The sequence below is a fragment of the Mytilus trossulus genome, chromosome 2 (assembly GCF_036588685.1).
Source record: "Mytilus trossulus isolate FHL-02 chromosome 2, PNRI_Mtr1.1.1.hap1, whole genome shotgun sequence".
In the NCBI taxonomy this organism is placed as follows: Eukaryota; Metazoa; Mollusca; class Bivalvia; order Mytilida; family Mytilidae; genus Mytilus; species Mytilus trossulus.
In genome coordinates this window covers 70,527,579-70,599,667 of record NC_086374.1, presented here as the reverse complement: position 1 = coordinate 70,599,667, position 72,089 = coordinate 70,527,579, and the positions used below count along the sequence as shown (strand labels likewise).

At 31.8% G+C, this 72,089-nt stretch overlaps 1 protein-coding gene across 1 annotated transcript; it reads right to left on the bottom strand.

Annotated features, from left to right (window-relative positions):
* Positions 1-17,495: 17,495 nt before the first annotated feature.
* On the bottom strand, positions 17,496-36,027 carry LOC134705969 (endoprotease bli-4-like). Its single transcript, XM_063564682.1, has 13 exons — positions 36,018-36,027; positions 35,412-35,584; positions 35,053-35,182; positions 34,346-34,449; positions 33,829-33,929; positions 32,742-32,854; positions 31,704-31,821; positions 30,188-30,468; positions 27,558-27,641; positions 22,505-22,678; positions 21,889-22,029; positions 19,596-19,751; positions 17,496-17,611 (listed from the first exon to the last, which is right to left on the bottom strand). The coding sequence occupies exons 1-13, from the start codon at positions 36,025-36,027 to the stop codon at positions 17,496-17,498; spliced, it is 1,701 nt and encodes a 566-aa protein (XP_063420752.1).
* Positions 36,028-72,089: the final 36,062 nt, after the last annotated feature.

The window sequence follows — 72,089 nt, the reverse complement described above, 5'->3', positions numbered from 1 at the left end:
GCAATAGTTCATTTTCGAATTTGTGATATACCAGGGTACCCCCCTTATCCTTTTCTGACTAACTCGTACGGGTCTAGGGCATAAGTGCTATGGGCCATTTTAGAGGCAATTAAATGGACTGCTAATGTTGAGATTAAAGACTCTTTTTGATCTCCGTAATTTTGAAGAACTATGTCATTGAAATAGTAATTGACAGTTTTTATTTTTCTGTTTATTATATTCCTTCAATAAACTATGTTTCTTGTTTTTCTGATCTTTTTAATTGTGTGATACTATCGTATGTATTGTATATTTTAGTTTTAAAATTGGACTATATTTGTAGACAACGAACAGATTATGGAATGTCCATATGACAATTTATTCCATTTAATAACCCTATATTTAATCATCTTGTTTACTATAGTTTACATTGATTCAATAATAACAACATTTTAATGTTCATAATTGTTTTGTGTTGTGTGAGGCAATGCAATTAAACTTTTCATTTACTTTCATTTTAAATGACGCGGACCTTGCAGAAGACACCTATTGGCTTACTATTTCCTAATTACTTTATATTGCTATAAATAGCATAACCATAATGGATATTAACAGCAAAAGTTATTTTGTTGTCACAATCTAATAACTACCCAAAACATTTCATCGAACGCGGTTTTGATCTGATGAATATTATTGACGGCTAGCCTCATGAATATTAACGCCGGCTAGATCCACACTAGTGAAATTTAGTTATGTTTTTATGTATATTTAGCTGTTTTTCCACAATGCAGTATAGTATCCCTTAACAATCAGACCACAGTGTAGTTTAAATGTTGAATATTTTCAGAAATATGCATTTCTATGCCTGACATGTTTTCCCTTAAAATATTAATGATCCATACCAAAAGGGTTTTTTTTATTTTTCAATTGATGGCTTTGTTCTTATATACGGAGAAAGACTAAAAACTAACGTAATATCCAGGATTGTATACTGAATCCATGCATCTAAGATGCATGCTTTTTGTATTAGTTATTATTAGCTTTCAACTTATTGTCAGTAACTGCGAGTAGTCTAAGATCTGCACTTAAAGTATTTTGGTTGTTCAGATGTATAAGTACCCTTCCATGTCAACTCTGTTTTTGTTAGATGTAGTCTATTTGTATCCATCTAATGAGTTAAGCCTTTTTTAACTGATTTCTTGTGTATTCTTGTGTTGTAAAATTACACCACTGTCCCATGTTAAATTGGTCCGCCATTCCATCTTAAGCTTCGCAGCGTTAGTTAAGCGATAAGTGATCCAGTATATGCCCCAGGTTAGGGGAGGATTCAATTTGCCTCCTTTAATCGTTTTTAACCTGACACATTCTGTTTGTTCCTGTCCCGAGTCAAGTGGCCTGTAATTCAGTTTGTTGTTATGTAACATATTTGTTTTTCGTTCATTATTTTTGACATAAATTAGTTCGTAAGTTTTCTCGTTTGAATTGTTTTACATACATTTTATGTCATTTCGGGACCTTTTTATAGCTGACTTTATGCGATATGGTCTTCCCTCATTGATGAAGGCAGTTCATTGACCTATTGATGTAAAGGAGTAGGACTAGTAAGACCCTTTTTTGGCCCCAAAATATTACAGTTTTACAAAATTGTTAAAATGTAAACTTTTAGTTATTTATTGGTCAGTGAAATGCTTCTGCTACATAAATATGGGCTGTTTTTGACAATATAATGCACAAATATCGGGTAAATATACATTGCTTCAAAGTTGACCGATACGCTTAGAATTTGGCAGAAAACGTGTGACGTTACGGAATAATGTAATTTGATAAACATTGAAATTGAGGTATAATTTGAATTGATTGATAGATGGTTCCCCTAAGTCCGATGGCAAATGTTTCATGCATTTACAGGACGATACAGTGCAATTTGAATTGTTGTGTCTGACAAACATATTTTGTGCGGCAGTCAAGAAAGGTTAAACACTCTGTTAGTTGTGAAAATTCAAAAGAAAATCAACATCCTGATACAATACACAATACAGGATACTTTGTATGATGTAAACGTGTGGGTTGTGTGCGTAGTTAGTCGGACAAACCTTGCAAACTGTATGCAAAATTTTACTCAAATACACCAAGTTCAACATTGTGTCGTCTGTGAAAAGTCATTAAAGAAAAAATATCCTGAGAATATACATATCATATGTATGTGCAACCTCAATATAGGTTAAAAAATAAACCGGCGCAATATATTTTAAAAGGCCAAATTTAGCAATCTGTCGAAAAGAGAAAAAAAATTACAAGATGCGAATCTTTAGTGTATGTACTCGCACCAGGTACATTGTTTAAAAGTTAAAGCTTAAAAACTGTACATAATCCTACGAAATCATCCGTATAAACCTATACTAGTATACCAAGTGCGGGACGAACTGTCGAAAGGACACTGGTAAAACAATATGATCCCAGTATTTAGCCAAGGGAACACAATTTATTTAACATATATAATGATGTTCTATTTTATAAATTATAATAAATCATTTGGTGACAAAATATCTTTTTGTATAAGCAGTTCATAGTATTAGTGGTATGTTAATTGGGAGATCTTAGATATATATGTACGTCATTTAGTCTTTGATGGGAAGTTGTGTAATTAGCAATCATATCACATCTCCCTATGTCATAATGGTTTGATTTTAACAAACAAATACGTTCTAGAAGATAGAACTTTGTTGCTGTTATAGCTTAAATTTGACTATTGTTGTGAACATGTGCTTTTATAATTTGATAGATTTCATACTTGCAATACTGAATATACTTAATATTATATCTTTCATATTCAAGAGACCAACGAATCTTTACTAAAACTATACTGTCACAGTAACAGATTAGCTGTAAAATATACTTCCATTCTCTATGTTGTTGTCCATCCTGCATTAGTCACGTGTTATCTATATGTCTTTGGTTTTGATTGTCATTAATTTGTCAGTTGGTGTGCATATTCCACATTTCTATTTATGTAAATAAAGCAATAGCAACCCTTTTGATTTACATCACTTGTATACTTGTCAGAAAACTCCTTATAAGAGATTGTGAATACTCTCGGGCTTTTTCTGACGCCTATGTGACCAAGATGCCCCCTACAAAAAGGCTACTTTGCTAATCGTTTATGGGTCGTTTTGTCTCCCCACTTTGTGAAAAGGTGCGTTTTTGAATAGCTGTTCCAGGCCTGTTCATCATGTCTAACTCAAAACACCAAAAACACACACATCCCCGAAGACCAAAGTGCAAATTAATATGAATCTAAATTGAAAATGATTTTAAGATGTCGTTGGATTTTTGTCTCCCACGCGTCGATGGGAACATAGAAATACAGGGTGTCTGTCTTTCCGTCCGGTCTTTTTATATCACTGCAGACACACTTCTGATAACATTGAGTAAAAACAAAAAGAGACTCAAAGACAAACACCAGTTTTAAAACAAGTATACGACATAAATATTAGGATGACAGTAAACCGGGTGTATTTTTACATTTATTTATGACTTGCTATTTTTTTTACCGGATTTCCAGTCCCGTTATTGATTTATTGTTGTACTGCGGACGAGCGGGCGGGCTGTTCCAATCGTTTCCGTTCGATAATCAACGAATCTTTCAACCAAAGTTTTTCAAATTTTAATATGTTGTTACTTATGACAAAATGGAGGTAGATTTCCATATCGGCGATTAACATTTACATCATTCAGCAACAACATTATATAATTTTTTTTTTAAATTGGAGCCTTCGATTGGAACAAATACATGTACTGCATGGGAATATTTCTTGAGATCATTATATCTTTAAATAGGATAAAGTCAAGATAAGTGAAGTGAAGTTTTTCGTTCATTTTTTTTTACATAAATAAGGCCGTTAGTTTTCTCCTTGAATTGTTTAACATTGTCTTATCGGGGCCTTTTATAGCTGACTATGCGGTATGGGCTTTGCTCATTGTTGACGGCCGTACGGTGACCTATAGTTGTTAATGTTTGTGTCATTTTGGTCTTTTGTGGATAGTTGGCTCATTGGCAATCATACCACATCTTTTTTTTTAATTTTTAAATTGAGGTTAAACCTTCATAGGTATTACACCATCGTTAACGGAGAAGTTGTATGTAAAAAGAAAAGAGGTTATATGATAGCCAATGGGACGAATACTTTTTATCCGTCAGGTACCAAAGCGTGATGCGAGTTAAAGATTGTAAAATCAGAAATGTGCCTTGATATATTCATAGACACAGAGGCTTGTCACTTTTTTATTTTATCTTTTTATTGGAAAATATTCTTTAATTATATTTCAACTTATTTCGAGTTTTAAACATTTATCAATGCGATTTGAATATAACGATAGTTCATGTATTTTGCCCTTTTCTCCTTTTTTCCCGCCTGTACAATGATACATGTTTCCGACTCGACTATTAAAGTACAAATGATACATGTAATTATATTAAGACTTTGCGTAAAATATTTCTAAGAAAGAAGTGCAAGAAATTCCATTGTTCAAACACGAATCATATTTATACATTTCCGCTAAAACTATAAGTCTAGACTTCGTCTGGTTGTACAGGGTACAATTGCCTTTTATCTTTTAAAGATATGTTTTCCATGGTTTTTGTAAAAGATAGGTTTTTGTACCTTCTGTTTGAGTAGGTTAATTGTACTTCTATTGTGACTGTCATTTGTTTTTTGTGTTGTGTGTATAGTTTATGTTGTGTAGACCCAAGCCTAAAAAATGTTTTTATATACTTTTCTTTTGTTTCATTTGCTTATAAATTAGAGTAATTATCAAACAAAATGAATAGAAGTCTCCTATAAGCAAATTATTTGAACAAGCTTTTAGATCAAAACATTGGATGTGTATACTTCATAAAGTAAGTAAGTAAGTAAGTGAATAGTTTATTAAAGTGTCACAGGACATATGTAAATTAAAAAAATAATAACAGTTGTATAATTACACATAATTTAAATATATTTGAAAGTAAATTAACATTAACCTTTTAGTGGCAAATACTTCAATATATTCTATCAACATAAAAACTTGTATATATAATCGATGAAAATTGCAAACATAAGCTATAAAGATTCAGTTTAACTCAACTAAAACTGAAAAAACACTGAATGTATCAAAGAGACAACAACCCGTTCAATAGCAGTAAAGAACACAAACGGTGAACGGAATGAACGTTCCAATGAACGGAACAGGGATGGGGACAAAAATGGCACCTTTACGCCAATATTTTCATGGGCAAATTAGAAAAAAAACAAATTATTGCAGCATTTTTATTCAAACCTCTGTCTCGGTTCCGTTTCATTGATGATGTTGACATGAAATGGATTGAATCCCAAAAAAACTGGATGATTTCATCAGACATGCAAACAACGCCCACCATTCAATTAAATTTACGTATGAAATTTCCGACTCTAACATATCCTTCTTAGACACTAATACATCTATAAAGGACGGTATCATATCAACATACCTCTATTGTAAACCCACTAATAAACATCAGTACCTTTCACCTCAAAGCTATCACCCCAAACACTGTACAAAAAGTATCCCGCACATTCAAGCTCTCAGAGTAAAGCGGATTTGCTTCTCTGAGGAGGCTGTTACGAAACGGTTACAGGAACTTCGTGGATTTTTGACAAAACAAGGTTAAAAGAAATTGGACATAGATAAGGGATTTGCGCGCGCTAACAATACCAACCGCAATGACCTCTTACAGTTCAAACGGAAGAGGCGCAGCAAAACAGTCCCGTTTGTTCTAACATACAATCGAGGCTTTACTAACCTTTCACGTTTGATCCGTGCCAATTGGCAAACTATTGCCAAACACCCTAAACTATCCAAGATCTTTCCCAATCCTCTTGTCTTAGCTTTTCGGAGTCCAGAAAAAGACTTATTTGTTACAGCTGACATCTCCTCAAATGAAAGCTGTTCACTTTCAGGATGGTGCAAGTCATGTGGTAACAGACGCTGTCGGACTTGTCAACAAATACTAAATACTCAAACATTTACTTGCCACTCGACTGGGTCTGTGTACACTATATTTTGCGATGTAACTTGCAAAACCCAGAATGTTGTATACATGTACATCCTACAGTGTTGATGTGGCATGCATTATGTTGGCGAGACAGAGATTCAACAAACGCATGAATGGTCATCAAAGTGACTACACTTGAATGCCCGACCTACCCGTAAGTCGTCATTTGAGATCACCTGGGCACACACCAGCTGATCTCAAAAACCTTACCATCACAATCATAGACCACGACGAGGGTTGGTCGAAGGTCGACAGAGTCGCTCGGGAAAGATTTTGGATAAGAAAGATACGGACAGTTTCCCCAGAGGGCATAAAGGACAAACATAAAATGAGTCACTCATTTTCCTGTTATCACTTGTTTCCAGTAATTCCGGCTTCAATACTGGCTTTACAGTTCGATTTTTTTTAAATACCAGTTTAACTCCAGGGCTTCATTCATTCGGGATAGATGTATAAGTACGTAACAACGTTCAATAGTTTCACCTCATCAGATAAAACTTATTTTTCTAATCATTATTAAACTGCTATTCGTTTGGGAGGCTTAAATATGTAGTTTCTATTTCTACTGTTCTAACGTTGTCAAATTTGAAACATTATACCAACTTGGATCGGTATGGACATTTTTGATTTTTGTATTTGAGGACTGCCCTCCATGCAGTTATAACATCTAAACTGTCACAACCTTTGGACATTTATAGTTGTACCAGTTCACATCGCAAATAACTATTTTCATTTGGCATATATTTGCGCCGTGTTTAGAAATTTTTAAATTGTACCAGCGTCTGTAAATTGTATAAATTTCAAGATTTGGAAAACGTTTCTCAGTTTGAATATACTGACGTGATTCATTTGACATCGTGCTATTATTGAAGAAGGATATCTGTTATCCGAAATATCTAACACTTGTTCATTTAATAGTTATTTTATGGTGATGTTGTACCCTTTTTGACTTGTTATACATTATATTTTGTAGTGTAATATCAGATTATTACATGGCATTTTTCATATCGCATGTATTATCAGCCCTAGGTTCAATATCAGCCCAAGAGCCGCATGGCTCGAGGGCAGATATTGACCGAGGGCTGATAATACATGCGATATTAAAAATGACATGTTATGATCTTTTTATCATATGCTTCAACAGAAGAGAAAAATAAAATTCATATATTGATCCCTTTACGTGGTTCCCGAAAAGAAGTTGAAAGAGTAAAAAGTTCACGGACGTCGAACTCAAAATTTGATACATTCAATATGAAATCTTTCTATCATATGCCTCAACAAAGAAAAAAAAACCACATTTTATATGGACGAATTGACAAAAAAATAATTCAACAACATACATAACAAACTTTGTTTGGAAAAGTCAACTTTTTTAAAGTAACTTTCTAAATTATGTTTCAGAAAAACTTAAAAAATGCATTTATTTTTTTTAATTTAATCTAATTATTTTACACAACTATACTTTCCAGTATTGAAATAATTGTGTTGTACACTACTTTGTATTGTTTTTCACTGAAAACGTAGCATTGAGGTGTATTTTCCGGAATATGCCGAGTATCACCGGAATGCCATGTGATAACATTACGGAAAGGCATGTGATAACAATCGAAGCATGTGATAAACTTTTCATATCAGCCCGCTAAGCACCAATTTGAAAAATATGGAAAATGTTTTAATATAATGCTATTATCATACGGTAAAAATCATATGTTATTTAGTCTAAGTATATGATAAAGAATCATATCACATGATGCATCGCCCTGTAAGAGTAATCGTTGACTATTTTTTCAGTAATTTTATATAGAGAGAGAAATTGCATAATAATGTAATTTTAAAACACAATTTAAAATGTGATTACTTGAATGTTTAATACATTTACAAAATGAAGAAAAAAAATAAACGTAATATTTCGCTATACAAACTAGCTTTATCAAGCGCGTATCTATCCAGGTAAAATCAGATGTAGATGATAAGAAACTTGTGCATCTCAATTTATTGTTCTATCATTTAGCTGCCTTTTAAATTATACATAATTTGGATGAAATTCAAGATTATTTACAAAATTGGTGGTTGAAGTTTACAACGTTCGTTGGCCAATATTACAGGATAAAAAGGACGATGTACTTTTCCGGTATATTGTCTCGCCTTTTTCGGTAAGACCATCAGGTTCTAAAGTGTGGAGCTGGTGGAACCAAAAAAAAACTCTTTTCCGTCTTTTCGCGGTAACGGGTGTCCCACTCGGTGTTGACTTCTATAATTTGGAAAGTAACATTATTAAAAGCGAAGATGTCTTGTAAGTGGACAGTTTTTGTTGGTTTTGTACCATGAACGATGGTTATTGAGCCTAATATTGAATATATCCATTGTTTCTCCCACATACAAAATGCAACAAGTGTCGCATGTTAATATATAAATTGAATTCTCTCTTTTACAGTTGGTATCATTTTGTTTAGAACAGAGGCTGTTTTCACAAATTCGAACTGTAAAATCGAAAACTCAATTTATATATTAAAAAATCATTTTTATGAATATCGATTTTAAATTTACTGTTTGCAATAGCATTAATTGTTCTAAATAATAAGGATGTTCTTTATCCCAAGCATAAAAACATAGCCGTATTTGACACAACCTTTTTCAACTAGTGATTTTCAGTGCTGTACAACTTTGTACTTTTTTATACTTTCGATCTTTTATACCTGGGCGTCACTGGTGAGTCTTGTGTGAACGAGGCGCGTTTTCTGGCGTATTGAATTTTAAAGCTGATGCTTTTTGTTATCTATTAATCATGTGTTTCTTTGTCTAATACGTTTTTCAATTTATTTGTATTGTAGTCCTGTAATATTATGTTGCCATTTCAATGTTATATTTAACATTGCCATGAAAGTGCGAGGTTTAACATGCCACAAAACCCGGTTAAACCCACAATTTTTCCTTTACAAATGTCCTGTACCAAGTCAGGAATATGGCAATTGTTATATTGTTGTTCGTTTCTGTGTGTGTTACATTTTAACGTTGTGTCGGTTGTTTTCTCTTATTTTTGAGTGTTAATTCACATTGCGATAAGACGTGTCACGGTGCTTGTCTATCCGAAATTCATGTATTTGGTTTTGATATTATATTTGTTATTCTCGTGGGATTTGTCTGATGCTTGGTCCGTTTCTGTGCGTGTTACATTTCAGTGTTGTGTCGTTGTTCTCCTCTTATATTTAATGCGTTCCCCTCAGTTTAATAGATATAGGAAGATGTGGTGTGAGTGCCAATGGGACAACTCTCCATCCAAATAACAATTTAAAAATTAAACCATTATAGGTTAAAGTACGGCCTTCAACACGGAGCCTTGGCTCACACCGAACAACAAGCTATAAAGGGCCCCAAAATTACTAGTGTAAAACCATTCAAACGGGAAAACCAACGGTCTAATCTATATAAACAAAACGAGAAACGAGAAACACGTATATATTACATAAACAAACGACAACTACTGTACATCAGATTCCTGACTTAGGACAGGTGCAAACATTTGCAGCGGGATTAAACGTTTAAATGGGCCCAAACCTTCTCCCTTTTTCTGAAACAATAGCATAACATCACAACATATAAAAACATACGATAAAATATCAATTAGCAGACTTAACTCAATCAAAAAACGTATGATTACACAAAGAACGAATAAATTTGATCTGCGATATCTGAATTTTGTTTAATAATAAGTTTAATAATAAGTTTAAGTATAAGTTTGTTACTCCGGTTTTTTTTCCATGGATGCATGAGTTTACTACTGTTGCCTTTATTAAATTTTCCAATTGTCAATTTCCCCATGTCTCAATAGTACTATATCCTCTGCGCAATCGTTTAAATAAACCAATCAAAGATACCAGGATTGCAATTATATAATGCGCACACATCTCAATTGATAACTTTCGCTCGTGCATGTTGAGTCAGTACAGACTTCATGGACACAGACTGGAGTTGTCAAAGAGCTATTCAAACTTGTGTGGTGTCAACATATTCAAAACATCATTGTAAAAGTCGAAGGAAGATGTAATGAAAAAATTCTACAAAACACTACATAGAAAACTAAAGATCAACACGAACCTTACTGAAACCAAGGGGATTTCTCGTGTGCCCCCGGCAGGTTAACCAGATTCTGTTCCAGTTGTGACACATGAATGTGGAATGTGGAAATTTATATTAGGTTGTACAGAATATTATGAGGAAGAGGTGGCAAATAAAATAGACCAAAATTAAGTTTTTAATCCACCATATTTCGAATTCTGTTACCTTTAAGCCCTGTCGTCAACATCTTTTCGCAGTTTAAAATCTTTAAATACTTACATGCAGTATCTGATCAGATCTGAAATATGCCATTAATTTGTGTCCCATTCCTTTTTGTAATATATTGATAATTTTGTATGGCATTGCACATGTTACACGAAATTGACACAACCGAACTGAACTCTTTTTGATTTTTGTGGAATTCCCCCAGTTTTTGTTAAAACAAAATTTAAACCATGTACATAGGTAAACTACTGTTGCCTCTAATGTTTCGTAGGGACAAACAGAAATACAGCAACCGGCTTAGTTCAAGAAATCGAAGTCACGGGTATCAAAGGTTGTGTTTTGTGTACTTAAGTCAGGAATCTGATGTACAGTAGTTGTCGCTTGTTTATGTAATATATACGTGTTTCTCGTTTCTCGTTTTGTTTATATAGATTAGACCGTTGGTTTTTCCGTTTGAATGGTTTTACACTAGTAATTTTGGGGCCCTTTATAGCTTGTTGTTCGGTGTGAGCCAAGGCTCCGTGTTGAAGGCCGTACTTTAACCTGTAATGGTTTAATTTTTAAATTGTTATTTGGATGGAGAGTTGTCTCATTGGCACTCACACCACATCTTCCTATATCTATTTTGATTGTCTTTGGGTATTTTTCTTCTTTTTTTCATGGCGTTGTCAGTTTATATTCGACTACTGAGCATGTATGTCTATCTGATACAGTTTGTCTCTCTTTCATATGCTCTCCTTAAATTGTAGTAAAAAAACACAACCAAAACCAAGAAATACACTCTCTAAAACAGTATGTTCCGTTTATCAAACAATTTGGACTAAGGTTTAGCAAAACTTGAATGTCAATATTGGTCCAAATTGTTTGATAAACGGAACATACTGTTTTAGAGAGTGTATTTCTTGGTTTTGGTTGTGTTTTTTTACTACAATTAAAGGAGAGCATACGAAAGAGAGACAAACTGTATCAGAGAGACACGAACATATGTATTCCAGCAAGGGGTCAGAATATCGCAATAACGTGCCTACATTACAAAGTCATTTGAGGTATGAATTACTAAACAAAGCTACGTATATTTAGTGATAATTATGTAAACTATCTTGCAAAAATAAAACCATATTAGCTTGCGTCATTCACTTTTGAATTGATTAACCGAAACTTTCTATATTTGTAAACGAATTAAAGGTGGTTATATCATAAAACATGTATTTTTAAAGTTGGTAGTCTATATGCAATGACCTATATTTCTATTAATGCATAGTATTTCCTAGAAATCGTCATAACATTGTCAAACTCAATTATAAGTCTGTTTTGAAATAATTTTTGTTGCCAGTTTTGCATGAACCGATATCAACGTATATGCCCTAAACTTTAGTTTCGACTTTCATTGCGGTATACTAGATGGTTATATTAACAAATACATATTTGTTCATAATTGTCTTTATCTTTTGTAAGGTTTTGACAGCCATTGTTCTTATTAAATGAAGAAAAAAAAAATATTTTCAACTGAAAACTACCCCTCCCCCTTTTTTAAAGTATCATAAATCTTTCAATGATGGGTTTTCCCAATTATTCGGATTCAAACTTGAATAAGGAAGAACAAATATTCAAGTTTTCAAATATTATATTGTGAAAAGTGTACTGTAATAAGAATTAGATATTCAATTTGACTTTTCGGGGAAAACGACGTATGACCTTTGATCTGGAGTTCTGAAAAACTGCGCCATATTCTCTTTTGACGAACAGAAATAATCTCAAAGTACACATATTTTCAAAACGAATAACATATGATAGAGTCGTTTACTATTTCTAACGTTTAAAATTTCATAATTCTTACTTTGTTCAGCGGCCTAAAAACCCTTACCGCATTACAAACTACAAACGGCTGCAACATGACAAAATATAAAACAAAAATGACAGGGGAACTCATTAAATGTTTATATTACGTTATATCAAAATTGAAATAGGAAATGGGGAATGTGTCAAAGAGACAATAACCCGACCAAAAAGCAAAAAAACAAAACCAGCCGAAGGTCACCAATGAATCTTTTATACAGCGAGAAAATCCCGCACTAGGGGGCGTGCTTCAAGAAACTGATCCGTATCATGCTAACACTCAGTTTTAGAATATATGTGTTTATTTCCGATGCAAAAACCCTATTAGTGAATCAATAATAATGCTAAATAAATTCCATCTTTACTTGCCTATGCTGGTAGACTATTAGTCCACGAGGGTATCAGTAGCCAGAACTTCGGTACTGGCATGCAAATACGGATTGTTTGTGTTATTGAAATTTGCTGTTACAAAATGTTAGAAATTATTATAAATTAAGGAATGTATCTCTCTCATGCAAAGCTCTGATTCCTTTCACAGATTTGGCTCTTCTTCTTGGACCTTTGCGATAATAGCTCATCACCTTTTATATAAGCTTTGGATTTCAAATATTTTGGCTACGAGCATCAATGAAAAGACATGGATTGTCGAAATGCGCATCTGATGCAGGACAATTGGTTCGTGAATGATATTGCTACCACTGGGTCGATGCCTCTGCTGGTGGACTATTAGTCCCCGAGGGTATCAACAGCCCCGTAGCCAGTACTTCGGTACCGGCATGAAAATACGGATTGTTTGTGTTATTGAAATTTGCTGTTACAAAAGGTTAGAAATTATTTTAAATTAAGGAATGTATCTCCCTCATGCAAAGCTCTGATTCCTTTCACAGATTTGGCTATTCTTCTTGGACCTTTGCGATAATAGCTCATCACCTTTTATATGAGCTTTTGATTTCAAATAGTTTGGCTACGAGCATCGCTGAAGAAACATATATTGTCGAAATGCGCGTCTGGTGCAGGAAAATTGGTTCGTTAATGATATTACTGACCTGATAATAGTACCATTTTTTATTTTTAAGTCTGTTTAAAAGTTTTGTAAGCTTTTGAGGTTAATACCGACATTTTTGTGCTTTGAAGATGATGACTACTATAAAAATTTGATGTGTAATACCTGAACGTTTTATATGTCTGCAAGTTGATTATATTTACGAATGGTGTGCTTGTGCCGATGATAAAGTTTAGTTAATGTTTTGACAAGTATGTATTACCGTCGAGAGATTTCAACGATTTTCAAATAAATGTCCTGAAGGGTTCCTCCTTGATTTAGACGAACAACACTACGGATACTTTAAAATTGACTTTTCTATCAATTGTTCTTAAAATCCGTTTCATATGAAACACATAGTTCAAACATATTAAGACTATTCTACAATTTTAGGAAAGACGAGGAAAAGCCAATGAGAGCAGCACATTGGTTACACATGTCTTGTTAAGTTTTTTGTGTGTTATATACATCGGTTTCACCACTAGCTATATATAGCCTTCTCTTTAATGTAGTTTAAAATGGGAATCATAAATATAAGAAACAATGCTCTATATGCAAAAGTATATACAATCTTTTCATAAAAGTGTGGACGGGATCATTTCTTTGCGCGCTCAAGTTATCGATTGACTGGGAAAGATTAGGTGAACATTCGTTTGTAACGCCCACTTTTCACATCGTCCTTGGTATAGACATTCAATTTGTTGGGTCGCCAACGGTTCTCAACGACTAAATCAAATAATACGAATAACCAGGAGAGGACAACAACTTGTGTGCTGATTTTAATGGTGAATACTTAAACTTTCTTTTTAAAGTCTCATTCACATGCATGCACTTTACTCTTTTAATATATTGAAAGCACTACAGGAAGGCTACTCTTTTAATATATTGAAAGCACTACAGGAAGGCCTCTGACAAACTGGATGAGTGTAAAATCATAATCATCGACCAATGACAAACAATTTAAAGGTAAATGATTCAGTATTTTTACCAACAGAAGTGTTGCAATTGTCCGCACTGTAACGGGAATACATTGGTCAATTTGAGAAATTGAAAAAGTACGAATCCAATCCAAAAAATAAATATCATAGACATTTCAAAAAGTTGTACTGTTTGATCAAATTAGGTGTTAACTATCGAATGGTGTGCATGTTTCAAAATGAAAGGAATAGTAAGCACTTGGCATACATTTGGTGGTTCTCACCAGGCACTCTGGCCTCTTAAACCAAAAACAATATTGCAGCCGAAAATCGTTAAAATATTGAAAGTGGCGCTAAACACTGCAATTTATTCAAAATAATTATATATCAAATATTTAGAATTTATTGAAATCTTTTTTTTCGTATCTACATTTTGTTTGATTACCAAATGTGTTTAACAATTCAGGTTCTAACTAAGTCATGTAAGTTATCGTATATGGTTGGTTAAAGGATTGCGCGTGATGACTAAATATATATTATATACGGTGTGCTAAAAAAAGTTTGAGGTTAGTTTCTCTACCATATAAGGTTTTTATATATATAACCATATGGGGTAAGTCATGTTAAAGTCACATCTTCAAATACCATCAATGTCTTTTCAAGCAAAGAGAGAACAGTATCACAGTCCGTCATAAGGTATGGGTCAGAAATAAAAGTGTGTGATCACTCATTGCCTAGTGCATATGAAAGGCCATTGATAGATATTTAATAATCCAAAGATTTTTGCCTCCCCAAATACAATCCATTGTTCGTCTGCCCCTATGTCACGGAATAGCGAAATAGTATTGACAGCATCATCAGTGACTGTTAATCATGACTCGTTTAAGTGCGTGTTTCACTGCATCAGACACATGCACCATGATGTCAGTCTCTTTATGTGAACACAGTGCTACACTTAAATTACATCAAGTGGTGAATAAGGTAGAATATCCTGAGCATTTGTTGCTACAACTACCATACTCATCAAATACTTTATCCACTCTTGTTATAGTCTCAAGGTATTTTATTAAGGTAAGGACATAATACCGAATCATCATACTCGTTAGGAAACACCATTTAACTGTAACAACAGTGGATGTAGTGTTGGATGTGAACATAGACAATACTGGTAGTTTGAAAGCTGCTAAAAGAAGCAAGGGCAACATTTAGGGGAAAGGGAATACACAGACGAACCTAGGATTAAAAACATCCTCAAAATTGGGAAAGTTTTCTGAGAGAAGACGATAGTAAGAAATGAACATTCACAGGAGCTTGCTCAATACGATTTTGAGTACAAGGTAGTTGAAGCAAAAAATCCTCAGGATGTTCAGTGTTATCCACCACTTGATGATGTTTTAAGTTTAGCACCATGTTTACACGAAGAGACTGACACTAGAATCAAGATAGATGTGTCTGATGCAGTGAAACATAGACTTAACTGAGTCATGAGTTGAAAGGGGGAACAAGACTATGTGGGAGACATTGATTGCATTTGAAGATGTGACTTTAACAAAAAGAATAATGATAAATCAGACTAAATCACCTTGGTTTTACTGTAAGATCGCACAAACTTAACAGCTGGGTATAACATGGTTAACGAAGCAAGAAAATAACTATTTGCGCAACAGGGACGGCTTTTTGAGGCTATTCCCTCAACTTGGTCTAGTCTTTTCCAGCATACTAATCATGTAATATACTTAGGTAGGTGTTTAGGGAAACGAGCTTGGGATTGGCTCTTATGCTACTCACTCCAGGCGGGAACAAAGAGGATAAATTTTGAAAAAACTCTTTTTGAGGCCTCATCATTTTGTCAAAAGCTTATACATTGTGGATGTAAGAAAGGATACCGCGGTCATTTTTAATGTGGAAAATCGGGTATCCCGTGCACTGCCATGTGTGCATGTCATGGTTACTGTGAATAAACATGTATTCTTGGCCAAATAGTAATAATTTCAAATAATATTTAGTACTATAGTGATTTTATTTGTTTTAATCAATCTATCCAAAACTCTACATCGAAGAAATAGATTGAGGACTCATCTTTGAATTTACGTCATATTTTCAACCGGAAGTGTCAACTTTATATCTAGATATTTACAACATGCTAGAACAAGTGGTTCTGAGGATAACTTTAAGCCAAAAGTTTAATGACCAGCACAAATATAAAATCATTTTCTTTACATTTTGAAAAAAATGAAAATTTGAATAAAAAATTGATATTTCTATGTCCGCCATTTTGGATATTACCGGAAGAAAGGGTTTTAAAAACATATGTCTTATGCATTGTTTCAATCAGAAAAACCAAAGAAAGGTTCATACACAATGTAATGATAGAAGCAATACGTTAAAACACATTTCAGTTACCCTCCCTAAAAAATAAGCCTATTTAAGTACAATGTCAGCCATATTGGATTTAAACCGGAAGTGGGGTTTCTGAAGACATCTAATCTATTTAAATTATCCAAAAGTAGTAAAAAACAAAGGTCTGTACCAAATATTATTATAACACATTTTTACACGCTAGCCTTCGATATTGGCCTGATTTAAGTATGACGTCCGCCATTTTGGATTTTACCGGAAGTGAGACATTTTTTTCAAATGCCTCCCTATCTGAAATAAAAGAATAATAGTTGAGGGAGGTCTATGCCAAATTTCATGCTTGTAACAGGATGTGCACAATTCGTCTGAAATATGCTTGTAGCCGCCGGACTAAAGTGAGGTGTTACGTCCCTTTCAAAACAAACAACAAATCTGAAAGGTATCCACAGACGAAGAAATTGACGATGAACTATTGAAATAAATCCATAAAACAAATTTAAAGCTAACAAGTTGTTATTGGTGGCATATGTTTTTTGTATACTAGACAATTGCTGTAGGTTATTAATACTAAGTATAAGAGACTTATCACTTTGATAGGCTACTAGTCGAAATACAACATGTCGGTTATATGAAATCGTTACACGGTGTGCTAGTGACCTGCGCTATCACCACATATGAAATTTACTGACCCCATATATATCGTATTAGGTCACTAATACTTATTAAAGTTACCAGGATTATGGTTTAATACGCCAGACGCGCGTTTCAGGTTCAAAGATTCATCAGTGCATGACGCTCAAATCGCAATAGTTACTAAGCTAAACAAGTAAAAGGTAACACACCATTTAACTTATAATATCACTGGTTTGACAATGGTCTACAAATTTAACTACAAACTAATTTGTATAATGCAAAACTGTATTTCTTTGTACCTAGAAGTTATATAATATAAGGGCATACTTCATTAAGATTTCAATAAAATATTTTATTGCATTGAATTCAATATAAACAATCAAAAATTGCACAAACCACATGTCCGTCTACAATAGTATGCTTGATAACGTTGGGTTCTGGTTTCACAAATTCGGTGAAAGGGACTCCGGCAATATCCATAGCTATCAACGCAATCTAAAAGAGATTGTTTTTACATATATTCATTTTATATATACATAATATAATTAATCATTTTCTTTCGCAAAAATTATAGTTCACATAAAAATGTATGATTTGTGAAGCTTGTTGGATGTTTACTGCTACATCACAGCCCAATGTTAAGGAAGGATTGGTGCCTTTAAACTAGTTTACCCCCCACCTTAATCGATACACATGTTCTGTATGTGCCTGTTTCAAGTCAGGAATCTGTAATTTTAAAAGGAGTTGTTGTTTGTGTCATTTTTTTCGTTTCGATGCCTTTTGTAGCTTACTACACGTGAATCCTTTTTTGTAGGCTGTGCGGAGACCTATGGTTGTTAATTTCTGTGTCATTTGGTCTCTTGTGGATAGTTGTCTTATTGATAAACCTACCACATCTTTCACATCTTCTCCAACAATCATACTATATATATCATTATCAATAACTCAAACATCATGTTTAATACCACAAAAGTTCTTTTAATATAAGAACGTTCTCTTTTATATAAGTAATAATTTTCATTATTATCAAGATAATTATATAATGAAATTCAAAACAACATATAACTGAGGATTCGAAACCATTGTTAAACTCAACCAACATAATATTATTCCAATGTGAGGACATGTAAAGGGTGAATAATATCCCCAAAGAAACAGATGATGAATTTTAATGCCAAATTATCACCCGCTAAGTAAGGTTTTGCCCAAAAAATCAATTTAATGATTACGGCTTAAGTAAAAAAAAATCAGTATCCCTTATCAAAAGCTTTAACAATTTTTCTATAACAGATACACATATATAATATTTCATTTAAAAATATAAATACGTCTTGCCTTCTTCAAAAAATTCAATTGTTTACACACGTGCAAAATTTGATGGATACCTATTTGGTCAGAGGTTGTGGTCATGATTTGACCTCTCTGAAATATGTTGTTTACATATGTTTAGCCGTCAACTCAATTTACTATTCAATATGCTACCTGCACAGCGGAGGGAAATGTATAAGAATAAAAAAATACATCATGTTCCGAAAACAAAATAACAAGTTTAATGAAAATTAAAGTTGATTAAAAACTTTATATAAAAAATTAAAGGGTACTATCTGAATTTAGGCTGAATTGAAAATTTAAGTTATTTTTTCCCTCGATTTATAGGTTGCACTTTGTAAATACAGCTGTTGTCTCAATACACGCCTCTTTTTGAATATTCATAGAAAATTAATTTTGTTTACATACTGGTTCCCAGTTATGCTCTCTGTGTTCCATCTCACAGAGACATAACTTGGGAATGTTACCATTAAATAAACATGTGCATTTTGTTTACATTGGAATAGCTGTAGAGTTTTAAGATAATCCAAGTTGATTTAAGTTATAGAAATAAATAATTAAAGAGAACTATCTGAATTTAATAATAAAAAAAACAACCCATTAATTAAATTCTTTCTTTTCATAGTAATGAACCAAACTACCAAATAAGAATTTTGTTAGATCTATACTTAATTTGGGTAGAAGGGCTGATTATACCTGTGAAGATTAAATTTGAAGAGACTAGTCGAGATAGGTCCAGACTAGTCGAGACAGGTCGCAAATTGTAAATTCATATCCAGACTAGTCGAGACAGGTCAAAACTGGTCAAGTCATGTCCAGACTAGTCGAAACAGGTCGCGTCTGGCCAATAATTGGTCGAGACTATTTCAAAATATACAAAAATCAGTACTGAATCAGCTTGATTAAGTTAATATAAAAAAGAAGATGTGGTATGATTGCCAATGAGACAACTATCCACAAAAGACCAGTCGAGTACAGTGAAGTACAGTTAAGTACTACCGAGACAATGTCAGGACTAGTCGAGTAAAATATGTGCTCGATTTTACTGCTCGAGCACAAAACTGGTCTTTTTAGACTTTGCACAGTTTGCAGTGTACTTAATAACACTAATATTTTGGTAGGTGAAATTGAAACTAATTTTCGACCGTACCTGATTGTTCATCACGCGGACATTCTTCTCGATAACAATGTAAAGTCTCAGATATTTCCCCTGTACAATGACTTGGATAACATCGTCTTCTTCTCATTTTAGTTCCTTGTCCACACGTTACTGTACATTGTGACCACGTAGACCATTCATTCCAAACTTCAACATATAAAAACATATAAACATCACTCGTCTTATCATAAGGTTATTTAGACAATTAAATGTATCTCAGATTGCATCTTGTAAAGAATCACTTTATGATTTCAAACTAACCAAAATAGCTATCTGTACCAACAAATAAAATGACTATTCATCAAGTTTTGTGTTGATGATTTTCAATTTTTTGTAGCCATCAGATGTTTTTATATTTAATTTAAGTCTTTATCGTTTACTCTTACTAAAGAGCACAACAACTATAGCAGTACATAATGTTAAAACTAAACTGCTTTGCCAAACAACTATAGGTCTGCATCAATGAGAAAAACCCATATGGTGATGAGGTTTTTTCTTAATTATGTTGAGGATTTTCTATATTATAATGAGGTTTTTCTTTATGAGCATCTTCTTTATTATGATAAACTGTAAGAAAGGAATCCTGGGATACATATAATCGCTCGCGAAAATCAAATGGTCACCATAGCTAAAATAAGCCCATATGCATAGATATAGATGTCTGACACCCTAATTTTTCAAATGACTTAAAAACAGTTCGAGATATCAAAATTCTTAAAAAATAAATAGTTATATTTAGTTATGTTTAATTTGCTCAATAAATTTTGTTTATCTATATATTTTGAATTCCTATTTTTTCCTATACCATATGATTCTGATATTATCGTAGATGTCACCCTATGCAGATATTAAATAATAACCAAAATTCTAAAAAGTTTTAAAATGACCTTGATCCATGACCTTGAAAATCAATAGGGTTCAAGGTCTTCCTTATGGAAATTTATTGTACTACGTTTGGTTGGAATCCATTGAGGTGTTGATTCTAGTGTGCATAAGGATATCTGCTGAAAAGTTAGGTCCCATAACGACTTTAACCTTTGACGCATGGCCTCGAAAATCAATAGGTTTTAATGTTTTGTCATGGATATTCATTGTACCAAAATGGTTCAATAGTGTTCCCAATAATGATATTCGATGACAAATTCAAAATTCAAAATGACCTTTACTCATGACCTTGAAAATAAATAGGATGTAAGGTCTTGTTATTGGTATACATTGTTCCAAGTTATTCAATATCCATTTAACAATGTTAAACACGAATTTCCGGATAATGTAAATAGAACGTTTCGAAAATGCGGGTTCATTAAATTGTACTGAGTTTGATATTGTATATTAACCGGAAGTGACGTTTCGTGGATGTTTTTGGGTATTATATTATTATGAGTTTGACTGTTCCTTTGGCATATTTCGTCCCTCTTTTATTATCTTCGTGCATTTACCGACATCTTTATACTCTCTTTTGTGATATACTGACTGAGCGCGATTTGCATATTAGAGATGATACACGCTCATCATGATTAACGTACACTGTCGATGCATCTGTTGTTTATCAGTTTAAAACTACGATTGCCTCAGGGTTTGTTGTTTCTAATTTAAGTTTATTAATTTCTTTTAAAATGATCTGCGAGCTTAAGAGATCGGTAAACTCTAGCCGTCTTTTCTATTGCACACAAACCTCCTCCACTTTGGCTATACAGACATTAATAGTTATCAAAGGTACCAGGATTATAATTTAGTACGCCATACGCGCGTTTCGTCTACATAAGACTCATCAGTGACGCTCAAATCAAAAATATTTATAAACCCAAACAAGTACAAAGTTGAAGAGCATTGAGGATCCAAAATTCCAAAAAGTTGTGCCAAATACGGCTAAGGTAATCTATGGCTGGGATAAGAAAATCCTTAGTTTTTCAAAAGTTCAAAGTTTTGTATACAGGAAATTTATAAAAAGACCACATTATTGATATTCATATTAAAAGTGAAACAATGTGGATGTTCACAATAAGACTGTGTCATTTAATCAAAATCAGTTTCGGTAAACAAGATACTGCTAATGCGATATATTTAGGAGAATTACTACTAGTAGTTCATCCGTGTAAAACCCGTTTGCATTGCCTTTAAGATACTACTACATCGTTTGAAATAATAGTTTACTCTTAAAAAAGCCTCATTTCTAATGACTGAAATGATACTGGTTTTACTAACTATGTGTACGTCTGAAAAAGGCGGAATAGAAATTAAAAAAACCCGTTAAATATAGACTTCTGTTCTACCTGATACTTACATGTAGTAGATATCTCACATGTATGGCCACATCCATTAAAGCAACATTTATTTTTTCTCCTTCCCGAACAATCACTGTCTGTTGAACACTGTTCAACACACCTCTCTCTAACCATCGACGGGCATTCATTAGTAGCATTTGCTGGAAACATACAGAATACGTACAGTAATTGTAGTTATTTTCGGTTGATATAAATAAGAAGATATGGTATGAGTACAAATAAGACACTGTGATAAATATGTCAACGACTGAAATTTCAATTATATACTTATAAAAAAGATAACAAATATATTTGATACTGGAGATGAAAAGGAAAACATTCTCAGAACCATTTTTTTTATTATAAAAAATGTAAAATACATCATGATTATTGATGAACATAAACATATACATAGAATGCTCTAAAACAACAAGGATTAGAATGACATTTTTTCAAAAATACTGATGTCCCTATATTATTTTTGAAAAAGTAGTTAGGAATATCTGTTTTTATATTGTTCTTATCATATGTACAATACTTGCTTAGTTGGTAATAAGATATTATATTGTGTTATATAGTTACATATGTGTGTTAATAAATATTGCAAAATATTTTTAATACGATTACGAGAATTACCAGTTTGAATTTCACGCAGACATTCAGTATTACATGAGGATATCTGTGAATTTTCTCCTATACAAGATCTTGCATTGATTTGATCGTTACATTGTCTTTTTCGTCTTTGAGTTCCTTGTCCACATGTAACTGTACACTGTGACCAGATAGACCATCCACTCCAAATTCCGTCACCTCACAAGAAACATCAGTAGTTTAAAGACTATGTTAACACACGATTACTTAATCCGAACATTCTCTATGTCTTACAACTTAACGAAACATTTGAACATACACATGTATATGACTGTTTAAGCATAGTTAAAACTGCAAATTATATCTTTTTCATTTGATTTCTTATGGTTCAGAAATACCAAACTTCAGAATATTAATAAAGTTCTAGAAAAGCAGCCTAACATTATAAGATAAGATCTGATAATTTTCTTCCTACCGGATCGCGAGCGGGCCTGGAACCTTTAGCACTTCTCACTTCTACAACTAGTAATATTAAGGAATTTTCATTTCGATGTTAGCACAATGTTCCGTTAGATTCATAGTTGAACATGGTTTCTTAGGGAAATTTATCTTTTGATTTTCTTTAAAGAAATAAACATGGGTTTTTTTTACAGCTTCTAAAAATATTAATTGTTGACGTATGGTAGACCTATAATTGCAGTAAGATGAAAAGATTTCCCACTTGTTTGTTCATTTTAGACACATGGTAATTTGTTTGTAAGTATATTTTTGTAGAAGCCTGATTTGAAATCAGTGATTGCTCTCAAATTAGAAGTAAACATGACACTAAAGATACCGTAATATTTGTATATTTGTCTTCACATAAGTAGACAATTGACGGCTTTAAAATCAAATCTATGAAATAAATGTTTGGTATCAACTGTCACATTATCAATTTATGCGTATACATAAATCTTTCATATTGGGTTGACATAAATGTGCATGCTTACATTATACATGTACAGATGTCATCTTCAGGGTTAATTTTAACAATGGGCATAACCTATACCGCATAGTAAACTTAAAATGTATGTTTTTTACGTAAGAATTTCAATAGAAATTGACGGTTGAACGATATCATTAGAAATTGGAAGACCGATACGATGTGTTCATGTCCCATTCATTAGCAAAATAGTGCGGTGACAGAAGTGTAAAAAGTCATCTAGATCGCGAGTTTAATCTCCCCAAATAACACACGGCTAAAAATGGTATTAACTTAAAGACAAATATGTCTTCTTTCGTTTTTCTCCTGTCGTCAAAATTTCGTACGGTCACATTTTTCTAAAAAGTCGTTTTAATGACTAGTAGTATATTTGAGAATTTCAACCCCCCTTTTTGAAAATGAAAAATTGTGAATGTTTGCCTACATTTTATTGAAATAGTTTTTCCTGAAGCTATTTTCATATATCAAAATATTCTATTCAGTATTTTATTTTCTTCTAATCTATAAAATTTGCTAAGTTTGGACTGTTTAAAAATGAGATAATTTTAATTGCAAATTTAGACACAAACTTTAGTTTCTTCTTCATAGCAGTAATAAAGATTATCCCATTATATTTTAAGCATATAGTAATTCATAAAACTAATAAGTGATAAAAATTTCGGAACCAAAATATGAAAAAGCCTTAAGAAATCAATGGAATAAGAATGAGAAAAAACTTCAATTTTAACACGGCACTGAATCACTTGCCTTCCGTCACATTTTGTGTATTAGTCAATAATTTGCCCTCAACTGATATATGGATTTACTACCTTTTTCGCTATTATATACCCATATTTTCATTAAAGTGCACTGATATATGCCAAATACGTTGTTTGAATATGTTTATATTCTATGTTTTTGTTATAAAACATCAAATATACTTTGTAAGAAAAGTCTTATTGTAAAATCAAAATAATTGACGGATAGTTTCAGTAAATATTCCGTGATATATTAAGTCCGTTGCAACTTGCTCCATTAAGTCCAAAGAAAAGACAAAAGTCGTTAAGTTTTATGCAGTGCTTAAAAATCGACTAAACTTTTGAGTCAATTTACCAATAAAGGGAAGTCGATTTTTGTATCTGCATTGAACAATGTTGAAAAAAAGATTTTATGAGGTGAACATCAAGATATTTCATGCAATAGCTGTTAATTTGAAGAACTCTGTGCAGGCAGTTTATCATAGTTCATGCTACAAAAGTTAAACAAGTAAACATATTGGTTCCCCCTTTAGGGCGAGGAAGCTCCTCATCTCTGATATTTAATGACAACATACAATAATCGGACTGTTGTCCCTCAGTTTCGGGTATTTATACGCGTTCTATAATGCAATTGTTCAACTGGAGCGCTTGTATTTTGTTGCAACAAAACATTTGATAAAGATACAAACGTTTGAATCAGATGAGCGTATCAAGAATGTATTATCCGTGTCAGATAAGGTTAAAGTTGAAACAGTTTCCCGTCCATCTTTTAAACTTCAAGCACTGTGTCATTTTGATTGCATTACAAATTATTTGCTAAAAACGAAAAAAAAAAGTCCAAACCCGTGGAAGCAGATATATCAGATCAGGATACTGCTTTTACTAATTTTATTTTGGCTATTGAAAACAATTTAATGGTAATTCCCATGACACAGTTACTTGATAAATATAGAACTTTCCTTCCGGCTGATTCTAATTTAAAATATTCTACTTGTAGAATGCAATCTTAACTCATTTTGGCTGTTGTCTGCTCTATGGTCGGGTTGTTGTCGCTTTGACACATTCACCATTTCCTTTCTCAATTTTATCATTTGATTTTTATAGAAATTCAGTTGTCAAACAACTTCAACAAGTTCAAGGCAAAAATAACATACTATCTAGTAGCAAAAAAAAACTATTTGAGATGCCTATATCAGCTGCTAGTCAATTGAAAAATGACCTCGAAATCTCAATGTCAACTGTAATAGATATAAATCACGGACAGATATTTCATTCCGCTGCAAGTATACTTAGAAAAGACATCGAAGCTCTACAGACGAATACCCAACTTTGGATGAATTGTCACTTCCTTCTTCAATTCAGTCAATGCTTTCGTATTTATTGCAATTCATTTTATGGTTACTCGATGAAACTGCATACAGAAAATATTATTTTGGAAAATGGCACCAGAGAAATTGCGTAAATGCTAATTAACTGTTGAGTCAATCGTTTGTGTGGCCTTTTTTCCCTCCTTTTCATTTAGGATTGGCATTACAAATGTACCATGAGTGTTGTTCAAAACACCTTGTTGAAACTTTGAATGCCAATGGATTTTATGCTTCTTAAAGTGAAGTGCGACGCTAGTACGCTATCTAATGTGTTGCCAACCATGAAATTGAGCGAATTCAAGATAGTGTGTACGTCTCGTATAATGTTTCCCCAGCATCTTTGCAGACAGGCATATGGATGTCATCGCACTTTCCAAAAACCCCTTTAGATCTCTGTTAAATCTTGGATGAATTGATAGGGATGGTTTGAAGCATTTTTAGGAACAAATGCCTTCGGATTTCCTACAATACCTTGTCTGTACTTGTAAAGAAAAACTCAAAATAACGTGTTTGCTTTGAGCAGAACCTTTCAACGTCCAGACCTGTGACCATGAGAGAAATGTGTAGAAATATTAATACATGTCTTGTGACGGTTGATGAAAAAGAAGATGATGGAGATGACGGTTGATTTTGGTTTAAAGCTTTTTGCACTGTTACACACGGTCCTATCCCCCAGGTAAGGGGAGTGTTGGTGCGCCCTTTAAAAAGTTAAACCCCGCCACATTCTGTATGTGTCTGTTTCAAGTCACGAGACGGTCATGCAGTGTTTGTCGTTTGTTTTTATATACAATATTTGTTTCTTTCTCATTTATTTTGTACATTAATCAGGCCGTTAGATTTTTCGTTTGTTTTACATTATTCATTTCGGGAATTGAAGACTATGCAGTATAACTTTTACTCATTGTTGAAGCCCGTACGGGACCTATAATTGTTAATTTATGTCTCATTTGGTCTCATTTGGAGAGTTATATGTAATTGTCTCATTTGCAATCATATCACATCTTCTTTATCTTATATGGAATACTTTTGAAGTTTGTGGTACGCTGCAAGGAATAAAAGGGGGGATATAGGTACAAAACCTATAATATAACAGATATCTACCAGAGTTAAATACACAACAATAGATAGTACTATGGAAGCAGTAATAATCGTGATCAACAACCAAAAGCAATGAGTAGTCTATAAAAAACCTGAAGTATCTGCAAATTCAATTTGAGGTCATATTTGACTGAGGAGTTATATTGCTTCGGATTGATACCTCAACCAATATGATAGTTTAAAAAATAATTTTAAAGTATTGCCCTGCATGACACTTGATTTTTTTAACCGAAATTAAAATTTTTCATAAGATTAAGGTTCTCAAATCATTTAATAGGTTGAAAACTTGATTTTTGAAGTTTTGTTTATAAAACGTCGTGTTAGAAATTTATTTGATAAACAAATCAAAATGATTAAGGTTTATGTATAATAACAAACATTAATAAAGCCAAAACAGTATCATTTGTATTTAGGTATAGTTTAGAAATAGAAAAAAATGTCAAAATTGAAACCCACCCAAATTTTCACAAATTTTTACATATGACCTTTGACCTCAATTTGAAAAAAATGTGACCATATCAAGTTATGACGACAGGCATATTATTATAGTACACGATTTCCTCTTTCCAATGATATATTATATAGGTGTGTGTTCGGTGGGGAGATTAAATCTAAAAAAATCTGCCTTCAGTCACCGCACTAAAATTATTTTGTGGTTGTAGATGTTTGAACATTGCAATAGTTGTATGATCAATTATTTCAGATTATTCCCTATTTATTTAAGTTATATAGACAATTTGATTAAGGTTGATTCGTTTGACAGGTACAATTTGAAGAAAACGTTAGCCTTGACACCACATATTTATTACTGCTTTTCTTCCATTTTATTACTATTTTGTACACAAAATCAGAACAACTTTTTGGGTATTTTTTATATGTGTATCTTTTAAAACTTTTATAAAGAAACCATTTACCTTCTTCTGCAGGAAGTGGACAGTGTTGACCTATACATCTATATCCTTGAATAACTAGACCTACTGATTCTACAGTACCTTGATCTAGAAATAAATAGTTTAGTTTAAATTCGAAAGTCACATAATTGAATAAAAACATGTTCATAGCACAGAAAAACCGTCAATAACCGTTATCGTTAAATATATACATTGTTATCTAATTCTACTTTACATTTGCCTTCCAGTATGTTAGTTTAAAATGGTAAACATAAGTTACATGGTTTTAGAGTAAGATTGACATGGTTCATACAGTCATACTAGTCATGTATATTTGATTACATGCTTTATACAAACTATTGCCACCTTGGTATCGTCTACTTCGTGTGTTCATTAAACTAAGGTCGTGGAAGGCCTTTGGCATTAATTTTGCATTGTATTTTCATATCGCATTGGCTTTTGTTTAATTAAGTTATTTGTTTACATAAAGTTTGTACATTATTAAAGGTGACTTTGATTAACAGCAATGCGAAGCATATAAATGCAATTTAAATGACTTTGTTGGAACAGTATGTTTTTTTTTAAACGACTTTGTAAAACAAGAGGCTCTTAAGAGCCTGTGTCACTCACCTTGGTCTATGGGCATATTAAACAAATTACACAGATGGATTCATGACAAAATTGTGTTTTGGTAATGGTGATGTGCTTGTAGATCTTACTTTACCGAACATTCTTGCTACTTACAATTTTCTCTATCTATAATAAACTTGGCCCTTTCGTAAGAGAGGAACATATTTTGTAATTGACTATAAAGGGCAATAACTCCTTAAGGGTCAACCGTCATGTTGTCTTATTTGTAGATCTTTCTTTGATAAACATTATTGCTTTTTACAGATTATCTCTATCTATAACAGTATTCAAGATAATAACCAAAAATGGCAAAATTTCTTTAAAAATTACCAATTAGGGGAAGGGGGCAGCAACCCAACAACCAGCATTCCAATTCATCTGAAAATTTCAGGGAAGAAAGCAATTGACTTGATAAACATTTCTATAGCTTTTCAGACTTGCTCTAAATGCTTTGGTTTCAGAGATATAAACCACAATCTACATTTTACCCAAATGCCATATTTTAAGCCATGACAGCCATCTTGTTGGTTGGCGGAGTCACCGCACACATTTTAAACTAGATCCTTTAATGATGATGATGGCTAAGTATGATTAAATTTGGCCCAGTAGTTTCAGATTTTTTTAGAAAATTACAAAAATTTACGAAAAATTGTTAAAAATTGACTATAAAGGGCAATAACTCCTTAAGGGATCACATGACATTTTAGGTTATGTGACTTATTTGTAGATCTTTCTTTGCTGAACATTATTGCTGAGTTCAGCTTATCTCCATCTATAATAATATTCAAGATAATAACCCAAACGGAAATATTTCTTAAAATTACCAATTCAGGGGCAGCAACCCAATAACCGGTTGTCCAATTCATCTAAACGTTTCAGAGCAGTTAAATCATGACTTTGGAAACAACTTTATTACTTTCAGATTTGCTCTAAATGCTTTGGTTTCAGAGTCATAAGCCAAAATCTACATTTTACCCTATGTTCTACTTATAGCCATGGCGGCCATCTGGTAGGTTTGCCAGGTCACCGGACACATTTTTCAAACTATTTACCATAATGATGATTGTGGTCAAGTTTGGTTAAAGTTGGCCCAGTAGTTTCAGAGGAGAAATTTTTTGTAAAAGATAACGACGACGGACGGCGACGAAGAAGCACACATTATCAACAATACCTATGAATGTATTTAGAAAATGAAATGACATTAACCTGAAGTATTGGTTTGAACTTAAATGATAATAAAAGAAGATACTGGACATGTGTACCAAATAAATTGCTCCAATTATTCAATTTATATATAGGAATTGACCATATACCAAGACAAAATCAAAATGATTTTTTTTTATTTTTGAACTTTGTTAATATACTTCTTCTTAAGATTAGACTTAAACTTAGACCTTGTACGGTAGAGTAGATAGACTCTTTCTTTGATCTAATGGTCAACGTATGTTAGGCACTTATCTCATCTACAGTTTGGTGCAGACAAAATAAACCGTTATAAAAATTAAGATGCCTTTTACTTCATTTGGACTTAATGTAACGTCAATTTTTAATATATAATGATTTTTGAAAATATCAGAAGACATTAAAATCAAACGCGTGGTTTCCGGTGCATACCTTGCATAATGTTAAAAAAACGTAGGTTTTTTTTAGTTAGAAGTAAACCAAGTATAATGTTTTTCTGAAAGCCGTGTTTCTAGTTATCAAAGGTACCAGGATTATAATTTCATACGCCAGACGAGCGTTTCGTCTACATAAGACTCATCAGTGACGCTCAAATCAAAATAGTTATAAAGCCAAACCAGTACAAAGTTGAATAGAATTGAGTACCAAAAATTCAACATATATTGCTGTATTATCCTCATAAATAATAACTCATAAAATGTAAATACTCAAATGTGCTTGGGATCATCAAATATGGAACGATTAACTAATTTTGTTTCCCTTAATTTCGTAAAATCAAGATATGGGATTTCTATTTAACAACTAATGATTTCTTCTTTTTTAAATAACTGGTTTAAACTCACCTAGAGATGCATCAAAAACTGGAGTGGGCTTGAGCTTCCAGTTTCCAATTGGATTTTCTCCCCACATTTGTACGGTTAAGACTGTTATGTCCATATCTTTTATAGAATCGAGACCTCTACCAGGAATGACTTTAGATTTTGTTCCATGAGGAGATATCAGAACCCATTGTATTTTTCCCGCATAATCATGGTTTACTTTTAACGAAATTTTAACATGTTCTATATAGGTAGCAGGACAGCTATGGATTCCAACCACAAAATATGTGGAGTTATTATTAATGCTAAAATAAAGAAGTCTAGTTAAATTGTTAATATTTTTGGGGGGATTAATCCACAATAACAAAATTGAAATAAAATTCGTATCTATACAACTAAAGGAAATGACCGATTTCATTGCGCTGCAACTCATCTGAAACCATACAAAGTATGTAATTTTTGTGATGACGTATAAATGTAGTATTTGTACTTCATAAATATGTCTTTGAAACTATCCTTTTTTCCACAGAAACTAATATTTTTGGTGAAAATATCCAAATTTGGATAATGTTATCGATCTGTGTCTTATTGGATAATCGCATGCTCAGTCGACGTACATGTACTGCACGCGAGATTAGAATAAAAATCCTTGTTTCAACATGAATCAAATTGTACCGCGATTTTGCGGGCATCTTTAAGTATTAATTAAACATAATAATGATATTGAAGCTGAATTAAGGAATAATCGTAACATGATTTGGAATACGTTTGTTTGTCTTTTGTTCGTCTCTGGATCTGTACCATGACATTGTCAGTTTGTTTTCTACTAATGATTTTGAATGTTCTTTTTGGTATCTTTCCACTTTCTTTAAAATTCGTACAGTTTTTTGATAAGCTATAAGCTAGTAATAATGTACATCTTCATAAAATATATCAAAATTAAACTAAGTGTACTATGTAAAAATATGAAATATTAAATTATATATGGTATGTTTCTTTCCATCTGACAGGTACAATATGTAAACGAACACGAGATATGAAATACTTTTTTGTTAAATGTATCAGATGATTATAAACAAAGGTTACACTCAAATCAAATGATACATGTGGATACCATATGGTACTAGTATCTCGCTATCTTGAAATGGATAATTAAAAAATAATTCATGGGGGCTAGAATATATCGTGATTTTACCACGGGTTGGCCCTTAATGACAACTATTTAACCCTGAGCGATAGATACTAGACTAATTTGATATTCAATGAATGAGAGAACATACCAAGGGGACAGGACAAAAATGATATCCAATAATTATCAAATTTACACACACAAATAAAAAATAAGGGGACAGCTGAAGGATGCCTCCGGTTGCGGGAATTTTTCGTTGCACTGAAGACCTGTTGGTGACCTTCTGCTGTTGTCTGCTCTATGGTCAGGTTGTTGTCTCTTTGGCACATTCTCCATTTCCATTCTCAATTTTATATGAATACCTGAATACATAATTTTCTAACTTTAAGTTATATCTATTTTATGACTTACGGTCTGTTTAAATGTTTGACTTCTGTACAATTCTGTCTACGTGGAACGTTAATCCAGGTTTTACTTCTTTCAACTAAAGTGCCAATATCGAGTAATCCAAATCCAAAGATGGATGATACTATAAGAAAAAGAAATCCGAAATTAGTTTGATATTTTTTTATCATTTAAATTCTTTAGAGTATTTATCAAGAAAAAAAAGTTGTGCTGTCTTTACATTCCGTTCGTCTTTTGATATCTTTTGTCTTCTAATGACAGGTTACCGACCGTCCGAGAACCGTATGTATATTCATTGTCGATTGATATACCTTAGTAATAGTAATAAAACAGATTACATGTATATAAGGTCTTTTTTGTTGTTAGGATGTGCAAGTACCCGGCCACGTCCACTTGTATTTTTGTCCATTTATAAGTTAAACCTATTTAAACTGATTTTTATAGTTCGTTCTTATGTTGTACTGTTATACCACTGTCCCAGGTTGGGGGATGTTTTGGGATTCCACTTACATGTTTAACCCCGCCACATTATGTATGCAGGAGCCTATAATTCAGTGGTTGTCGTTTGTTTATGTGTTACATATCTGTTTTTTGTTCATTTTTTGTATATAAATAAGGCCGTCAGTTAACTTCTTTGAAGAGTCTACATTGTCATTTCGGGGCCTTTAAAAGCTGACTATGCGGTATGGGCTTTGCTCATGGTTGATGGCCGTACGGTGACCTATAGTTTTTAATTTCTGTGTCATTTTGGTCTCTTGTGGAGAGATGTCTCATTGGCAATCATACCACATTTTCTTTTTTTTTATCATCTGTGGGCATAAAACTGTTGCCTTTTTTAATTATTGCAAATGGTTTAGAGGATCAATATTTAATTTTCTCATAAGAAATGCAAGAACTATATTTTTTTCTCATACAATTTTCTAAACAATATGACATTGGCATAACCAATAGTACTTTTTGATTTAAATATTTTTATTTTTTCATTCTGTATCAATAGTGTTTAAACAAATAATTTCTTTTAAATTATTTTTGTTTCGTGCTTACCGTAGAATCCAGCAGCATTTCGAAAGAAATTACTCCGAAATAAATTATCTGGAAGATCACTTCTTGATGTGTTTACAAGTAGATGCATAATGTCTCGGTAAGATAAAGCTGGGCTAGGGAAAAAAAATTAAAAACATTACTTCATCCTTTGCAACTGAAATACAATCAAAATGTTAAATAATAGAACAATTTAGATTTTTATTAAACTATAGTGTTTTAATCCACCTATTATGTTAAAGTTATATATCTTAATAAATATTTCATTTACAGTGCAATGTGTCATTTGTATTTTGATTTATTAGGGGGGGGGGTACTTTCCATTTAACTGGTCACAATAAATTTTTATTTTTGATATTGTATTTATGTTGCATAATTGTGCTCCGTCTTCGTTTAATACGTTGATATCACTTATCAAATTTTGAAAGGAAATATGACGTTTATTTTGATATCACAAAATCTAAAGATGACAAATCAAAATAAGATGTCTTTAAAAACAAAAATCAAGTCACATCGTCTCATTCATATATTGACAATTCAAGTATTTCACTTTAACTGCGCGTGATGCACATTTTGACAATTAATTTTGATTTTAATGTTTAAGCATGAACTATTAATGATCTATTGGCAATGCTTATCAATTGGACAGCATTTTCAAGTAAGCAGTTTTGGTCAAAAAATTGTAGCAGTCAATGTTTCAGATATTTATTCTTCGAGTGAGTAATTAAATATCATCCTCATTGTTTTATTTCAACAAAAATGGAAAACAAAACTATTGTTCAGTCATTGTCATTTAAAATACATGCAGAGAATCTTTCTGTGAGTAATTGCGAATCATTTTGAATCTCTCCTTATTTTAATTGCAAATGAAACAAATCATAATCTGAGACAAACATAACCAAATGACATAGAAGTTAAATGTGCTATCATCTTTTGTTGCAAAAATATAATTTGGGAGGTTCAAAATGTCTTTTAAATGATATTGAGTCTCTTTATTTGAAATATTAAAAGAAATATTTCCATGAAATCAATATATACTAAAAATGCAACGAACCTAATACATCATTGAAGGACTTCTTCAATTACTTACTTGGCACTTAACGCAAGCGCTACGGCACCAGATACCATGGGAGCTGCTGCAGAGTTTTGGTAGAAATGGTTTGTTGTTGTACCTCGAACATCTGTTGTTATCTGGAATAAATTTGTAGTTCTGTTCACTTTTAAGGCTGACACAATATATTCTTATCTGATAACATATGTTGAAAAGTATCACTACGTAAATGTTGTCATGTAAAAGTTATAATTAATTATAGGGTAGAACTGGCAAAATCAATGTAATGGAAGAAATATTCAAAGTGCTGTACCAAAATTGAACTGCTTGAATCTAGAGACGATTTACTTCGGTCGAAAACTTGTAAAACGGTCTCATGAAAACTATCAGACAGAGTTTGTAGAACTGATTTTTACTATATATGTCATACTTATATATCAACCAAACTAACAAATGTTTATGTGTTATCTTTATGCCAGAATAAATTGTTAATTTTTTACAACTTCAGAAAAACATAAATGAAGGGAACTATGAATTAGATACAAAATTTACAAACCAAAGTTTTATTTTTTTCTGTGTTTGCATCTGCCGTAAAAGCTGCAACCATCATAGCACTACAAGCTTCACCATTTTGCAATTTCTGAAGATCATGTTGGATACCTTGCAAACATATATATTATTAATCAAACATTTTATTAATCTTTTCTTTGAATGCAAATAATGCATTTCTGGATTAAAATGTCATCAGAGATTTGAAAGTCAGGGATGTTTACGTTTTTTTAATTCAACACATGAAAAACTACATGACCAAACGGAGCATAAAAAATAGTTAAATTCGTTTGCAGTCAACTTTTTATGAGAGTGTTTAATTTTCATTGTTCTACCATTCTCCTCTGACTTTGTGTCAACATATAGGTCTATCTTGACTATATGCTACGTTCATTTAGCTCGGTAGATTTTTGATATTATGAAAGTCTTTATTTTGACAGCAAATGAATATTCTATTGTGCTTGAAGGAACATTTTACGGATAGTTGTTTATCTTTTGTATAATATTGTAATGTATTGATTCAGGACTCTTGTTTTATTTTTACATATTTTTTCAGTCTTATTCAGGTTATTTTCACCTGGTAGGTTTTAGTGTTTCGTTTAAATTAACCGTATAATATGTATAAGGAACACAACAGACTCTTGATAAGTATTCTTTTCGTAAGTTTTGAAAAGTTGAAAAGTGAAATAGGAGAATTTTAAGCATATTGAGAACCTGCTACTGCTATCACATATCTGTTGGTAACCAATCTGTCATATGCACAGCTATCCCGAAATAAACTGGTATCACTACCACCACTATTTCCTGTTGCAAAAACATAGACAGATCCAAGTCCTCCTCTCCCCTACATAAAACAGGTAGAACAGAGCATTCATTTCATACACCAAAGTAACACAATTTTTTACCATTTAAAAATAATTACAGAAATATCTTTTTAAACAAATCAATGCATGTATATCCATAAAAAAATACTTATATTAAAGGACATAAATCGTAAAAAATTTAATACTTAAATAGTCTGAAGTGATTTGATAAGCAATGAACCTATTAATGTAATGTTGAAAAATAATTACGTTCTGTGTTCCGTATTCTAAGGCACTCTCCTGATTTTGAAGTAAAGGATATGTTATCGATCCAGTATGGAAGTTGGCAAAACTACAACTGTATACATCTATAAGATTACTGGGACGTCTAAGTAAAGTGGTATCGAATGTATCGAACACTGATGTTGATGCTATTCTTATATCTGTAGAAAAGAACAAAACAGTTTGAAAGTAAGTCCTAAAATAATTATCTGTATAGCATTTTATATTGGTTTGTAATTGTTTTGACATTTCCATAATTTATTGTTCAGTTGAAGAGGTTTTCTATTATTCGTTTTTATTTGCTTAATACACATTAGAACCTCTTTGACATGTCCGTTTCGTAAAAATAACAGTAAATAGCTTCCCAATTTTAATCATAACGTTTGTCTTTCTATTCTATCACAAGTATATTGCAACAAGGAAGAGTAGATAAACATTCTTTTGTTTTTCAGATTTATTGTTCATCAAGGAGAATGATTTTGTTTTTTCAGCAGAATACATAAACATATTCTCTGTACGGTTGAATAAAGTTCTAGCTTCTATAATGGTTATTCTTTTAGAACAAGAACCACTACTTCGACAGGGTCTAAATACTTAAAACCATCTTATCACAACACTTTGTCGGTCGATATGTGATAAGTACTATTATATTCAGATTTCCAATTTCAAAAATCGAAAAACACAGAAGTCATTGGTATTTATTGCTAGGTAAATCTGAGTCTTTGTAGATATGTTGATATCATCAAATGTATAATTGAGTTATTTTACTAAAGAACAAAAGTACATAATTTTGTATATTTACTAGGTATTTCATTTTTTTAAAGGCGAAAACAGAAGAATGCAATCAATAGTGTTAAAATGTTTAAATGATATTTCGAGTTTTATTATACAATAGTTCCAACACCGCATATCTTTTCTTTTTTTATTTCTGCATCATTTATTAATTTCTATCAATTTCCATTTTTTAAACAGGGTTTTCATTTACATTTGAAAGTATTTTCATTCTTTTGTTTGTTTTGTTTCAATTTTATTGCGTTTCTGTTTGCTTTTTTTTGGCAAACAGTGAGTAACCAAATCTATTGACCCAATATTTAGTTAAGTTTTTATGTGCACACTCAACTTTCCTTTTTTTGTCGATTTACTTTACATTCTAGCACAAGTGATGAGAACAAAATTTCAAAAAATGCGCAATTACTTATGTAATTAGAATTTAAATCGGAATCATGTATTGTAATTTATATAACAGAAAACAAGACTTGCAAATGTTTTCTTCTCTTATAACATAGTTACATCTTATTGTTTCATAGAAGATAGCTTCTCGTCAATAAAAACATGTTTGAAGGTCAAAGAATTGCAAAGAATGTTTATCTCAATTACTGAGATAAACATCAAACGAAATTTCCACAAACATATAACTGTACTGTAAAATATGCAAAATGTAAAAACACAAAAATACTGAACTCAGAGGAAAATCAAATCGGAAAGTCCATAATCACATGGCAAAATCAAATGACAAAACACATAAAAAACGAATGGAAAAGATCTAAACAAGAAAACACAGTTTTTGACTAGACAGCGAATTTTTAGATTTGTGTATTTGCTATTTTTTTTTAATCTGTCGAAATAAAGGTAATCAATATACTTGCCAGCAATTTTAGCTCCAAAGGCAATACCAATTATACCATAATTATTCTTTTTAGCTGCAATAATACCGGCTACTCTTGTGCCATGTCTTAAAAATAATAAATAATACTTCAATCAGTTGAAATAAAACTGCGTGTTTATTAAATTGTCAATCAACTTTGTAAGATTTGTTTGTAAATTAGTGCAAAATGTTAAGTCAATTGAGTTGTATGAAAGACATTCTTGTGTAAAGAGTGATTGCTTCTTGAACTGAATTATCGTCACGTTAACCCGTTGTGTCCATTTGGTTTGCTCAACATATTATGTTAGTAAAACGGAATTGTACATGTGTGTTTTGGCTAGCTATAAAAGGGGTGCATCCAACTGTTTTGAAAGAAAAGACCTGTAATCATGGTAATGAGGCAGGACTAAAACAGCTACTTTTCAATAATTCCATTTGTTTATAATGTTTCATTAGTCAGTTTTTTTTTTACTTCATTTAGGATTCAGCTATTTTACCGATTGCGATATTTTAACTGAGAAGAAATTAGCATAGAGCTTCAGCAAAACATGCATGGCAGGAGACGCTTACCCTTTGACTCACTTGGTTTGTCTTTTTCAAATGCATGTGATTATTTGTATCCTTCATCCTAATCGATTTACGAGATTTTGATATCTTTTGATGCAACCGATTATGAACAACGCACACACTATGTTGAAATTTACTTCCATTCAGTGAAAGTATGCTAATCTTCAAGTTCCTTCTTTCAGGTTTATGAAGTTTTTTTCATGGTTGTATAATCAGTAATGTCGATTGTTACATACTTGGTCGGATCAGATATCAACCAGGAAGATTAGCGATTTTCTACTGATCGTGAGAAATGTTGACTTATTTGCGTTTTGATTTGTTCTACTTATAATATTTAAGGAATGACTGTGATATTTGTTTTGTCTATGAAGAAATAACATAAAAAATGTGGTGCACACTGAATAACGCGCGACAGAAAATATATTACAGTCATTTCTTATAATTTAATTCTAAATTCCATTTTAAACCGTAGAAAACTATGAAAAAACGTTGATGACGTCCCGGTCACATGACTAAATTATGTCTATGGGCTCATAACAAAATAACGTCAGCCAATCAGAAGACGCGTTACATCCAAAATTCAATTATATACTAATATATACTGAACAACTGTATCTTTTTTCTTATAGTTGCTCTAGAAGAAAATCCATACAGATTTAAACATCAGTAAAACAATGAAACCGGTAGGAAATAATGGAGACTAATTTAGAACAATTTAGAAGAAACAATATGAATATTTATTTAGATTGTAAATATTTAGTGCATTTGCTATGCACAGCGTGGACAAATTTTAAAACTCATATAATAAACAGCTGCGCCATGAGCGCATAATACGCCCCACGTATTATGTGGAAGTTATATGCAATAATCATAATAGTTTCTGAGAATGTTTTAAGCAATAATCATAAATAGTTTTTGAGACACGGCGGGAAACCCCCCACCCTGTTTTTTTTTTTAAAGAAACTAAATATCAATAAAGTAAAATTTTGAATCAAAACCAAAAATTATACAGATCTTTAGATTAATATAACAAAGAAGTGTGTAAAGTTTTAAGCATAAATCATAAATTATTTTTGAGATACGGCGTGACATGTAAAAAAAAAAACTCCCCTGTTTAACAAAATACTCAATAACTCAAAAATAAAATGTTGAATCAACACCAAAAAGTATACAGATCTTTAGATCAATATGACAAAGAAGTGTGTAAAGTTTTAAGCAATAATCATAAATTGTTATAGAGATACGGCACAACATGTAAAAAATAAACCTTTTTTACAAAATACTCAATAACTCAAAAATGAAATTTTGAATCATCACCGAAAAGTATACAGATATTAAGATTAATATAACTAAGAAGTGTTTAAAGTTTTAAGCCATAATCAATAATCTTTTTTGAGATACAGTGCGACATGTGAAAAAAAACACACCCCTGTTTTAGTTACAAAGTGCCGTAAATCAAAAAGTTTAAATCTAATTTTCACCAAAAGTATGCAGATCATTTGATCATCATAAGAAACAACTATATTAAGTTTCATGAAATTTGGATAAGTCGTTCTCAAGTTACGGTGTGACATGTTTACGCCGGACAGACAGATGAACAGACAGCAGACAGACAGACGAACGGACGGAAACCGGACATGTGTATATCATAATGGGTCCCGTCAAAATTTTGACGGGCGTATAAAAATCAGCGAAAGAAAATGTATGTTGCTTTTCTTATATCTGCAGAAAAAGAACAACAACGGATAAAAGTAAGTCTTAAACTATTCGTATAGCATTTTAATTTGGATGCTATAGTGATATCGTGAAAATATTGCCTACACTGTGTCCTAGTATAACCTTCTCTTGTCAGTAGAATATAAAGTTGTAAGACGATACTTGCTTTATTAGGCATGAAGACAGAATCAATGGAGATAAGCTTAAGCATTTCTCGCAACGGTTTGTAAGATGCACTCGCAGATATTTTAACTTTCCGCGTTTCGAAGTATAGGGGAACAATTCTGTACAAATGGTTCTTTTATATATTTCTATAGTTATGAGATATCAAATGTAGTATCACATGAGTAGTAATTTTTCGCGGGTTAAATTCCCTATCGACCATTTTCTCGCAAACCTGGTCAAGTTCTGGTATAATATTGGTGCATTTTTGTTTAATTTCTTCATGCGATGTTGTACCAATTTTCAGTACTGTCCAATGTGCACCTCTCGAAACGATCTTCCCAACATAAGGATTTGGACACAGATTTCCATATCGACTTAGGTAACTTGGTTTTTGATTGGTCGTCTCCGGCGGGTTCGTTTATGACAGAGTAAATTTGTTCAATTATTATTGAAAGTTGAATATTGTTTATATATATATAGATTTTATTTTCATAAAATAAGTATGTGTATTAAAAATATAGAGTAAAAATCCGGTGTTCATCTCGTCTTGTGGGCGATCAGCAAATGTGTTTGAGATATTTTTGCCTTATAAAAGTATAGTGTGTATATTTTTCATTCCTTATCTACAAGTAATTTATAATTACAGAAAGTTATATATTGAAAAGTTCTTTCTTTTTACTTACTTTAGAGAATCTATATAGCTTCGATGTAGACGTCTTTGTCTGAAAAACCGCCGCCATTCCTTAATGCATAATATAGACATTTCTTTTATTTCAAAACCAATTAACTAAAGGTGACGACTGACTAATTAAACAACACTATATCAGTATTTCAAGGTTTATAAACTATAGTTCTATTTGACAATAATAGGTCATATAACCATTATATAAATATGTTGTAATAGTAAAATATTCTTTTATGACCTATAATTCAAAACGTTCATTTACTTTATAGTAAATAAAGATTTTAAATATAAATCAATTATTCATATATTTGAGAATAATTAAATTATATGTATGTTACATTAGTATAAGTTATTTTGAAGGTTAACAGCAATATCTTGTCATTCTGAAATTAACATTAATTTCAAATAAAATGTAACATTCATGATGACAGGAGCTTCCACAATAAAGTGCACAGGTAAATAACAGAATAAACTTGGTAGAACTTGTGTTTTTAATTTAGAATGAAGCGCTTCCGAAATAACCAATTATTACCTCTTATATCCTGAATATGTACGGTAGTGAACTAAGTTAATAAACTTCATCATACGGATTGGAGTCAAACATTTTGGTTAAAGGGAAAAAGTTTATTAAAAACTAATACAATGATTAATCAAAATCAAAGAGTGAATCAGGGGCCTGTTTATCGAAGCTCTCTTAGGATTAGGACGTGTCCTAAGACTAACTTAGGACACATCTTAGTCCTAAGTGGGTTTATCAAACGTGTCATAATTTAGGAAAATCCTAGGAATCGCCTTACTTTAGTTAGGTGTCTTAAGATGGTCTTAGGATGGTCCTAACTTTAGGATATATTTGAATTTCGTATTTTGATCATTTTCACACTTTTTTTTAAGCAGTAGTTATAAAGTTGAAATTCTTCGTATTTATATGATAAATGCACGATATTTGCCTTCGAAAGAATGAATCCGTGACACTTCGAATTCAACTCACTCAAAAACACGGAGTGATTTTTACCGATTATATATAGATTACATTTTAATTTATTATTTTTTTATATAATACGTAGTTATAATATGTGTCTTAATGTTGGTTTTTTTTGTTTTTTTTTAAATTTTTTATATAATACGTAGTTATAATGTGTGTCTTAATGTTTTGTTTTATACAGTTTAAATGTATAATTATTATGCAAAAAATATTTATTAACTTTTATTTTAAAATAATAATAAGTTTCTAGTTAACCATATTAAAAAATATTGATTAAATATGATATCGTATTTTATTTTTTCATTTTTCATTTGTATTTTCTTTTCCGCCAATACTTAGGACATATATTAGGACGTCCTAGCTAAGATATTCCTAAGATAGCTTCGATGTGCATGCTAAGTCGGTCCTAACTTTATCCTAAATCCTGTCCTAAATTTCTTAGGACGAAACTTAGGAAATTTTCGATTAACAGGCCCCAGAACGCTTTGCCTTAAAGATCACTGATAACGAAATTAAAGGTTTTCTGCATTAACGATATAGGTTTATCAAAATGATAGAAAATTTACAAATTACACTTTTCAAGTTTACCGACAGTTTAAATATTTTTAGTAAAAAGAATGTATTCTTACCGATGATGACCGGGGTGTCCTAAAAATAAACATAAGGTAAAGTATAATACTACGAAATTTACATTTTTACACTCAAATCCCCGTTTTTTTAATTTAAAGACTACGATAATTTTCATTGTGAATACACCATTACATAATAAGTTAACTTTAATAGTTAAACTTCTATGTTGTAATCCGAGTACAATATATATATGAATTAGTGTTGTCAACGGTTAACCGGTTAACCGGTTAATCGGTCGAACGATCGAATACCGAATACCAAAAACGCTAACCGGTTAACCGGACTTTTTTCAATAACTATAGATTTGATAAAAACTTGTGTTGAAAATCAAATCATTAAATAGTTATGTTATATTAAAAAAATGTCGTCGTGGTAATAAGTTTGACAGATCAATTGTCCAGTATATTTATTGCTATTGTTAATCCTAAAAACATAAAATTAATTAGAGTTCGGGGCAGGATCTTTAAGAAACATAATTAGTAAACATGTTTTTAACAGTAACTTTAAATCAGTAATGAGATTTAATTTTACTAATTACTTCATTATTTCGTTTTCGATCTAACATTGTGTTAACCTACATTTACAAGTGCAACATTCTTAGAGCAAGGGTTAGTCTTACTTTAAATTCAAAAATTGTGAAATGCAAACCAATGTGAATGTTCTCAATGTATACGTGAAAGTACGAGTAACATGCTTAAAGAAAAAAAGTAAAAACAGGAAAGAAACAGGTCGTACAGCATGAACAATGACCTATAGTTGTCAATGTTTGTGTCATTTTGGTCTCTTGTGAAGAATTGTCTCATTGGCAATCATACCACATCTTCTTTTTTTATACTTAATCATTTCAAATTGAAACACACTCCACTATTTTCGGAGACAACTAGAGAAAAGGAAAGAATAATAGGTTTTAGACATATGACATATTCAATTCTAGGAGATTAAGATTTTTTTTGAACTTTTAATCCGAAGGTGGTACAAGCGCTATAGTTGATACGGTGTATTTGATTATTAAAAGTCAAACCTCACCAGGAATCCTCACAATCAAGCCTTATAATGCTAAAGGAAAAACTTCAATTCTAAAAGCGAATTTATGACTTGGTTGAAAGGTTGTCAAATTGACACTCATACCACATCTTATATCTATGTGTAGGGTTCTATTGATAAGGCTTTCAAACACCAACTTAAATTACCGGTTAACCGGTTAATCGGTCGAACGATTATCCGAGTAACCGGTTAGGCAAAAGTGTACGATTTAACAACACTAATATGAATGTCTTGGTTACGCTTTTGAACATTTTACCCAGAATGCATCAGACCCTAGAAATGTGAAAATCATCCAAGGTAGCACACATATATAATTTCGTGTCAGATACATAATAGTGCGGTGACTGAAGGCAGATTTTTTTAGATTTAATCTCCCCACCGAACACACACCTATATAATATATCATTGGAAAGAGGAAATCGTGTACTATAATAATATGCCTGTCGTCATAACTTGATATGGTCACATTTTTTTCAAATTGAGGTCAAAGGTCATATGTAAAAATTTGTGAAAATTTGGGTGGGTTTCAATTTTGACATTTTTTTCTATTTCTAAACTATACCTAAATACAAATGATACTGTTTTGGCTTTATTAATGTTTGTTATTATACATAAACCTTAATCATTTTGATTTGTTTATCAAATAAATTTCTAACACGACGTTTTATAAACAAAACTTCAAAAATCAAGTTTTCAACCTATTAAATGATTTGAGAACCTTAATCTTATGAAAAATTTTAATTTCGGTTAAAAAAATCAAGTGTCATGCAGGGCAATACTTTAAAATTATTTTTTAAACTATCATATTGGTTGAGGTATCAATCCGAAGCAATATAACTCCTCAGTCAAATATGACCTCAAATTGAATTTGCAGATACTTCAGGTTTTTTATAGACTACTCATTGCTTTTGGTTGTTGATCACGATTATTACTGCTTCCATAGTACTATCTATTGTTGTGTATTTAACTCTGGTAGATATCTGTTATATTATAGGTTTTGTACCTATATCCCCCCTTTTATTCCTTGCAGCGTACCACAAACTTCAAAAGTATTCCATATAAGATAAAGAAGATGTGATATGATTGCAAATGAGACAATTACATATAACTCTCCAAATGAGACCAAATGAGACATAAATTAACAATTATAGGTCCCGTACGGGCTTCAACAATGAGTAAAAGTTATACTGCATAGTCTTCAATTCCCGAAATGAATAATGTAAAACAAACGAAAAATCTAACGGCCTGATTAATGTACAAAATAAATGAGAAAGAAACAAATATTGTATATAAAAACAAACGACAAACACTGCATGACCGTCTCGTGACTTGAAACAGACACATACAGAATGTGGCGGGGTTTAACTTTTTAAAGGGCGCACCAACACTCCCCTTACCTGGGGGATAGGACCGTGTGTAACAGTGCAAAAAGCTTTAAACCAAAATCAACCGTCATCTCCATCATCTTCTTTTTCATCAACCGTCACAAGACATGTATTAATATTTCTACACATTTCTCTCATGGTCACAGGTCTGGACGTTGAAAGGTTCTGCTCAAAGCAAACACGTTATTTTGAGTTTTTCTTTACAAGTACAGACAAGGTATTGTAGGAAATCCGAAGGCATTTGTTCCTAAAAATGCTTCAAACCATCCCTATCAATTCATCCAAGATTTAACAGAGATCTAAAGGGGTTTTTGGAAAGTGCGATGACATCCATATGCCTGTCTGCAAAGATGCTGGGGAAACATTATACGAGACGTACACACTATCTTGAATTCGCTCAATTTCATGGTTGGCAACACATTAGATAGCGTACTAGCGTCGCACTTCACTTTAAGAAGCATAAAATCCATTGGCATTCAAAGTTTCAACAAGGTGTTTTGAACAACACTCATGGTACATTTGTAATGCCAATCCTAAATGAAAAGGAGGGAAAAAAGGCCACACAAACGATTGACTCAACAGTTAATTAGCATTTACGCAATTTCTCTGGTGCCATTTTCCAAAATAATATTTTCTGTATGCAGTTTCATCGAGTAACCATAAAATGAATTGCAATAAATACGAAAGCATTGACTGAATTGAAGAAGGAAGTGACAATTCATCCAAAGTTGGGTATTCGTCTGTAGAGCTTCGATGTCTTTTCTAAGTATACTTGCAGCGGAATGAAATATCTGTCCGTGATTTATATCTATTACAGTTGACATTGAGATTTCGAGGTCATTTTTCAATTGACTAGCAGCTGATATAGGCATCTCAAATAGTTTTTTTTTGCTACTAGATAGTATGTTATTTTTGCCTTGAACTTGTTGAAGTTGTTTGACAACTGAATTTCTATAAAAATCAAATGATAAAATTGAGAAAGGAAATGGTGAATGTGTCAAAGCGACAACAACCCGACCATAGAGCAGACAACAGCCAAAATGAGTTAAGATTGCATTCTACAAGTAGAATATTTTAAATTAGAATCAGCCGGAAGGAAAGTTCTATATTTATCAAGTAACTGTGTCATGGGAATTACCATTAAATTGTTTTCAATAGCCAAAATAAAATTAGTAAAAGCAGTATCCTGATCTGATATATCTGCTTCCACGGGTTTGGATTTTTTTTTTCGTTTTTAGCAAATAATTTGTAATGCAATCAAAATGACACAGTGCTTGAAGTTTAAAAGATGGACGGGAAACTGTTTCAACTTTAACCTTATCTGACACGGATAATACATTCTTGATACGCTCATCTGATTCAAACGTTTGTATCTTTATCAAATGTTTTGTTGCAACAAAATACAAGCGCTCCAGTTGAACAATTGCATTATAGAACGCGTATAAATACCCGAAACTGAGGGACAACAGTCCGATTATTGTATGTTGTCATTAAATATCAGAGATGAGGAGCTTCCTCGCCCTAAAGGGGGAACCAATATGTTTACTTGTTTAACTTTTGTAGCATGAACTATGATAAACTGCCTGCACAGAGTTCTTCAAATTAACAGCTATTGCATGAAATATCTTGATGTTCACCTCATAAAATCTTTTTTTCAACATTGTTCAATGCAGATACAAAAATCGACTTCCCTTTATTGGTAAATTGACTCAAAAGTTTAGTCGATTTTTAAGCACTGCATAAAACTTAACGACTTTTGTCTTTTCTTTGGACTTAATGGAGCAAGTTGCAACGGACTTAATATATCACGGAATATTTACTGAAACTATCCGTCAATTATTTTGATTTTACAATAAGACTTTTCTTACAAAGTATATTTGATGTTTTATAACAAAAACATAGAATATAAACATATTCAAACAACGTATTTGGCATATATCAGTGCACTTTAATGAAAATATGGGTATATAATAGCGAAAAAGGTAGTAAATCCATATATCAGTTGAGGGCAAATTATTGACTAATACACAAAATGTGACGGAAGGCAAGTGATTCAGTGCCGTGTTAAAATTGAAGTTTTTTCTCATTCTTATTCCATTGATTTCTTAAGGCTTTTTCATATTTTGGTTCCGAAATTTTTATCACTTATTAGTTTTATGAATTACTATATGCTTAAAATATAATGGGATAATCTTTATTACTGCTATGAAGAAGAAACTAAAGTTTGTGTCTAAATTTGCAATTAAAATTATCTCATTTTTAAACAGTCCAAACTTAGCAAATTTTATAGATTAGAAGAAAATAAAATACTGAATAGAATATTTTGATATATGAAAATAGCTTCAGGAAAAACTATTTCAATAAAATGTAGGCAAACATTCACAATTTTTCATTTTCAAAAAGGGGGGTTGAAATTCTCAAATATACTACTAGTCATTAAAACGACTTTTTAGAAAAATGTGACCGTACGAAATTTTGACGACAGGAGAAAAACGAAAGAAGACATATTTGTCTTTAAGTTAATACCATTTTTAGCCGTGTGTTATTTGGGGAGATTAAACTCGCGATCTAGATGACTTTTTACACTTCTGTCACCGCACTATAAGTTGTTTTAATGAATCATATTTTTGGTAAATGTTTATTGTATCTATTGGTGTAACACCACTAATTCGGCCCCGGCCAGAAAGCACATACCAGAAAGTAGTACATATTTAACGCAAAATAGTTCCTATGCATGAGTGTAACTTTCAAAATATGTCAGATATTTAGGAATTGTTGGCATCAAATGAAAGCTGAAGGACTGGTGATCATTGTAGAACACTTTTGAACTTTTAATTTTAAATATTTAAAAAACTGCAGCAAATTTTAAAAAGAGGGTACATTCGGTCTGTTTGACAGATCTGAAGTACCTGTTTTGGTACATCCGAAGTTCCGGAAACCAGTTCTGTCTGAAATGCAATGTAAGGTATGTTGATTTTTGCAGTAGAAGACACCATAAAGTGTTGCTTTGACATGCAATGATTGCCACTTTATTTGAACTTAAAATGAAAGAGGTGTGCCTGGTTAAAAAGGAGGAATTTAATATAGAAAGTAATGGGACCATGAATTAGTGGTGTACTTTCTATTCACCCCAAGTTCTGAAAATGTAATTGTGTAAGATTGGTAAAAATATGAATTATACTACGCAACAAAATATTCTATCAAGTGAACTGGTTATTATTTTTCACCACATATTTCGCCTTACCATTGAACGTTTTGATATTGGAATATCGATCTAATACCAGCATCCAGAAACCTATCCTAAAAAATTGAAATTTTGTATATAATACCAAAACGATTTATGGACAAAAACTGACTAAACTCAACATGCTCAATGTATCATGATTGATTTGAATTTTATAATATTGAAACAATATCATCTTTACTGAAACGAATAATGCTTGGATAATGTTTGGATTGTTTCCCTCCTTTTTTTTCTTTTCACCAGATTCAATCTATTTTGTCATGGTACAATGATTATTTTGCTTTTTTGGAGATATTGGTACTGGCAGTATATCTATTAAACAGTATGTAAGATGTATCAAAACTTTGTTTTATAATGGCAATCAAGATTAAGGAATGTTGTCACAATCCTTGAATATTGTGGAAAGTAAAATCACAAAAATACTGAACTCAGAGGAAAATCAATTTGGAAAGTCCATAATCACATGGCAAAATCAAAAAACAAAACGCATCAAAAACGAATGGACAAGAACTGTCATATTCCTGACTTGGTACAGGCATTTTCAAATGTAGAAAACATAAGACATAATGACCTATACTTGTATTTTAGAAAAGAAATGACATTGAGGTGCTGGCTCATTGACGGATAGCTCATGTATAAGTATATTATTATATGAAATACACAAGGATACAAACTACTTAGATACATGTAAATATAAATCTTATTTAGAAGCAAGTGATAAGACATTGTAAAGCAAAAATTTCAGCAAAAAAAACCCAGCTTTTCTGTATATGGTAATAAATATATTCAAAACAACTGCAGTTAATAATTCTATGCATATAAATAGAATTAAAATGTGTTCATCTTAACCTATTGTTTATTAATAAATGCACAGTGAGGAAAATGTGTTCAATCACGGAATTTAGGTATGAAATAAACCACTCGCGATAGATGTGTTTTATGCTGTGGTTGTACATATTTTGTTACATGGATGGAGACATCTTAGCCTGTCGTTGCTATTATAGTTTTAATTCATAATTTTAAACCATAAATATTAAAATCAAGTCATTTCAATAAATGAAACCACTTTTAAAGTCGTTCAACCTTTTGTTTCGATATCATAGATAAAAGGAGACCAGGAATTGTACTCACAATATTTAGGTCCAAGTGATCATCAATCCCTTTGTCAACAACACCAACTGTTACTCCAGTACCATTAGCACAACTACGCCATGCTGGCATTACATTCATATCATATTCATTTGTTCCGCTTTTATTCTGAAAGTATTAGAAACTATTTATAATCAAGAATTGGACATTTCTGAAGTGAACAAATTACGAATACAAGGAAGAAGAACATTAGTTATTTCAAATGGTAATAATCAATTAAAAAGTATTCTGTCTTGCCTTTTTGATAATACATTTTCGCTTGAAGCAATATCGTCTAAATGGATAAATAATAATTCTATAATACTGGTTTCGTTGATGAGTTTTATAAAGCTTGCGAAAATGCTTACCTATAATTTAAAGAATACGTATTGCTATTGTCTATTTGTTATTATTATTATTTTTATCGATATGCTGATCTTTTATAAACATCTCGGTATCTTTTTGTACCACTTAGGTTCTCTGTTATTTACCATCCAAGATGGCAAAAGACACCCATTCGTATGAAACAAACTGTTCATAGATAACAGAGTTACAATTATATACGCAAAATATACGTTGAATTATGGCTCGTTCGTGATGCTCGAATCCAAACAGTTCGAATGCCATAACCAAATCGAATTGACTTATATTTTTTGGAACGAAAACACTATTTTTAGGAACCGTTCACTGCTTTGAATAATCAAAAATATTATAAAGAGTAAGTCTACAGAGAACGAACTTATAAATGAAAATTCATGTTAACCCAAATATGTTGACAATACAAAATGTCTTATCATACAAGTTTGATGACGGTTAATGTTTAACAGATTCAATATTATGATAAAAGAATGTGTTACAAACATATTGGAATCGCATAAGAAACCAATAATAAAAGCCGGGTTACGATACTCCTTTGGCTTACATATAGTACACAAAGTCCTCTCCGTGGAGTTGAATGGTTCGTGTTTCCAATTTTAAATATGGTGTTATTTGTCTTTCTTCCAATTTAGTTGTCGTTTTGCTTTAGTACGATTTTTATCTTAACTCGATTGAGAAAAAGACATTTTGAGGGGAAAACAATTTATCTACAGCAATGATTTTACTTCCATATTTAAAATTTGAATTTATTCATCTCAGTGTTACGATATTCAGGTCCAATAATAGAAGCCCTCAGGTTCAATAAAAGGAACATAAAAGAAGCTTGCCTTTCGTATTTGTACACTTACAAGATACCACTGTTTGTACCACTCTGAATCTTCAATATTCATGGTACAAGTCTGACATTCTGTTATCTGCCAAAAAAAAAATGTATTTTATAAAGGACTTGTCAAAGTTATTTTCATCACTTCAGATTGATTCATTGATGGATTGATTCAAAGATACTTGACTTTCAGCAGCAAACATTAATTTAATACTGTATTTGGACTTTAAAAAATATTTAATGAGTCTTATGGAGATTCATCAAAATCAAACTGGTTATATTATATTTGTGTTCCTAATTTTTTTCTGTGTGTTCTCAGAGATAATCTTAAAATACTAGACCTATTTGAACTTATTCCATAAAAGTTAGCAAGATGTATTTTTACTTAAAACAAATAAAATTAAATTAAACACACTGGAATTGTTTTTTTTTTAATTTTGTTGTAACTGCAATATAAAGGTTGGTTTTTTTTGGAATGTAAGAGCTGTCCGTCATATTGCATTTGTATCCGTCTTGACATTGGTTGGAATCTATATCATTTATTAATCCAATAACATATGTAATGTACTAAAAAATGCAACTATTGGAAATTAACAACGACGGTCGGTTGAAAACAAAACTTTACTACAAAAGAGATTGTTTCAGCTTCCAAATAGTTTACTTTCCATTTCTATGTAGCAACATCCAAGCAGCGCCTACAAACGGAGTTGATACGATATTACAGAGATTGTATTCACTATCATGATTTTCTAAATAGAGGGTTGCTGCTCACAAGGAAGCTTTTAAACCAAGAATTCCAATTGGTAAAGTTGAAATCATTCCTCTGTTAAATTTATGGACGCCGTCAAGAGTCTGTTGACCGTTATGTTATACCTAAGTCGCCAATGGTAGCGGATATGTTTCTTTTCTACAATTCCGTCAAATCTCACATATACATGTATTACATAACATAAGAGATAAATATGTCTTACCCACAGCAATTTAGTGACCCTGAAAAATACGTTTGAAAATGTGTTATAAAAAGAACTTTATTTTAGGAATGTAACGTTAATTTTAAGAAGCCAGTCGGTGTTTATTTGTAAACATTGTCCGAAAATGAATTACATACACAATCAACACATATTCGTATAGAATGTGGAAAATGCGAGAAAATAGACATGCAGTAGCAGTGTTTATTTTCTTTTTGAAATTATCACTGCGTTTCTATTCGTTTATGAAACTCTGTCACAACAGTTAAATGATTTGATGTAATTGATAAATACTATATACCTTCCAGTTCACGTACATTTATATTCTTGTCTCTTATTCTTTGTCAATTTACCCCTTTCTGCACCCATTGTATAATTTTTTTTATCAATGTGTGGTTCGTTTGATCTAAGTTTTTCGTTGGTTAAAATCCGATTATGTCGTTCTTGCTTTCATTTGAACTTCCAATTGTAACGGCATGAAAAAAGGCGACCATGCCTGATGACATCACACAAAAAGAACACATCTTTTTGCAGATCATTCAAAGAGGAGGAATACGTTTGCCTGCATATTGTTTGAATATCATTAGAGAAACAGATTCTGCCACCAAATGTCGTGTAATACGATATTTATCCACTCAAGACAGTTCAATTTTAAGTATTTTAAACGCTCGGCGAGCTTCGCGTTTTAAATTTGAAAACTTAAACTGTCTCCAGTAGATAAATCACATTCGATGCAGTGGTAGATTAGATTTAATCAGTACATACGGGTATTATGTCACTGCATTAGGGGACGGAAATAATTTAATAGCAGCAGATTTCTCAAAATATTCAAAAGATTAAAGTTCTTCTTTTAAAAGAAATATCATGTGTTCAGTGTTTTGTCATTCGAGTAAATAAAACACATTAAACTTTTTGTTTATTTGAAGTAAAGTATTGTATGACTTTAAATCGTTAATCCTTTATACAGAAATCCCGATAGTAACGATGTTTACTAGATGCTATGCATATGGCATCCTATTAACAACACTTTTTTAAATTATCATAATCATAAAGAAATATGATTCAACATCCTTTGTCTAGATCTATGACAAATCTGGTTCTCGCATTGTTTATTATATAATTGGAGATGTTTTCCCTCATGTTTATTTTAAATTTTAAGTCAGTATATTCCTTTTCTTCAATGAAATTTTGTTTTACTAAATCAAAACATTATTTGCTCGGTAAGGGCTATTAATTTGCATTTTATTAAACAAGAAAATTGTGTCATCTTGTTTCCTGATGAGGAGAATATTTCATCAAATACATTGCGTGTGATAAGAAAACAGCTTACCAAATAGCAATCCTGAATAATTGATCACAGTTCATCGTTGGTAGAAGAAGCAATATCTAAAAAAAAAAATATAAAGACAAAGGAAAAATAATTAAATGGGTTTAGATGAATAGAAAATATACTGAACGATATATTTAATTTTGGTAAACCATGTGTACGTCAACAAATTCATAAAAAAGAATGATTTTGAATATCCATAATTTGGTGTTTTAGATAAAAAAAATGACATCGAAGTAAATTTTAAGACAAAAACATACATCCTTGATTTATTTTTTTCCTTGAAACTTATTTAAAAAACCAACGCATATGTTAATCCTATGAACCTTCCGGTGAACCTTCCTTGAAGGCCTATCTATAGTTGTTAATGTCTGTGTCATTGTTGGTCTTTTGTGGACAGTTGTGTCATTGGCAATCATGCCACATCTTCTTTTTATACTTATCTGTAAAATTATTGTGAGTTAATTGTTTTTATACTGCTCATGTGCAGCAAAAATCATACAGGGAAGTTTCAAAGACAAAAAGAAAAGTGTATGGCAAAGTTTCATAATTTCATATTCAATACTCCAAATTTCACAGAGTGTTTGGATCTCATATGGGTCAATATCCCAATTGCGACTCATTCTCTTCTTGAGGAACTCCAAAATAGTTTGTACACAAAACTGTATAAAGATATTGGACATGTTTCATTTTTTAACAAATGCAATCTAAATCATGTGTGCTGAGTTAGAGAGCAGAAGACCACAGAATAAAGGTGTAAAAAGAATGGAGTTATCAAATTTTTGCATAAAACACATTTCAAAACTTATTTTCGTTGAGCCTCGTATGATGTGCTAAATTATTTGAAGTTAAAACTCACTAAGTACAGCAAAATATTATTCACATACACTACCATTTCGTCAGTACTGTTTCATTATAACACTAATTCAAATCAGTACTATATCTTTAGGGAGTTTTTCATTACTGTTTTTATAAACATATAAACACCTGCTCTTTTCAGTGCATTTATTAAAAGATCACTGTGTTCATAAAAAAAGATTTTTCTCTTTAAGTACGTAAATTTGCATCTTTTTCAAGGTTTTTATTTGTTTCTATTTCATGTAAAAATTAGTTTTTTTTTTACTTTAAAAGTAGTTACAATGTTTACATTTGAATGCATACAGTGATGCCTATTTAATAGGTCTTAGGTTGTTTGTTATATTTGGGGTGAGTTAATTGTTCTCTTTGGACACTTATCTCATTTCCATTTTTTTTCTATATCGTGACATGTTGATGTTTTCGTTATGTTTTTTTATTTTTTATTTTAAGCTTTTTTTTAATATTCTGACTATATGTACCGTATATTTATTGTCAGAATTGCATCTTGCGTTGTTATTTTACAAGGTTTATGTTTTTAGTAAGATTTTATTTCTATTTCTATTTGACAATACCATATTACATGTATTTGTATCTTGCTTGAGTCAAATCAGAACATATTGAACAAGAATTGAACATTGCAACTCGGTATATTACTTTTGAAAAGATGGATGGTTGGGTGGATGTTATGTGATCCATTGGCAAGTTGAGTGCAGGAAGAGGACATGATACTCAGATATAAATACAATGTAATTAACCTATTTTGTACAGAACTAGACCAATAATGCACTGAACTACTTTTTTAGCATGCTAGTTCACCACAAGGAGAGAATCTGCTATAAGACATGTCCCTCTACATGACCAGGTACCTTCAGACTGAACAGTCTATTTTATTTCTCCTTAATGCTGTGTGCTGAGGGAATAATCAGAATACGACAACTTTTACAAACTTATTTCTCATAAATAAATTTCCTATCATATGCCCATTGTTAGATTTTTAATGGTTAAGGTGGTATGGGTGTCTTCCTCCATCTTGAATTGTACAAAACAGAGAACCAAAGGTCCATAATTTCTATCAAGTTAGCAAACTGTGATACAGGAATGCAGATATATAATGTGATTTTCATTTAAAAGAACTAATTTATAAGAATATAACTTACAAATATTAATATTTTTGCAAATGTTTATTAGTTTTGGTTGTTTACAAAAAAAATCGTTACTGAAACAGTACTGTCAAAATCAGTACCGAAACAGTACTGTCAAAATCAGTACTGAAATAGTACTGACAAAATCAGTACTGATTTCATTGAAAGTATAACATTATAAGTTTTAAGTCTCTCCTAACAGTACTGATATGCACGAGGGTAGAAATGTACCAAAAAGTGTGGGTAAATTATTGGTAGTGTATATTTAAATGTCTACGATTCAAATCGAATCATTATTGATATCATTGTTTTCGATATGACAAATATGTCCCATTTAAGTTAAACTTTGGGAAACTATACCTTATTTTTCTTCTTTACTTATACACTTTTTCAAGTGTATGTAATTTGATTCCTTTCCGTTTTTATATTCAATAAACCAAAATAAATGACGTTATAAAAGATGCAATCAAAATCATCATTCGAAAAAAAAAAGAAAGATAAGCATGGACAACAGAAACTAACTACAGTCCACACAACTATATATTAATAGATTAAGGATGTGCCCCTCTAACAAGTTAAACATTCCTAAAACTAAACCTTTCTCTTAACCTTATTTTAGAGATGGTAAAAAATATGACGGTAAGACTTTAATTGATAAATAAGAACTTCTTTTTTTTTTTAAATGATCCCATTTTTTATGATTTTCCCTTTTTCAATAATGTTAACCCCTTCGTGCGCTGTTTTTCATGCAAATTACACTTAAAGTTAGTTTTCTACATGATATAAAAAAGAAGATGTGGTATGATTGCCAATGAGACAACTATCCACAAAAGACCAAAAAGACACAAACATTAACAACTACAGGTCACCGTACGGCCTTCAACAATGAGCAAAGCCCATACCGCATAGTCAGCATGGTGTCAATATTAGAACATTTGGTAGCTTTTACGTGTGAGATTGTTCATGCGGTCAATTGCGAATTTTTATGAGACTGTCATACAAGTGAGAGGCTTAGCTAGCTATCAAACCAGGTTAACTCTACCATTTTCTACATGAGAAAATGCATTTTCCAAGTCAAAAATAGGACAGTTGATATCCACTCGTGTAATGTGTTTGACCTTTGATTTGTCATTTGATTACGAACGTTCTTCTTGAATTTATTTTGGACTTTTTGTTATTTTCCTCTTTTTTGTAAAAAGAGATTTGAAAAAAACGAAACATTATATTTTAAATTCTTTGTTATAAACGTTGAAGGTTTTATTACTCAAACTTATTTATTGTAAGCACACATTTTTTTTACACAGAGTTAATTTTGATAATATTTTAAATTCATTGATATTTTCTACTTTGGGATTAATTTCCGAAATGAGATTGAAACAAGACAGAAGAAGATTACATCCGGTAGATAAATTTACATAGTTAGATACTTAAACGTCGTTTTTCATGATCAACTAACCTAGTAATTGATACTATTATAAATGCACATGTAGTAAGTTTTGTGTAAAACTCGATTTCGAAATAAATCATACATTAAACTGGTCAATAATATTTTTTTCTAAAACATCAGTCTAAGAATTCACAATCATTTAAAAAATATATGGTAATCGCTAATGAGCAATATTATTTTGGACTGAAAAGATTCAATGACATATTTAAAAATTTAAACCGTTACGTACCTTCACTATGGACACTAAATTATTTACAAATAAATGTATTTAAAAGTGCGGTTGATAATTCTATGATACATGTACTTAAAGTGCAATAAAACTTTGATTAATTAAAAAAAAGATACATGTACTTACTTGTCAGAAGACAGTTCGGATATAAACATTCGAATAAATGATTTAATACCACTTAATAATAAAGTACCGGGTATGAACCTACGTAAGAACGCCACGAATACTTCAAACTAAATATTTTATCAAGTGTTCTTATAACCAGTTTATACAAAACGCAAAGTAAAACTACATTCTATTCTAAAATAATAAGAACAGTATGTATTGTTAACACCTGAAAAGCAAAAGAATTAGGTCCAATTAAAACCTATTCATGAAGGTACTTGTCACAGAACAATATATATGTATCAATCAAAAAATGAGTCTCTGGATATTTGAGGAAAAGTCATTGCACTGTTTTGAACTAAATCGTTTTATTTTTATGTATGTTTCAACATATGTTGTCAATAAGAAGCAATACTAAGAAAAAACAAAATTTACATGACATTGAAATTTGACCTCATTTCCTTTTTGGTGAAAGGTGGAACTTCAGTTAAAAGATCCCATTTCTCTATCAAGTCATGTTTGCTAGTTACAAATACAGTTTATATATCAAATACATATGGATTATCAGGGGCATTACGATCAAGTTTCGATATCCTGAGGATTTATCGAACAATTTGGAAAAAAAATAAGTTGGCTATTCGATATGATGTCAGAGAATAAAACGATGTACATATCGTCCATGACAATAAATATCTATGTGATTTCTTCAATGATATACTTTTAATACTCACACATTTCACCTGACAATCTCATTTTTACCAAATTGTATTACATTAAGAGGCGTAAAAAGTCTTTAAATATCTGATGTTAACGTTTGACACCGAACAACGACACATGACGTTATACCGGAATGTGCAATAGACTAGATCAACGATTCGCGGATTTTTTATTTTTTTATTTAACACATTAAGGGTGTTCACCATTAAATAAATGGGTTAAAAGTCTTGTGAAAATGGGATATCGGATGATATCAATTCTCGGATTTTGATTTAAATAGTAAGAATAAACCTAGCCGAAGTCTCGTTTATCATTATATTAAAATTAATTATCTCGAGTTGATATCAAGCGATATCCCATTTTCACTCGTTATGAAATCTATTAATATATTTTTGGAAAATTGAGCATTAAACATGTCAACAGAATGATGTTATGGATTTAAAGTTTAGAACTTTCATACGTTAAAGCAAAAAGAATAGTAAGTATGTATTTACAACAGCTATTGTAAGATTTGCATAGAAGAACACAATTTAAGTGCATTTATTTTAAGATGTTAATCTAACATGTATGTTCCATAAATTTCATCATCAATTCAAAGTATTCAATTGTTGAAGTTCTTTCCTGTCATTAACCGAGTATGAGTAAACAGGAAGTAAAAGGAGAAGCACATTCTGACAATCTGTCATTTCCAATTCCTAGTAAAGAAGTACGAAAACGATATGTTGGTATAGTTTTGAAATTTGGTGCGTTAAATAACATGAATAATACTTTTTCGGAGAGAAAAAAAATATATATATTCCCATTTGAAACATTGCGTTGAGTACAAAGTATTTTATATTAAAATGGGTAGACAATAAGAACCTTCCTATACAAAAAGAACACATTGCAACATTGTCAAGGTCAAATAGTTTAGAAAATGTCTTTCCATGCATCAACCTATCCAACTGATAATTATGTAACTATGTTTTCATCTGGATGTCACTAGAAACGATGCTGCTGTCACTGAATCACATATTTATATTCAAATTAGCGCAAATTTGTTGAAGATAATTTACTTAGAAAACATTTCACAGTGTTAAATAGATATCAAAGGTACTAAGATTATAATTCAATACGACAAAAGGGCGTTTGGTCTACATATCGCATTAGTGACGCTCAGATCAAAATAGTTTCAAAGCCAAACGGTGAAACCAGTTCGAAGTTGAAAAGAAAGGAAGACCCCAAATTCCAAAAAAAATGTGTCAAATCCGGGTAAGGTAATGTATGCCTAGGATAAAACAAAGTCTTTAATTTGTATTTCGAATAATTCATACCTTTGCAAACAGTACATTTTGTTTTAAATAAACATATAATTGATATTCATGTCATCGTCGAAGTGCTGTCATCAAAGGCGCGCGTTTCGTCAATCCAACGGTGATCCCAACATGGCGGAGCCAAAAACAGGTAAAATCGTGTTTTTGTAATTTCTCCGTGTACACGCATTGTTTTAAAGAATTACTAAGCCGTTTTGTTGATGTTTACGGAATTGTTGTATTGGTGTGTTCTTTTATATATCATAGGTGACCTCGTTCCCGAAAAAATAACCATTGTAAATTTGATAAGGAATTAGTTATAAATGCAAAGCATAACAATCACATACAATGACATAATAACAAGATTTAATTTTTAATTATCAAAGCAAACTTGTCAAACCATAAAGTATTACAGAAAGTATTAAAAACGCTTCACAATGTAGAACATGTACGTGATAAGGGGAAAATGTAATTTATAAATATAGGAAAATAACATAACAATAATTAAAAACATAAATTAAACCAAAGCCAAGGCAGACTAACATATATTATAGGTTGCACTTTGTAAATACAGCTGTTTCTCAAAACACGCCTCTTTTGGGGAGATCTTGAATATTCATGGAAAATAAATTTTGTTTACATACTGGTTCCAAGTTATGCTCTCTGTGTACCATTTTACAGAGACATAACTTGGGATTGTTACCAGTACGTTTACATGTAAATCTTGTTTTTAAAAAAAAGTGTTAGTTTTATCTCTGAGAAGTTGAGGGCATATAAACGTTGAAAATATGCCGCTCTGTCCTATATTTTGACATATGAAAAAAATTGTGGTGCGAATGAACTTTCGATTCTAGGATAAGATTATTTTCATTTATTTTACATTAAAAATTTCATAGTAAAAGTGGTACAGTGTGAGCCGTAAAAGAAGTTCCTATGGGAAATTGCATGGTCAATATTTACAGAAATGCAACCTATAGTAATCATGACAGAGGTACTTTTTGTAACTTGTTGAAACTAATTTTGTGTCTTTTTGTTGTCGGCATGATTTTCTATGGTTGTTTATGACGTCTTTACACTAAATTCATTGGATGTTGGCTGTGTACGAATCAATAGTTTAGTCTAAGGTGCATGCTTTTTTATTAGTTTACTATCGGCTTTGAACTAGCTGTCAGATAACTGCGAGTACACTCAGATCTGTTCATTGTGTCTTTTGGTGTCGGGATGTCTACGTACCCGGCCACGTCTACTTGTATTTTTGTCCATATGATGTGTTACGCCTTTTCCAACTGATTTGTATAGTTCGTTCTCACGCTGTACTGTTATGTCACTGTCCCAGGTTAGGGGAATGGTTGGGATCCCGCTTACATGTTTAACCCCGCCACATTATTTAATATTTGTTATGTGCCTCTCCCAAGTCAGGAGTCCGTAATTCAGTGGTTGTCGTTTGTTTATGTGTTACATACTTGTTTTTCTTTTCATTTTCTTTTTTTATATAAATGAGGCCGTTAGTTTTCGCGTTTGAATTGTTTTACATTGTCATATCGGAGCTTTTCATAGGTGACTATGCGGTATGGGTTTGCTCATTGTTGTAGGCTAAACGGTGATCTGTAGTTGTTATTCTCTGTGAACAAATGTAATCTACTTGGTTCCAGAACATTAACCTTAAGATTTTGAAGACAAACTTGATAATATAGAGATTCCAACTTGTCATTCCATTTAAAAAAAAATGATATATGAGATGAATGTTTTCTACTCTGCACTGACGTTGACCCAGCAATTTTCATCGTCTTTTTTCGCTATACCAATGCCGTCTACGATTCATGCAAACGAAGCCGTTGAATATTCATCACATAGGCTAGAAGCCGTATACATTATCCGTATGTTAATACTATCACTAAACAACTTTTATTTAGAACCATCAGAAGGCGATATTGGAACTTCGAAAGTTAATTTGATTTACCTCCCGTTGCACAAAGGTTGAAAAATTTCACAAAATGACAACATTCAACTATGTGCAATGGGTTGTTTAAGTTAGCAGTCTCGTTGATTATAACTATTTTGTAGTATGAATTGATAAAAATGTGACGTATTTTTCACAAAGAAATTTCATTTACATATTCGTCTTTACCAACTATGCCTGTTTCAAGTCAAAAATATGACCGTTGTTGTTACGGACTTTACGTTTTGAATTTTTTATCGGAGATCAACATTTTTGTAATTTTACTGTTAGTCGAGTCAGGATTACATTTATTTCAAAAGTGTATCAAATAAACTCATTATAGATACCAGGACTAAATTTAGTATACACACCAGACGCGCGTTTCGTCTACAAAAGACTCATCAGTGATGCTCGAATACAAAAATGTTTTAAAAAAAAGCCAAATAAAGTCCGAAGTTGAAGAGCATTGAGGACCAAAATTCCTAAAAAGTTTGCCAAATACAGCTAAATTAATAAATATCTGAGGTAGAAAAGTCTTAGTTTTTCAAAAAATTCTAAAATTTGTAAACAATAAATTTATAAATATAACCATATAAATGGCAATTCATGTCAGCACAAAAAGTGCTGACCACTGGGCTTGTAATACCGTCATATGAATCTTAAAGATAAAAAAAAAATGTTTTATATACTTGTTTTTCTTTTCATTTTCTTTTTTTATATAAATGAGGCCGTTAGTTTTCGCGTTTGAATTGTTTTACATTGTCATATCGGAGCTTTTTATAGGTGACTATGCGGTATGGGTTTGCTCATTGTTGTAGGCTGAACGGTGATCTGTAGTTGTTATTCTCTGTGAACAAATGTAATCTACTTGGTTCCAGAACATTAACCTGAAGATTTTGAAGACAAACTTGATAATATAGAGATTCCAACTTGTCATTCAATTTAAAAAAAAATGATATATGAGATTAATGTTTTCTACTCTGCATTGACGTTGACCCAGCAATTTTCATCGTCTTTTTTCGCTATACCAATGCCGTCTACGATTCATGCAAACGAAGCCGTTGAATATTCATCACATAGGCTAGAAGCCGTATACATTATCCGTATTTTAATACTATCACTAAACAACTTTTATTTAGAACCACCAGAAGGCGATATTGGAACTTCGAAAGTTAATTTGATTTACCTCCCGTTGCACAAAGGTTGAAAAATTTCACAAAATGACAACATTCAACTATGTGCAATGGGTTGTTTAAGTTAGCAGTCTCATTGATTATAACTATTTTGCAGTATGAATTGATAAAAATGTGACGTATTTGTCACAAAGAAATTTCATTTACATATTCGTCTTTACCAACTTTACCATATATTAAAACCTAGTAAAATCCACCATTTTCTACATTTGACATGCCTGTTCCAAGTCAAAAATATGGCCGTTGTTGTTACGGACTTTACGTTTTGAATTTTTTATCGGAGTTCAACATTTTTGTAATTTTACTTTTAGTCGAGTCAGGATTACATTTATTTCAAAAGTGTATCAAATAAACTCATTATAGATACCAGGACTAAATTTAGTATACACACCAGACGCGCGTTTCGTCTACAAAAGACTCATCAGTGATGCTCGAATACAAAAATGTTTTAAAAAAAAGCCAAATAAAGTCCGAAGTTGAAGAGCATTGAGGACCAAAATTCCTAAAAAGTTTGCCAAATACAGCTAAATTAATAAATATCTGAGGTAGAAAAGTCTTAGTTTTTCAAAAAATTCTAAAATTTGTAAACAATAAATTTATAAATATAACCATATCAATGGCAATTCATGTCAGCACAAAAAGTGCTGACTACTGGGCTTGTAATACCGTCATATGAAACTTAAAAATAAAAAAAAAATGTTTTATATACTTGAATATCAAAGGTTTATTATAAATCTCGTTTACGTCAACTTTCATGTAAAATAATATACTATGTGTCAAAATAATCTTGTAATGAACTGATATAGAACTATTGTCGTGCCTTACAACAATTCACAGATTTTTGTCCAGTATGCAGTGATTATAGCTTAGATTTGTGACCACTGCACAGTGTAAAAGCGAGAAAGTACCATGATTGAAGAATGTAAACTAACGTTTACTGGAAGGTTAAAAGTAATTGCAGTAACTAATTTTCAAAGAACACATTTAAAACTATAAAATTGAGAATGGAAAAGGGGAATGTGTCAAAGAGACAACAACCCGAGGGTATTAAATTATTTTGTTTTCAATCTGAGATAAATGGGGTCTTTTGTATCATGTTCCTCAATTTCACCCCTTTAAAGAAATAGAATGTAATGCATAATCGGTGTCCAATGCCTTACTGTGGCCACACTCTTTGTTTCATCAAGTGATCTATTGTGTACTGCTTTCTCGCGTGCATATTTTAGTACTAAGTAGTTTATATACAGCTATATATATAAAGTACATACTCTTTTATAAGCGCCGATCACAAAGTTTAGATATGTTAAATCAACTGAGAATTTGTATCCAGTCGTTCTGGTGATGGGGGTATGAATCTAGGGTCTAATGAAAACAATCCAAAACATTACAACCGAGAAGGGGATGTCGGGACATCATGGCCCAGATAGGAAGTAATGTAATGGGCAACTCGAATATTCGTTCTTGAAAATCAGATTGAACAATAGTAATTAACCTTGGTTTGATACAGCTTATCGAATGAAAATATGCTTTTCATCAGATAAAGATAAATGTAAGCACGACAAATCAGAGAATGCCAGTTTATTGCTCAATGAGAGCTACAACGAGTTTAAAAAACAGATGGTCAAACGTTTTAAAAAATATAAACCTAAGCGCAAATGAGCAGGCACATTATTCAAAATTTGACTCTAAGCAATTTTTAAAGAAAAACAGTAATTTTAAAAAAAGAACTTTTTCTGAAAATTTCTAAAATCTTCACTCCGAGAATGAGATGCATTTGACGATATAAAACCTGAGGATATTACTATTGCTATTGATGCTGTCATACAAGACTAATATATTTCACAACGAGTAGAAAGATGTATTGCTTGATATCAAGTCGCGGTATTTTAATTTCAATATTATAAAATTAAATAAAAAAAAGCACCACCTTCGAACCCTTTCTTCAAAACCTTCATTTATTAGTAGTTATGTGCTCTACTGATGGAGCTACGGCGATACTTATCATTAAATCTCTTATTAAGAAACTATATCGGTACAATTTATCGGTGTAACCATTTTTTCTTCAAAAAATTGTTTTTTATGTAATAAGGACACACTAAACAAATTTCATTTTTGAGGGAAAAAGTAGTTTGAATAACAACAGTCATAATAAGCATAACTTTTTGTTGGTTTGAAATGTCCTTCTGGGGGGATTTGCTGTTTTTTTTCACCTAAAAACACCCGAAAATCCGCATATCGGACTTTCATCCCTTTTGAGGGTAAAATTAACTATTGATTACACATATCATAATATATGTAAATCGATATATTGATCAAAAAGCATTTTTATCTCTTGTTTTAATAGTAAATTTTATTCTGTCGGCACTTTTTGAAATTGGCCCTTCTGTGAAAAAAAATCCTCGACAAATTGGCCCTACCACTTTATACGATAATTTGGTTAACAGTTTGATTAAGAAGAAACACCGGCACCCATTATCGTATTACTACAACAGTTTTATATTAACCAGTATTGTAATTTTTATTGTAATTTATAATAAATGTTATATCAGTATTACAAACTTAATGTTAAACTACATCCTAATCCTATCCTGATTTTTGGAAATTAAAAAAAAATCAAATGTGACGTCATTTAGTGCGTCGATCTTTTCGACTATTTCGGCTTCTACTTTTTATGTGGTGGTTGATGTTGTTTATGTATTAGTTTTTATTATGTAGTTACAACTTTGGTGTTATCATGTATATCTAGTATATAGTCATTTTTTAAATTCACTGATTGCAAAAGTATGAATTATTCTAAATAAAAAGGATGTTTCTTTCCCATTTAGAAGACCTTAGCCGTCTTATGCACAATTCTTTGGAACTTTTGGTCCTCAATGCTTTTTTCTTATGAGCGTCACTGATTAGTCTTGTGTAGACGATACGTCTGGTGTGTTGAATTATAAACATGGTACAATGTACCTTTTGATAGCTAACATTCGTGTGTTTCCCTGTCCTATATATTCTCTCATTTATTTTTATTGTAGTCGTTTCATGTAATATTGTCATTTATATGATATATTTACATTGCCATAAAAGCGGGAGGTTTGGCTAGCCACAAAACCATATTCATCCCATCATTATTTTTTTAATGTTTTGTACCAAATCAGAAAAATGGCCATTGTTCTAAAATAGTTCGTTTGTGCTACATTTTAGTGTTGTGTTTGAGTTGTGTCGTAGTTCTCTTCTAATATTTGATGTGTTACCCTAGGTTTTGGTTTGTGGCCCGGTTAGATTTTTTCTCAATCGATTTGTGAATTTCGAATAGCGGTATACTAATGTTGCCCTTATTTATGGCCGGGGTCATCGGGTACATATTTTAAACTAGATATCGTATGGATGATTACGGCCATGTTTGGTTTTATTTGGCCAAGTATTTTTGAGAAGATTTTTGAAAAGATTAAGAAAATATATGAAAAAACGTGAAAAATTGACATTAAAGAACATTCACTCTTTAATTCACAATTTTAATCATTTTACTTATTTGTAGATCTTACTTTGCATAACAATTTTACTGCATACAGTTTATCTCTTTCCACGATAATATTTAAGATAATAACCGAAAACATCAAAATTGCCTTACAATAACAAATTTAAGGGCATCAACCAAACAGTGAATTGTCTGAGTAGTCTGAAAATTTAAGGGCAGATAGAACTTGACCTAATGAACATTTTAATCACATGTCAGATTTGCTTTAAATGCTTTAGTTTCAGAGATATAAGCCAAAATACTGCGTTTTACCCCCATATTCTACTTTAAGCCATGGCGGCCATCTTTGGTGGTGAGCGGGATCATCGAATACATTTTAAAACTAGATACCCTAAGGATGATTTAGTATAAGTTTGGGTGAATTTGGCCCAAAGTTTTCAGGATGAGATTTTTGTGAAAGTTAACGGACGACGACGACGACGACGGAAGACGGACGCAAAGTGATGAAAAAAGCTCACAAATTGAGTCAGAGGATCTCAAAAGCATCATCATTTTATTACTTATCCAGCGTCTCACTGTCTATAGCATTCTGCTCAGCTCTTTTTACATTGCATATAACGACTTTGTGACGTGAAATACGTTGACCCGGCCTTATTTACTTTGACCTGGACATATCAGCGACGTCATAATATTTGAACCGATGTAATCAAGTCTTGGAAGAGAAACTAAGAAAACACTTCCAAAAGACGCAAATACAGCCCGATAAATCGATTATCAGATTATTTGAATATTGGTATTGTAAAATGTCAACATGCAGACAACCTGATAATCGGTGAGTATGGATTGCTACTGACCACCTACGTATTCATACAGGGTTTGTTAAATTCATAGGAGTTGAGGCTATAGACATACAGCGATATCAATAAATGACGTCACCATCAACAGTAGACGTGTCGTCATGAACCCCCTACCAATACATAGGGGGCTACAACGTGACGACGTTTAACCAATCACAACGTGATAATTTACACGGGTCGCGATAAAATGAAATATCCACAGCATATAATATCCCTTGCTACATAAGAGAGGTATGGCGTTCCATAAGAACACACCTCGCTAGGGACATGAGTATACTCAATTTGTGACATCAAAATCTACGTTTTACGAATGAAGATTAACAAAAAGAGTTATATCCTGATTTTTTTATTTATCTGTTAGTTGCTTTAAATGATACACAAACTTCACGATAATTATATTTCAAAAAAGTGATTTGTGTTTTACAACAGCCAATTTTAAGGAACCTGTCAAGTTTTAAATGGTACTTAGAGCATATTTTGGTTATTTTTTTTATATATAAAATCCCGCGTTCTATATGGTAGTTTGTACGTACTTCATACAAAGTATGATTTGACAGGATGTCCGGAAACACTTTTCTCCTACATTCTTAAATTTTCAACTTATCTTAATTTGCAAACAACAGATGAAGCGCCTCCCTCTCAAAAATGTGTCAAGTGTAGATGGAACGTTATTTGACATGATTATATAAATAAATCCGAATAATTTTCAAAAATAGGGCGGGAGTGGGAAACTTTACTGCACTAAGACTCAGCTTTGAAAAGTACTATGACAATGTATTTTCAATGTAAGCTTTTACCGCGAACGACAAGTCCGTGCTATCATATAAAGAAACGTTAAACTCTTAACTTCTTTAAGGTGACTAATTGTTATGCTAAAATTATTAACATATTATTGTAAACATGAAAACATGTTCCAAATATATCAACAAACCCATTTGATATCCATAGATAAATACATTCATTTGTAAATGCATAATTCTTAAATTTTAAATTATATAACATGTTTCATAATGAAATAATACAATCTTCAAACAGACTTTAATTTTCTAATTTCGATTCTTGGATAACACATTTTTTGCAAAGAAAATATAATAATTATAATACGAAAGGTAAGAAAAAAAGTTCATCATGAAAAAAAGAAAATACAGTTAAGTGCCTATAAAACAACAAAATTCGTCGTAAACTAAATACCGCCTTGGATTACAAATATTCAGAAACCTGAGGTCATCGTACAATCTTTAACAATAAACAAAACCTACCGGTTAGTCTGTTTAAAAATATTCAACTTAAAAATTTCCTTAAAATACCCACCAACAAGGGGTTGCCTAATTAGTCTGAAAATATCAGGGCAGATATAACTTGACCTAAGGAACATTTTGACGGCATGTCAGATTTGCTCTAATTAAATTAAATGCCTTAGTTTGAGAGATATAAGCAATAAACTGCGTTTTATCCCCATGTTCTATTTTTAGCCATGGCGGCCATTTTTGTTGGTGAGCGGGGTCATTGGATACATTTTTTTGAATAAGATGATTTAGTATAAGTTTGGATTTATTTGAACCAGTAGTTTCAGAGAAGAATATTTTTGTAAAAGTTCACTGACGACCATGACTACAAACGACGGTTGCGAAAAAAGCTATCGTTTTGGCCAGGTGAGCTAAAAAGCAACATCAAATTATAAGTTACATGGTTTGCTACTGAACCCTTGTGGATCTTCAGTGAGTTACTTGAATCATTAGGATGAGGCCGTAAGCATATGAAATACAAAATCAATAGATGACGTCACCATTAACATTAGACGTGACGTCATGAACCCACTAAGATTTACTAACCCCTACGGATCAAAAGTGGGTCAGTGCGTGGACGACGTTTTACCAATCACCACGAGATAATTTCCCGCATTGCGATAAAATGAATTATTTTTTATGCAGCAAAAATCCTGCAATCTGTTTGGTTAATTACCCCGGTGTAAATTACACCCCACCCTTGTTCACCACGTGATAAATACAATTTTGCATAAATTCCAACAAATAAAATTTTGCCAAAATAAAGAAGAAAAAAAAAAGAAAAAAAATGTAAAACAAAAAAATATGTATATATATATATATCAAAAATGAATATGAGGACAAAAAATATGTTACACTGGAAATTTTTCATTACCAGTTTAAAAATGAGTAAATGAAGTGTTCATAAGAAATAAATTCGTTATCTTGGTATAATCAGGGGTGTACGGAATTTTACACCGCTGTTGAAAATTCATACACCCTTTCGGCTGCGCCTCAGGGATGTATGAATTTCAGATAACTAATAATATCAACGGCATATAATAGCACATGCCAGATGGAAGCGGTATGGTGTTCTATAAGACCATAAATCGCTAGGTACACGAGTATACTCAATTTGTGATAGCAAAATCTCCGTTTTACGAATGACAATTTAAAAAAAAAGGTTATCTCCTGATTTTATTTATGTGTAAGTTGCTATGAATGATTCACAAACTTCACGATATCTATATGATATAAAAGTGATTTTTGTTTTACAATAGACAATTTCAAGAAACCGGACAAGTTTTAATTTATATTTATAGCATATTTTGGTTAAATTTTTGTAAATCACGTTTTCTTCTAAGTAGTTTGTACGCACTTCATACAAAGTATGATTTGTCAGAGGACGTCCGGAAATACGTTTCTCTTACATGCTTCATTTTTCAACTTATCTTAATTTGTAAACTACAGATGAAGCACCTCCCTCTCAAATAGATGTTACGTGAAGATGTTATTTAACATGATTGTTATAGTCATATCATTTGATAAGTTCATAATACTTAAGTACAGCCATTTATAAAAACCAAACAGAGTGATATAATAATAATAATAATAATAATAATAATAATAATAATAATAATAATAATAATAATAATAATAATAATAATAATAATAATAATAATATATCAAGTATTGAGAGACGATCGTGAAAGTTCTGGTAACGGGTCGTGAAAGACATTTAATGTATATTCTTGTTCAGAATCTTTGAAAAAATCGCTGAATTTTCAAAACGCGGAACAAATCCGAACAAAAAAATATGTCTGTCAAAATGGTTTAACTTCCTCAACATAATTGAGAAAGAAGAAAAAGAAAATATGAAGTTCTTTTTGAAAAAACACAAAAGGCGCAATGCGGGTCTAGGAAATTAATTACAAATAACACGCTTTTTGTACCTATAATGGTCATATTTCAGAATATCATGATATATTTGAAATTTAATCTGTGGTGTATCTGATTGTACAGTAAAATTAAAGTATGTTTTTCTATTAAAAGCATTAATTTGTTTATGAAAACCTTGAATTTGTTGAATTTCCATCAAACTTGATCGTGAAAGATCAGGCAACGTATTATTTCGATCTTGAAAGAAAATGCGTTACCAGACTTAATACTAGTAATCAGTAATCAGAAATTAGTATTTCTTTTACCAATCGATAAATCTGCAAGTGGTTGAAGCCTGTAACTATTTTGATTAGGATGAACATTAAAGCTATTATCTTTTTTTATATTCAACACTTTACCTCGAAAGTTAAAAAAAAAACAAACTAATAACGTGTCTCGGCGTCACTAGTAGGTCTTGTGTGGACAAAATGCACTTCTGGCGTATTACAATTTTGAACTTGTTGCCTTTTGTTGGCTGTTGTTCGTGTAATTCTTTGTCAATTGTGTTCTCCAATTTATTTATATTGAAGTCCTGTGGTGTTGTGTTGTCATTTTGATGTTATATTCCCCGTGGTCATAAAAGTGCGAGTATTGGCATGCCACAAAACCAGGTTCAACTAACCATTTTTTTCTTCAAAAAATGCCCTGTACTAAGTGAAGAATATGGCTATTGTTATATTATAGTTCGTTTCTGTGTGTATTACATTTTAACGTTGTGTCGTTTGTTTTCTCTTATTTTTTAGTGTAAATTCACATTGCGATTAGACGTGTCACGGTACTTATCTATCCCAAATTCATGTATTTGGTTTTGATGTTTTATATATATATGTTATATTTGTTATTCTCGTGGGAGTTTGTCTGATGTTCGGTCCGTTTCTATGTGTGTTACATTTCAGTGTTATGTCGTTGTTCTCCTCTTATATTTAATGCGTTTCCCTCGGTTTTAGTTTTTTACCCCAATTTTGATTTTTGTCCATGGATTTATGAGTTTTGAACAGCGGTATACTACCGTTTCCTTTATCGAAAGAAAGATTCAGCTCTGTGAATCGGTCTAGTGCACTTCAGACAGACCGACACTAGTTAGCCAATAATATGGATATGCAACGTTTAAACCAAAATATTATCCATCAAACAAAAAATCATAGCAAAAACAGCACATTTTATGTGTAATTTGGGATAGAACGATAACCAACATTTTGTGCAACAGGTTACAGACCTCTTAAAGTTCTTTATAAAGAACTCAGATAAAGATTGATTTAACTATATAGTACATACTATAGAATACCAAAGCGCAAATGCTGTAATGTCTTGTTTGATTTACTTATGATAGTATATTTGTTGAACGTCTATAATATCAAGGATTTCATGTTAAATGCGCTTAAGATTGTCAATGTTTCATAAAAAAGGTCAAGGTCAGATGAACCATGCCATACAGTAATCTTCAAATATACCGTACACCAAATAAATGTGTTCCGATCCTTACAGTGTCTTATTATAGAAACTGACGAATGTAAAAGTTGTGCTTGGCCAATTAATTCGGAACATAAGGTCAAAAGTATATGAACCCTGACCGACAGCCAGACATAGACATCTTACTATCATTTAATAAATCAAACACAATTGAAGTCATCATGGTCATATAAGAAACATGCAAACAGACATGTACACCATACACGAAACACCTTGTCGCTATAGCATACAGGTATATATTAAAAGGTCAAACAACATAAAACAAACATTGCCGAATGATGCATGATAATGAGTTCAATGTTAGTTGAAACCTTGCACAATTCGAAAATATACACCTTACAATTATAACAACAGACAGTTATCATAAAGCTTAACGAATCCTCGATACGGACTTGAACACTAAAATGAATCCATGAAATGAGGTAAATCCTGTCTAACGGACATTTATAAGTTTATAGGATCCAACATACAAAATATGGGTATAGTCGTAGTTGTTATTTCTTTTCATTTTCTGAAAATAATAATACTTTGAAATGATTAAACCTATTGACGATGTTGACCTATCTGGCCTTTCTCAATACCAATAACAAATATCAATTATCATATAATGGAAGAATAATTTAAACGTCTTTGTTCCATTGAACCTGCGTTACAATATATAAATGTACGATTTATCCGGCCTTTCCGACGTTTACACTCAGCAAAAGTGTTCAACAGACTTTTTTGACACTTAAGTCAGTTAGTTAATTGTGTTTCCTTAACTAAACACAATCGCATTCAAACAAACTATCAATATTAAGGTGCCACAAAGCTGTATTAATTTTGATCCAAACCAAGACAAATGTAACTAAAAACCATGACGAATTTCTAGACTCTTAACTAAACTATGCCAATCGCTTAACCAAACCATACCAATTAGGATATATTGGTTATCCAGTGTTAATTTCTTTAAAAAAAAAAAACTAATCAATTTAGATAGTTTGACTTACAATATAGATTCAAACATTAATTTGCTTTTTATTTGCTTATTTGGGAAGAACTGAGGCATTCGTTTTGGGAAGTAACATAACTTATCCATGACCAACTTAACCAAGTAGTGACAAAATCACTGTACTAAACGCTTCTCGATATGACTACCTTACTACCGTGTTCGTAAAACGTAGATTTTACTGTTGCAAATTGAGTTTACCTAGCGACGCGAAGCAAATATAGGTACACGGATATTTGTGACAGTTAAATTAAGTTTAACGAAGGCCATGATTAAAATACAGTTACCTCCATTTTAATAAAACATATTAAAATAAGTTTCATTTGATAAATATTTTGGGTTAAAAATGCCGTAAATGAAAAAGTCCGCGAAACTGTTGCATCGTCTTTAGCATCTAAACAATGTGACGTCATATGAATACTCTGGATTTCAAACATGAATTCCAAACGTACTTTTACTTTTCGTACGCTTCATAATGGTTTCAATTTAAACAAAAAGACGATTTTGAGGCTCAAAATGTGACCATCTTGTTTATTTATGAAGAAATTACATACCCAAACAAATCGAATTAGCTTGATGGCTTTCTTAGTTAGGGACTGGTAGAACGTAAAATCTGACCCAACAAAATAATTGTCAATGTCCAATATAAATTATCGTTTCAAACTAATTTCATTAAAACTGACGTTTATATGCAGCTGGTAAAAACAGGGTTCACTACGCATACGTCACAGTGTAATGAAAACGAAGTTATTATGCAGAACTATTACGCGGCTTCAAAGGAAGGTTGTCGGTGGAAGTTTTGGTCAAAATCTATTTAACCAGACAAAAAAGTAGACTTAAATTTCACATATAAAGTCCAGCAACCCTATATCAAGGAAATCACAATAGGACACGCGCGCCATAATGAACATATAAATAAAAAAAGAAAAAGTAGTATGATTGCCAATGAGACAACTGTCCACAAGAGACCAAAATATATGTCTATTTCTAGACATGGTTAAAAGTAATATTAGTGGGAACCAAAACTTGTAGCTTTTGCTTTTTTTTTTTGTCAAATTAAAAAACTGATAAAA

What these genes read in the sequence shown, in the direction of transcription:
- LOC134705969 (XM_063564682.1), bottom strand. An exon ending in CAGAAAAAAATAAAACTTTG is followed by an intron (nt 33,930 to 34,345) that starts GTTTGTAAATTT and finishes AATTTATTCCAG; the next exon opens with ATAACAACAGATGTTCGAGG. An exon ending in GTCAAACATTTAAACAGACC is followed by an intron (nt 30,469 to 31,703) that starts GTAAGTCATAAA and finishes TCTTTATTTTAG; the next exon opens with CATTAATAATAACTCCACAT.